This window comes from Cupressus sempervirens, chromosome 3 (genome assembly GCF_028749045.1).
Source record: "Cupressus sempervirens isolate cs-2001-9-10 chromosome 3, ASM2874904v1, whole genome shotgun sequence".
Taxonomy (NCBI): Eukaryota; Viridiplantae; Streptophyta; class Pinopsida; order Cupressales; family Cupressaceae; genus Cupressus; species Cupressus sempervirens.
In genome coordinates this window covers 1,115,845,421-1,115,917,509 of record NC_143120.1, presented here as the reverse complement: position 1 = coordinate 1,115,917,509, position 72,089 = coordinate 1,115,845,421, and the positions used below count along the sequence as shown (strand labels likewise).

Genomic DNA, 72,089 nt, shown 5'->3' with positions numbered 1-72,089 from the left:
TTACTTCAAATGTTTTCTAAGTGCTTCAAAACTAACATGAACCCGTATATATCCTAATTACTTACTTCGTGATATAATGCGTATATATTGGTTCTACTAGACTTTATTTTCAAAGAATCAAATATTGTGGATCTAGTCTTCACTTGCAAACAAAAATCTTGGTTCTATTTTCACTTCTAAACTCTTTTAAAAAAAGAAATCAAGTTATGATGAAATATCTTGTCATTGCACACCAAACTCTACTATGCACCAAACTTAAATCGGGGAGCCTTTAGAATTTTCTGTTAAACTCATGAAGGATATTTTAGATCTTACGGGTTTCACGGGTTCTTTTTGGTTTTACTTTATTTAAGTGTTTTTGAGGGGCTAGAAATATATATGTCTCTTATATAATTCTAAACAACCCTAACTAGGTAGTTCAAAGAGACATAACCTGCATATAATTCTAAGCCACTTTATTTCATGACATCATCTGTAGATCTTGGTTCTTTTTGGTTTCACTTCTAAACAAAAAATCTTGCCCCTAGATTTCACTTCTGAACAAAAAATCTTGCCTCTAGATTTCACTTTTAACAAAAAATCACATTACTTGATGGTATGTGTAAATATTGGTTCTAGTCTTCATTTCCAAACAAAATCTGCACTCTACTTTATGACTCTATCTGTAGATACTTGCTCTAGTCTTCACTTCCAAACAAAAATCGTACTCTACTTTATGACTCTATGTGTAGATACTCGCTCTAGTCTTCATTTCCAAACAAATATCGTACTCTACTTCATGACATCATGTAAAGGTACATACTCTAGTCTTGACTTCCAAAGAAAAGTTGCACTCTAACTCATGACTTCATGTGCACACTTGCTCTAGCATTTACTACCAAACAAAAATTATACTTCATTCACAATTTTGTTTTCCCAAATAATAAGCCAAGAACAACATTAAAAGTTCAAGTAGGCTTAAACTTGAGACTGTCAAGATGGGAGACTTGTAGCTTACTGCTACAAGCTCATTCACATTCACAATATAGATTTTGATTGTATTAAGCAATTAAATTTTAGGGTATGCATTCTTTAATTAATTACATCAAGAGACATGACTATACAATAGCATCACAAATTTTGTCCACAAATTAATCAATTTGTATCCAAAAAATAAATTTCCAAAAATAAGATGCACTTTTTTAATTTTTGTAATTAGGTAATAGACTTCAATTGTAGGCTTGCCCTTATACTTTTACATTGAAAATCTTGTATCACATAATAAAATTACCTAAGAGAATCACAAAATAAGTTTTCCCAAACTATCAAACCTCCTACAAAGTTACTAAATTATTTTCTTTATGTATAGTTTATTTAATGTATATATTTACCAATACACTAATTGTAATTATTTTAAATTATTTTAAATAAATTATATACATATACATACGTACATATGTGTGTGTGTGTGTGTGTGTGTGTGTGTGTGTGTGTGTGTGTATGTATGTATGTATGTATGTATGTATGTATGTATATATATGTGTGTGTGTGTGTGTGTGTGTGTGTGTGTGTGTGTGTGTGTGTGTGTGTGTGGAAAATTCTATATTTTGTTGTTTCTTCTTTTCATACAAATATCTTTTAATATTATCTTCTTTTATTACAATATTCTATTTTTTTTAATGTTTCTAAAAAAAAGTTATTAAAAAAAAAGATAAATACTAATAAAAATGATTTTTTTTTAAATCAATGCTCATAGATAAAATTGTGATAATTTTGTATTGCTTAAGAATGAAAAAAATGTATTCAAATATTATTACTAAAAAAATGTAAAATTATATTTTATTATTATCTTCTTTTAATAAGAATATATTTTTATTGCTCTATCTTTTTTAAAGTTAAAAAGATAAACAATAAGATAAATAGTAATAAGATATTTTAGAAGTAATTATATAATAAGAAATGAACAAAATAGAAATAAAATATTTATTTTTAAGACTAATTTGAGATTTGCAGAAACATACATTCATCATGTTCTTTTGCTTTTAAAACAATAATATAAGACTCACATACACTCCACAAAAGAGGCTTTTGTACTTTTGAATTTTCAGTCTATTGATTAAATGTATTTTACATATCTATTGTACTAGTCTTCAAACATAAATATTCCCTTTTTAGCAAATATATATTTTTAATGCATAAGGGTAAACACAAGTTTAAGTATTCAATATCACTTTAAGAAGTGGATCGAACACATGTTAGCGAACTACACATTTGATCAAACATATGTAGCCATTTTTTTAAATTTCAGTACATTAAGAATAAACACAAGTACTCAATATCACTTTAGAAGTGGATCAAACACATTTTAGCGAACTACACATTTGATCAAACATATGTATTTTTTTTAAAAAATTCAGTACATTAAAGATTGTGTTTCTATTTTTATTTTTATTTTAACATGCATTCCTTTTATTGATGGGTTTTGACTATTTTGAAGATCATTAATTTTGACTTTATGAAATATTGGATGAACAGAAAAGAAGATTGTTGTAGATGTCTTTCATTTTTTTGTTTGAGCATAAACAAAGACAAGTATTCAACTAGCCTTACTCTTTCTACAATTTACAAATCCCAAGTTATAAAATTAACCTTATATGTGAGGATTGATCTAAAGGGAAATATGATCTTAAATTATCCACTCCTAGTCAACAAATCATGGATGCATTCATGATTGCATGCCTACTCTTTATTTTCAAGTTTATACATGTTGCATTTAGCTAAATGTTTCTTATTCGAGTTGAAGTTTTATAAAGTCCTTTCTAATAAATTATAGATGTACTACCACTAAATCATTGCATTCCATGAAATCACAATCATTTATATCACATTATTCATACACCTTTTTTTATGTCTACATGTTTTGCATGCATTTCTATGAAAATATCATAGTTGCAATATTTACAACCCATCATAGTTTTCTATCTTGACTAATGCTTATGATTTGAATAATCCTACTCAAGTCTCTTGCAATGGTTGAAGACATTTGATTTGATTTAATTTTATTAAATCTATTTTTGGCATAGTCTTTAAATTTTTTTATTAAATGATAAATGTGTAAAAATGTATCAGTATTAATTTATCTCTAAATTATTTTATATTTTGACTAATAAAAATTATATTTTTGTAGAAAAAAAAAATTAATAAATATTTTATTTTTAACTATATTTATGTATTAGCTTATAATTTACCTTGAACCTTCTTAGGTGAAAGTACAAGTAAATAAAGATCAACTAAAAATAACTAGATATAAATATACTAGTCAACTAATACAAGAAAATATACATCTAATATCATTTAGCTTGCATCTTTGAATCACTTGTTCTTATTTTCTCATAATTTGAACTTAAGATTTTTTAAGGTCTTGTACCAATATTATATCTTAATCACTTTTTAATAGTGACATAGCCTCTTTTTAAATACTTTATATAGATATTATAAATGTTTCTATTGAATGTAATATTTTTTTTAATCTTTGTTAGTTATCTTATATATAATTAAAATATAAAGACCAACAATATTAAAGGCTATAGTTCAACCATGAGATGTTCTAAATTATAATTCCTCTTGTCACAAAATTTTTCTTAGTTAATAATTTAAAAAATATGATTTATCTTTGTTGTCATGGTTCCCTAAGTAGTCAATTCGTATTTCATGGAACAACTATGGTCACATATATAGTCTTTATATTTATATTGTAATGGCTATTTTTTATTATCTTTTTCATTCAAATTTGCAAAAACTTATTATTTGAGTTGAGAATAAGACAAAATAGGTAAACATAAGGTTGACCAACACCCATGAATCTCATAGCAATGGGTCATGTCATAGATATGTGCTCTCATGCCCAAACATGAGGCAATGCCACTCTAGAAAATAGTGAGGCTCCTCTGTGGTACACTACTACTTGGTGTAGATCATGCTAGCATGAATATTGAAGGTATGTTGAAGGGAGAGATCGTCAATATGTTTGGAGAGAATATTTAGTAGTGGGACATATATTGATTGCTTATGTGTTGCATTTAGGACTTGGTTTGTCATTGATGTCAACATATATATTGTTTTTTGGTTATGATAGTTAGAGTTGTAGAGACAAATTTGGTTAACGAGGTCAACAAGTGAAGAGTTATATTTTATAGGCTTAGAATCATGTTTATGGATATGTCTATATTCACAAAAAAAATTCAAAGGATCTAGTGACTTTCAATAGATATGTGAAGATTGGTATATTATAGTTTGTAGGCAACAATTTACTAGTAAATCAATTGTATATGTTCAATGAGATGGAGTTTGGTTTAGTGAGATTTGATTATGGTTGAAGAAATGTTCATAATGATGCATTCGAGGTAGCATAATCTAGCGTTTACTTGGTGAAGAGTGTCAGAGGATAGCATGTGATTTATTCATTATCACCAACTATTTGGTTGTATTATTTTGGGATATATAAAACTAATGTAAGGTGTATTTTAATATCTTAATGAGGTCCTATATTATGTTAGTTCCAATTGATAATGTAATTGATGATGCGATGAATGTATGTAAAAGTCATATCGGTTGTTATGTTGTCATTGATGTCAAAGTCTTAGTTGGCTAGACATTATGCTTGTTGGTGTAAATAAGTATTTACTATTTACACTTTGCTTAAGTTTACATAGGTTAATTTAGTTTCACATTAGTTTTCATGTAGACACTTAGGAGTTTGTGTATTCATATGAGTTGTTATGTAGACAACACAATAGTTTGCACTCCAATTTAGCACATGTTGTCTACTACATCTCTTTATGAGATACACCTTTACATTCTTATTTTCTCATTATTGCACATGCATTCATGCACAATGGAGGATAATCCACTCTTGGTAGACATGTGCTTAGTTATTATTATTATCTCTTGCATGACTCCTGGTCATCTTGATTGCCTTTTTATACAAGGCACTTCTATGATGTAATCATCCAGTTATTTGATTAATCCATTTTAATTTGATCATATCTTGTCTCTCTTGTGCTATCTCTTGAGATTCTAGATCTTGGCATTTCATTCTTACCTTAGGAAAATTCTTATATCGTATCAGAGCCAAAGGAGCTTACATTGCATAGCCATTGGAGAGAAAAAAAATTGTAGGTTAAGATTGGAGCTTGTTAGTAAAAATCAGATGTTGCATCACATTTAGAAGGTCAAAAATCCCCTAAATTGAATTTTGTTTCATCAAAATCACACATCTGAAGCAAAATCTAGAGTCATTTTATTTTTAGAGGTGTGGTGGCGGCAATTCTGGAAAAATAATTACAGAGGTGATTTTCAAATAGCGATATCTCCCTTATACAAACTCCTTTTTTCGAGATTTTTTTTTGTTTTGGGGTAAAATTTTGTGATCTACACATTGTTATAGGTTGTTTGTAATCTTTTTTCTTGAAGTTTTCAAAAAATTACAAATCCTAATCTTTGCAACTTCAAAGGCTTTGTTTAGGCTCATATGGACACATATTCAAATGCTATTTTTTTTTTTAAAGAGTATAATTGTTTGTCTACTTTCCAGATCTGGTATCAGTTTGGAATATTTTTGAGTGGACATAGTACTTTCAACTTTTGGTCATTTTTGGCCTATTTTGGAACTTGTAATTAATTAGATCCGTGAGAGATCTTGTGTTTTATCTTGTTGAGTCATATATACCTTCATATTTGTTGTTGTAACTATCAAAATCAGAAGTCCACTTTAGTTCATTTTGACAAGTGGCAATTGTACATGCACCAAGTATAAAGTGCCAAAGCATCTATTTTGGGGGGGTTCTTTCTTTTTTTTGCATTTTGGAGAATGCATTAATTTATTTTTCTTGAGATAAGAACATCATGGGTAAAGTCATGGAATGGATAATCCATCCTATAATTGTATTTTTTACTGGCGATAATTATGCATCATGGGAAAGGGAATCATTATATATTGTAGATGGATAAAACTTTTGCCTAGTCTTTATGGACTTATTCCTAAGCCCAAGTCAAAGTTCAAAAATTTAGCTTGGTGTGATAGGAATATGAATATAAGGGGATTGATTGCTTATAGCCTTGGTCCATCTTTCTTCTTTGAAGTTGATAGTGTTGAGATAATGGGTGTTGCACACATTGCATAATATTGTTATATTGTATTATTTTATTTTATTATGTAATGTTGCACTTAGATGGGCATGCAATATGTAAAGATTCTCATGGGATATACTTGATGAGTTGTATTGTAACATTGTGATAATATTTCATGTAATTATTCAATATTAGAGAAAAGAATTAAATTTCTAATATTAATTATGCGGTTAGTGGGTTAGGTAGCACATGATTTTAGCACATGGTTTATGTAATACCACTTGGTGGCTTTGTGGCACTTGCTACTATATAAGCAGCCATAAGGGTAGTTGTTGTATATGAAAAAAGATAGAAGATGAAAAGCAAGAGTCAAGCAGGACAAGGCTTGACAGGTTAGCCAAAGGAACATTTGAAAAAGTTGGAAGCATGGCATGGGATGTGTGGATTCATGCTTGTTCACATAGATTGCTTGGTTGTGGCTATGGCTTTGAAGGCTTCCATGGTTGTATTTCAATGGTATTTTGTTAAATAATACATGCTGATGGATGTTTTTGGAGGCTGGATGTTTTCTCTCAATGAGGGTTTCCCAGGGTATATCTTGTGTCACGTTTTTGTGGGTATGTTGTTTATTCACTTGCATGTGGATTTCAATTACATATTTATTTCAATCTATTATGGGTTATGTGGAAATAGTCTCTTTTTTTTTTGCAAGTTTCCTTACAAATGGTATTAGAGCTATGGTTTTATTGTTTTAACCCTAGATTGAATCCATGGGAATGCATGAGAAGATAAAATAAATGGCAAGATATATGAATTTTTTTTATTACAGATCTGAGGGTTTTGGGTTTGTTGTTATGATGAGATGTTTATATATTTTAGGTATGTGAAATTATTGGTCAAATGGAATTTTTTGGTGTTTTATTTAAATGAGGGTTTTAGGGGGAGCTTGCAGAAATGACCTTCTGGGTAAAAACAAACCTCACCATTGGATTTGTGTCGATGTTTCCATAAATTTTGATATATAGTATGACCTAATTTCATGTTTAGAGGAAATGAAATAGTTTCTTAGTTTCAGCTTGTGATGGCCGTCAAATTTAACCCTATCAAAAAAATTTCTCAAAAAATAAGAGTGAAAAATCACAATGAAAATGGTAAAAAGACTTTCTTAATAAAAAGGCTATAACTTTCTCTTTGAATATTGGATTTCAGACTTCTTATAGGCATTGGAAAGCTAATTCAAAGCACAATAACTTGGTGTAGGTTTGATTTTGTGATTATAACATTTTGTCAAGTTTTAAGAGCCCAAAATATGGCTATTATTTATTTTGAGCACAAATTAGGGCATAACTTAGGCATACATAGTCAAATGTTGGACTTCAAGTAGTCAACAGAAAGCTCTTGGAGAGCTCTACATATTGGTTCAGACTTGGTGTAAGTTTTGTATGGTTTATTTGGTGATATGTTAATCTAAATAGTTTATGGTATATATTGACTATGATAGCATTGTGAGTTTATGACATTGTATGTTTGGATATTTAAGATTTGATGTTAATGTATACTCAGCTTATATAGAAGATTGGTCTCATGATGATATGGTTTCATTATTATGCCATGGTATACTCTTGATATGCATTTAGAGTTTTGACATGTTATAGTGTGTTCATATGGAGCATGTTGTCTCTTTTGAGATGGTTGGATCATGTTGTCATGTTTATGTTCCTGAGGCCATGGAACTTTGACATTGATCTTGGTTTAGTTTCTTGGTATTGAGTACATTGATCATTTGTTGGATACTTCATGATATTTCTATGTTGCATTTGGACTTGGCATGGATAGACTAGTTACAGGTGCTCATGGATACTTAAATATGGTGGTGATGCTCATACCTCTTGGATTAGAGAAGTATTTGTTGGAAAGTTGCTTGGATTCAGCAGGAAGTCCGAAGGGCATTCGCCTGATATGGACTTGAGAGGATATTGTTCTTAGAAAAGTCTTGGTTAGAGACTTGGATATCTTGATGAGAATTCTCATTCCCCACTCTTGGTCTACTTGGCAGCTTACAACTTGAGAGGTATAGCCTATTGTTTCTCTCAGTTGCATTATATTTATGTTTGTCTTTCATGGATATGGATCTTGAGCTATGGTACATGAGTTAGTTCTGGAGGATTCATTTGAAAGGTGGGTTAGCATTGGTTATCTCCATATGCATATGTTTTTATTATGTTGGTTGAGTTTGGGAGATGGTTTTATATTGGTCATATTCCTTTGTTTAGGAATGGTTTATGACTTTGATCTTCTTGTGTGAGGCTTACATCCATGATTAGTTATATGGTATGGTTTGGGTGTTGCTATGGTTTCTTTTTGGGGTTTTATGGAGGAGATCATACTTGCATAGTTTACATCTAGAGGTGTGTGTAGAAGGACATGATACAGGTTATGATTTGCACAGTTTCTCTTTGGTCTCGGTTATCTTCCTAGATGTTCAATTTTATTTATATTGGATTTGATATTGGTTAGAGATTGTGATCATTAGTTTGTGCTCATGTATGTCATGTGAGAGATGACATGGTTATTCCTTTATTTCTTTCCTCTGTTGCTTGTGGATATCTTGAGAGAGTGTTGGAGACTTGTTATGAGAGTTGTTCTTGCAGGATATTACTTTATGTATTGTAGATGTCCTTGATACTACATGGACTCACTTCTTTGAGATGTTGTGAGTGGATTGGTTATAGATTTTACATTATCTTTTGTAGTGGGAGCTTCTTGGTATATATGTGGTAGGTATTGCTCTTGAGGCTTGTAATTGCAGGTTACAGATATGTTGGTGATGTGAGGTTCACTTGGTATACCTTTGAAGGTATGGATAGTTGCATGGGTTGGCACTTGCTGTGGGTGTTATTTCAGTTATGGATATTTGACAACTACGGATATATATGATTACCTTTGGATCATACTTTTTTGTGCTTGGCCTTTTAGTCAGTTAGTTAGTTAGGCTTGACATACACTGAAATTAAAGAGATTAAATTTCCACAATCCATAGCAAATAAACTGATATATTTCTGGATTCGATGGTAAAAAATCTTTACACAATCGAATCCAGAAATATATCAGTTTATTATACACTGAAATGTACAGCCATTTTAATGTGCTTGATCTTATCATCTTCAGTTATTATTGTCAGAGTATACATAACTACAATTTTTTTATCAGTTTCACAAGCTATAGGCTCCAATAGACCACTAAAATTTTGATGTATTTTATCTATCAATAATTTGAATGATGGATAGGCAAGATACCCAAGGATAATCATACACATACCTTTTTTGAACATACCTTCTATTGAAAGCCCATGCAAATAGATGATAGCTGAAACATACACCTCATTTTTTTGTATAGTTTTCGAGCTTCAAGATTCTCATACATTGACAAGCTTTGATGATCCCTTATATTATTGAGACAAGGAAGACCTAGTTAACATTCACCTTGTTTGCAATTAATACATGATATGCATGTGATCCTAGATGTTAGATGATGATGATGAATACTCATCATCTACTAGTAGCTCAAGTAGTGATAGAAGGTCAGGGTATACATAACTGCAAAATCTTCTTGATTTCTTTTTCCCAACATACACAGGAATGTACAACCATTGTAATATACTCCATCTTATCTTTGTAATGTTGTTATTTTTAGAGTATACATAACTGCAAATGTTTATTAGCTTCACAAGCTATAGACTCCAAAAGACCACTAAAAATTTGATGCCTTCTATCTGTCGATAATTTGTATGATGGATAGAAAAGATATCTAGGGATAATCATCTATAGACCATCTACTAGTAGTTCAAGTAGTGATAGAAGGTCTTCAATGCACATGTACTTAGAAAACTTGTGATGAAGATGACATCTACAACTACAAGACTATCATGGAAAATTTATGATAAAGATAACACCTACAACTACTATAGTGTCATGGAAAAGTTGTGATGAAGATGAAACCTCCAACAACTAGTCTATAATAGAAAACTTATGATGAATATGAAACCTACAACTATTGGACTGTCATGGAATTGTTTTGATGAAGATGTCTCTTGCAACTACTAGAATGTTATGGAAAACTTGTGATGATGATGATGACAATGATCACGATAATGATGACAATGATGATGATGATGATGATGATGATGATGATGATGATGATGATGATGATGATGAGGATGGAATTGATAACGATGATGATGATGATGATGAATACTCACCATCTACTAGTAGCTAAAGGTGCACTTTTCCAAAATGTACACTAGAAAAGGTGCACTTCTTTAAACCATTCTATATGAGATTCTCCATAAATTGGAAAGCTCGAATGCTGACTTAGAGCTCCCTAGTCATGGAGTGCAAGGGGCATACAAATGAGCATATAAGAGCTCTTAGTTGAGCCTTAGAAACGCGGCCCTTGCTAGTAAACCACAAAATGGGAGATTCTTTAGACAAGAGCAAGAGTGCTAGTGTCAAAGAACTCTTGGATCATGCAATGCAAAAATGAAACTATATTAGGATGAGATGCACAATGCAAGCTATGCTAAAATGAGATGGGAATGTTACAAATCCAACTACTAAGCTATGTGATCTAACTATTTGCAAAGAAACTACACTAACATGCAATATGATCTTAAGACTAATATGAAGTGGATGAAAGAATGAGACAAGAAATAAGAAGTTCTCCAAAAGCTCCAAGAAAACCTATTAGAAAACCTGTAGCATAACAATATTCAAGAGTGTGTCCTCATATGAGGAGAGTGTAGGGCCCATTTGTCATTGCACCAAAAGCCATGACTGTTAGTGAACATGAAACACTACATAATTAACCACCTATGGGTAGGGGAGCGCATCGCATCACCCAAAAATCTCCCCCTCGACGCGCATACCAGGTGCTTACGCGGGTCGAGAAGGCACCAGGGAGATTTGAACCCATGACTAGGCCAAAACCAGGCTCTGATACCAATTGTAGGGCCCATTTGTCATTGTACCAAAAGCCATGACTGTTAGTGAACATGGAACACCAAATAATTAACCACCTGTGGGCAGGGGAGCGCATCGCATCACCCAATAGAGAGAGCCCTCTTTTTAAAGAAAATTGGATGGTTGAGATCAAAAGACAAGAAATGGTTAATCAAGGGTGGAGAATAATCCTTGCCTAATTTTTGACATTAAAATGTCCTTAGTCAAAATAAAAGGCTCCACTCATAGAAAATTATGCATTTTTGTAGAAAATGATTTTGTTTTGTCAAAATGGGAGGCTTCTTAACGCATGGAAAATTACACTTTCATGTGTAGACAAAATATTTTGTCAAAATAGAAGGCTCTACACATGGAAAATTACACTTTCATGTGTAGACAAAATATTTTGTCAAAATGGGAGGCTTCTCAACACATGGAAAATTACACCTTCATGTGTAGACAAAATATTTTGTCAAAATAGGGGGCTCATTTGTAGACAAAAATGCATTTCTTTATTTATAAAATAAGAAATGTGTGGATTAATTTTTGAGAATTATATTTGAAATAAAAGGGAGCAAATTATTTTAATCAAATATTTTTTTAGAATATGATGGTCAAATTATACGTTAAAATCAAATAAATTGATTTTACTTTATTTTTGTGATCAAACACTTGATAACATTAGCAATAAATGTTAGAAGGGGGTTTATGGTCTAGGTAACCATTTTTAGGTGATTACATTTTCCCCTCTTTGACTAATGTGTGATCGATGTGGGAACACATGTGGTCAAAGAATAGAAAAAGCTTAAAATTATTCATCTAATATGTGATCGATATGGGAACACATCAAATGAAGAAGCCGTGATAGCTCTAATTTCAAAGAAGGAAGCCATTCTCTAACTAATGTGTGATCGATATGGGAACACATGCAGTCAAAGAATAAAGAGATTATAATAGCGATGGATGTAGCAAGCATTAAGTGATCAAACTAATAGCGATAGTCTAGAATAGTAGTAGATAGATCAAGAGAAAATGGAGATGGTCAAGCATATGCCCCTGAAAGAGAAAATGTTGTCAAGCACAGTAATGATAGATTATGTCTGCCCCCTCGAGATCGAAATGGAAATGGTAGAGAGGAAGTGCAGAAACTAGCATGATATGAGCAAATCAAGATATAGCAAAATCCATAATGACAGATAGGTGATTAAAATCAAAGATTGACCATAAAGAAGTGATGGAATGCCCCAAGTTAACAAGAGTGGACCATGAATGATGAAATATGAAAATGAGGTCAAATCAATCGAAAAGGATGATGTAGAGGTGAAAGTTGTGAATTGAAGTAGGCATGAAGCATGGTAATGGTGAATTCATGGAGGAATGAAGATGCCCCAATGGAGATTCAAGGACTAGACCTCTAATAATCAGCTAACTACAAAGAAGAAGGTAGAATGTGAAAATGTGATTTTGACCTGAAAGATAAACTCAAATTTTGATTTCGATCCCGACAACATATCCAGGATGGAAAAATTAGCTAGGTCAAAATAATAAGAGATACAAAAGGGTAGATAGCTGTGATGATAGGGTTAACCCTTTTGATGAAAGAATATCAAAGAGGTGAAGCGAAAGATCAAGAGAGTGAAAAGACATGATCAAGAAGAAAGTAAAAGATGAGATGAAAGCAGTTAGCTGAGATGTCTGAAAAAAAGATAAAGAGAGAGCTCTCCCCATATGAAGGAATGCAAGACTATGCAAATTGGTTTACTAGCAAGGAGTACAAAACATTTAGACTCTAATTTCATCATTGAGCTTTTATAAGATCATACAATCAGCACTAGCATGAGCTATGACAATATGAATATGACTTTATCCAGATTTTAGAATGAGGTGTAAGCATTAAGGCATAAGAAGATGGAATGACCAAAACACCTATCCCTTTTAATTTAGCAAGGGAACATAAGCATCAAAGCATAAAGGCTAGGATGACCAAAATGTTTCTTGCAAACAAGCACACTAGACACGCGAGAGATCCTTCTTATGCTAAGTAATCAGGAAGTTTTCTATCCGCAACGACCCTGGCGTTCATAACTTGAGACAGAAGTTTGTGAAGGACACTCGTAGTGACCCATACGTTCACTTAACAAGATGAGTATCAGTATTTAATATAGCATAAAGAGTTCACTCCAACAAGCAAGGAGAAGAACCAACCTCACTAAAGCATCCATACAAAATGAGTCGAGGTATACACGGTCATCCAACATGAGATAGAGGCTCTTATAGTAGACACCCCTTTTATATGGATTCGTCAGATCATTGGAACTAAACCATCAAGCAAAAAATAAATAAAATATCATATCCCATAGTCTTGCCTCCTCTATTTTTGAACATCATTGAGTGGCAAGAGACATGGGACTGAAGAAAAGAAAACATCACATAGTCCTTTTTTATTGCAAAATAGTGTGTGATAGTATTTAACAACGTGCAATTTGTTCTTATCCTATTGAATAAAGCAAAAGTGGGAATCGGCTTAGACCATTAAAGGATAGTGGACATCGAAAAAAATCATGTCGTATCATGAAAAGTGCAATATCCAATGGACAAATCGAGCAAAAAGTGGAATAACAAAGGATATGTGAGACACCTATCCACAACTACCCAAGTTAATATTTACAAATCAATAGACAACTTCACCTACTCCCATTATTACTTTGACAATTTGTAATGACAAGACAAGTGAAATGACATGTAGAGGCAACAATGTATGTGAAATTTTTTCTATAAATGAGCAGCTACATTGAGTAAACCAATTCACAAGTCTACAAAATTAGTAGTAGTCTTGAGAAATTGGAGTGAAGTAAAACAAGTTTGTGAATTATTATAGTCATGGCCAGCGCTCAAGATAAAGTGCAACAAGAACCAGAGATGGTAGATACTGGAAAGGGGGGATGGATTGATGAGGGAAGTGATAGCTTGGTGGACAAAATGGGGTGAAGGGGATAGAGAAGAGAAAAGTGCAAGCGGTCAGAACCAAGAGGAGCATCGTCTCATTGAAGGGTTGGGAGATCCAACCCAGAAGTGGCCGGAGCAAGTCAAGTGGAGCTACCAGTCCAGGGTCCAATGGAGGACAACACAAAGGACCCTACCTTGCTTCAATTGTTAGCAGAGAGTGCGACACAACTCATGGAGCAAGAGAAACCAGCAAAGGAAACAAGATCACCAAGCCTGGAGAGACTTAGTGAGACTACAAATGTGCATATTGGTTTCACAAATAGCCAAGCAGAGGAATAAATGCCGATGGAGGAGCCTTCCCAAGAAATGGAGCAAGGACCAGTGCTAAAGCCTATTGCATCACCATGGAGGCGAGCAAGAAACATCTTAGGGGGTATGAGCAACATCCTTGAGGAGAACACAAGTGGTGCTCTAAGGTCTGCCTTTCGTCCATTTAAGGAAGCACAACCTAGCATGGTGTTGCCACCAGTTCATGATGTAGCCAAGGCAATGGAATTGGGGCTAAAGGAGGTGTTGGTAGTGGAGATGAATCAGGCTAATAATGTAGAGAAAGATGCAGAGTTCTTTCAAGGCTTGATTGAAAGAGCTCGAGAAGATGGAGCACGAGAGGAAGCGAAGCGAGCGAAAGTAGCGCTGTCAATAGAACGAGCATGGGCAAAAACTGCAGAGACATCTCTGGCAGCAAAGCGAGCGGCGGTGGAACAAATTCAAAATGAGATGGTGTTGTTACAAGCTCAGGTGGAAGCATTTAGAGAAACGATGGCAAAGACTAATGCCATAGCATACCGATCACAAGATCAATTGAATGTTGCTAATGCAAGGATCACCCACTTCATGAACTAGATGCATGAAGTAAAGCATGAGAGGGAATCATGGAAGATGACTATGAATACATATAAGACAGAATGAGATATTGCTCAACAGGCAACGATAGTAGCTGCGGTAGCAAAATTGTGAGCAGACATGAATGAAATGAGGGAGAAGTCAGAGAAGCTAGCACGAGAGGCAACGTACTACATGGGATTGTACCATCAGGCAGTCCCTCCAGAGTACAGGAGAGGAATATCCTTCTCGAATAGGATGTTTATTACTCGGATGAATACTTTGTTGAGACTCGGCCATATCCCGATTCTAATGGATACAATTTGGGAAGGTGCAAGACTGACACTAGGAGCTTCATCATCTCAGACTGCACAAACAGGAGTTACCCCAACTAGAAACCCAAATGCCCCACCTCCACAAGGAGGACATTGACGAACATTGTACTGATGTTGTGACTTTGTGTATCATGTGGTAGGAAGTATTTGTTCAAGTGGATTCTGGCGATCTCATGTCGTAGGTGGATGTTCTTGTGATTTTATTGAAAAATGTTTTAAATGTTTTGTAAGCGTTTTTATGAATATATGGATGTTTTTGGAATTTTTGAAGAATATGTGAATGTTTTTGGAATTTTTTTTGAAGACTATTGTAAAGGTAATTTTCGTAAAAGTGTGAATAATACAATCCGTAGAGTAGGGAAAACCTTTACTTGTATGTGGGGAACTAAATGTCTATAGACTTGCATAACATTTGGAGAGCTATAGCGTGTAAAGCATAATTTTGTGTGTACCAATAGCCTTTATAGATGATTACAAGGCCAACATTAGGATCTTTTGCTAAGTGTGCACCGAGACGAACATTCTCAAGGTCTATAAAAAGGCATTTTGGGGGCCCAAAAGGACACCTAGGCCTCGAGGAAGACAAAATAGGTCCTTGAAAAGGTATTTTGTCCCAAAAAAGATGTTTTGGGGACCTAAAAGGGACACTTTGGACCTTGAAAAAGGCAAAATAAGGTCTTGAAAAAGGTGTTTTGATCCAAAAAGGATGCCTGGGGCCTTGAAAAAGGTGCTTTGATCCAAAAAGGATGCTTGGAGCCTTGAGAAAGACAAAATAGGGCCTTGGAAAAGGCGCTTTGACCTAGATGAGCCTTGAAAAAGGTGATTGAGCCTAAAAAGACTCTTGATGAGCCTTGAAAAAGGTGCTTGGGCCTAAAAAGGCAATTGATGGGCCTTGAAAAAGGCACTTGGACTTGAAAAGGTACTTGATGGGCCTTGAAAAAGGCGCTTGGGCCTAAAAAGGCAATTGATGGGCCTTGAAAAAGGTGCTTGGACCTAAAAAGGTACTTGATGGGTCTTGAAAAAGGCGCTTGGGGCTAAAAAGGCAATTGATGGGCCTTGAAAAAGGCACTTGGACCTAAAAAGGTACTTGAGGGGTCCAAAAAGGACACTTGGGCCTTGAAAAAGGCGCTAAAAGAGTAGCCAAGCTCTTACACTTACGCCTACTTATTCTGTGCCCCCAACTATATGAAGATGAAAGAATCCGATGGATATCGAGGCTTTCAAGATAGCATTGATATATTTGTTGAAGGTGGTTAGACTAATCGTGGCTACTGCAACTTAAATAAGACTAGAAATCCTTCTTGATTCACATTAATAATGGTTGCATGGAAGGAAGGCGATGGTCGGCTTTGCGGCATCTCTTCTGCTATCTGAGTTGTGCTAGATTTTCCTAAGCCCAAAATTATGTTTCAGGACATTACCACGCTTCTTCTTAATATCAATTTCTTAATATGAGAAATTGAGAGGAATTTTGTGGTGGTGTTAAATGTTTCGAACTTTTACGACCATGTTTGGAAATTTTTACCCCCTTTTGAATGTATTGGGCTTTTTGTGGAATTTTTTGATATTTTTGGGCAATTTTTGAATTTTTTTGGCATGTTTAGGCAATTTTTGACTTTTTTTTGGCATTTTTAGGCAATTTTTGAATTTTATTTTTATTTTTATTTTTTTTAATTTTTTATACCTTTTGCAATTTTTAGGATTTTTTCAGGATCATAGATATGTACAAGATAGTTGAGCAATAAGCCTTTAAGCATAGAACTTCTTTAAGTGTAGAACATTGATAGGTTCTGCTAGTTCTTCACCTTCAGGAGTAGACAATTGATAAGCTCCAGATCCAAATGCTACTTAATAATGTATGGGCCTAACCAATTAGGTTCAAACTTTCCTTTCTGCTCCCAATGCTGTTGATTTTTTGGATTTTCTCTAAGCACGAGGTCACCAACTTGAAACTCACACGAATGAACCTTCTTGTTATACTAAGAAAACATGCACTTCTGATAAGCTCTCATGTGATCAAAAGTTTCCTTACGACGCTCATCAAGAGTCTCTAATTCATGTATCTGCATAGCTCTATGGTCTTCATCAGTTATCAACCCATGTAAAGAGACTCGCAAGGAGGGGATCTCTACTTCTAATGGGAGAACAACCTCAGAGACATAGACTAAAGAAAAAGGTGTGGCCCCTGTAGGAGTACGGATGGTAGTTCTATAGGCCCAAAGTGTTGGATTTATCTATAGATGCCAATCTCTCCCAGAATTATGAACTGTGTGATGCAAGATTTTCAGCAATGTTTTGTTGGAGGCCTCTACTTGGCCATTCCCTTGGGGATAGTAAATAGAGGACCAGTGTTGTTTGATTCGAAAGTTTTTGCACAACTACTTTAGGTCCTTATTCTTGAACTGCCCTCCATTGTTCGTAACAATAGAGGATGGGATACCATATCGGAAAATGATGTGATTTAGTATAAACAATGCAACATGTTTGCCTGTAGTAGCAAACAATGGTACAGCTTCAACCCATTTAGTGAAATACTTTGTCGCTACGATGATGAATTTATGACTGCTGGATGAGTTTGGATGAATCTTTCCTACCAAGTCAAAGGCTCATTGCTGAAATGGCCAATATGTCACAGAAGGGATTAATTCTTGCCCAGGAGCATGTATCAAGTTTCCATGGAGCTGACATTTCTGACAGAACTTCACATAGTGAACAGCATCAGCTTGCATGGTGGGCCAGTAATAACCTGTCCTAAGCAATTTTTTAGCAAGTGCAAGGCCATTAGAATGTGCCCCACAAATGCCTTCATGGACTTTGGCAAGTGCCTTTCGGACTCTTCTAGCTCTAAACACCTAAGCAATGTTCCATCTAGACCCTTTCTATACAAGTCACCAAAGACCAGAGTGTAATGTGAAGCATTACGAAGGAGTTGGCATTTTTGGTTGCGTGTGAGTGTTTCAAGGATAACCTGATCGCGTAGGTAGGAGAAGATAGCCACGTAGCAGGAGGAATCATGACCTACAACAGTGTAGATCACCTGGTTATCTGAGGAATCATAGGTGGGATGACATAGTTCTTCCACCAGGAACTCAAATCGTGATTCATGTTCTTGCAGTTGGAGGATAGATGCTAAGGTGGCCATAGCATCGGCAGCCTTGTTTTCTACTCTAGGAATCTGTTGAAATGTTACAAAGGTAAAATAATTCCTTAGAGCATCTATCAACTTTTTGTAAGGGATCAACTTGTCATCCTTTGTTTGATATTCATCACTTACTTGGTTCACAAAAAGTTGAGAATCACCATAGATGTGTAGCTTTGTTATCCGCCATTCAAGAGCCATTTTGATCCCATTTGTTAATGCTTCATATTCTACCATATTGTTTGTACATGGGAACAGGAGTTTGTAGGACTTTGGGATTGTATAGCCATGAGGGGAAACAAACAAAATCCCTGCTCCAGCTCCATTATGTGTATGAGATCCATCAAAAAACATCTTCCATGTTCTCTCTGTAATGTACATGATCGAGGCATCTAGAAGTTCAATTTGCATAGGTGCTATATCTTCAAGTGGAAAGTCAGCCAACTGGTTAGTTATGGCCTACCCTTTGATTGCCTTACGTTCAACATATTGAATGTCAAATTCAGAAAGAATCATCATCCATTTAGCAAGATGACCAGTAAGTACAGCTTTTTTTAACAAATATTTCAAAGGATCTATCTTAGCAATCAAGTGAACTGTATGTGCCAACATATAATGTTAGAGTTTTTGAGAGGCAAATACTACAGCAAGGCATGCCTTCTCTATACTTGTATAGTTTAGTTCATAGACTACTAAAGTTCAACTAATATAGTATATGGCTCTTTCTTTGCCTGTCTCATCACTTTGGGCTAAGAGCGCTCCTAGAGAAGAATTCGTAGTTGAAATATACAGAATCAAAGGTTTTCCCAGGATGGGTGGCATCAAAACTAGAGGTTTTGCCAAGTAGCCTTTGATTTGATCTAAACTCTGTTGACAGTCACTGTTCCAAACATGGGTAGATCCTTTATGCAATTTTTTATTGAAAACTTGAGCCTTATCAGCCAATTGAGAGATAAATCTTCTTAAAGATTGTAGACGCCCTTGCAGACTTCTAAGCTAGCTGATATTCTTTGGTGGAGGCATATCCATGATAGCTTGGACTTTTTCAGGATCAACCTCAATGCCTTTTGCTGAAATGATATAACCTAGAAATTTCCCAAAAGTGACACCAAAGGCACATTTTTTTGGATTTAGCCTAAGTTGAAATTGTTCCATGCAGTCCAATATCAGACTAAGGTCTCCAAGATGTGTGTCTCATTTTTTAGATTTGGCCAGTGTGTCATCAACATAGTCTTCCATGTTTTTATGCATCATATCATGAAAGATGGTTGTCATTGCTCTTTGATATGTAGCGCTGGCATTTTTAAGCCCAAAAGGCATGACATTGTAGCAAAAGGTACCCCACGCACATGTAAAAGCTATCTTTTCTTGATCTGTTGGGGCTATCTTGATTTGGTTATACCTAGAGAATCCATCCATGAGAGAGTACATCTCATAACCTGTAGCCATGTCCACTATCATATCAATGTTTGGTAGTGGAAAGTCATCCTTGGGGCATGCTTTGTTGAGATCTCTGAAATTAGTACAAACTCGGATGGATTTGTCATGTTTAGAGACAGGCACAATGTTGGAAATCCATTCTGCATAATCGATGGCCCTAATGAAGTTTGCACTCAATAATTTTTCCAACTCAGCCTTGACCAATAGGGCCACATGTGGATGCATTTTTCTTAGCTTCTGTTTGACAGGCTTGACATTGGGTGAGATTGATAAGTGATTCATGATGAGATTTGTATCAAGCCCTGGCATATTAGAGTATGTCCATGCAAAGTTGACCTTCTTGTCTTGAAAGAATCGATAAAATTGTGTCTTTTCTTTGTCTGACAAGGATTGAGCTACATGAATAATTTGAGGACATTATTCTATACCCAAGTTGATAGGCTGTGTAGGTTCAATTAGAACTAAAGATCTATCCTGAAAATAGCTTGGCAAACTACCAAGTACCTCATCCGTAGGTGCCTCAGGGAGGTTTTCACCCTTAGATACGTCTTTATTTTTACTTTTTTGAGGATCAAACAATACCACAATGTGGTTTTTTCCATCTGACCGCTTATTTTTTCTTTTAATTTTTTGACTAAGGTACTTGATATCTTATTCTGTCATGTTAACTATAGGTTCGCTGGTGGAAGAAGTGATAGGTTCAATGGCATCCAGGTAACAAGCGATCTCATAGTCATTCTGGAAAGATCGTATTTTAGGTCTTTGATTTTGGAGAGACCAATCTATGAGATTTGGGTGAATTAGCGAGAGTGAGGAGGAAGTTTCAATGTGATTGATATGGAAGGAGTCATCTCTAGTGACTTGTGGATTCGAGCCTATAGTGAATGTCACAAAGGAGTATAGCTCAAGAATAGACCTAGAGGGGCTAGCGTGATCCATTGAGATGTGTTGTGAGTCAAACTCATCTGACCCTACACGAGACCATTCGACTACATTTGGTTGGGTTGTATAGGCATGAATTAAATCCACCCCTAACTCGCAAGATGCATCTGATAGACTTTCTCACTCATACTCATGAGAATCTGTACTCTGATCCCTAGCTATGAGACGAGCAATATTTTGTCTGATTTGTCCTTTGTTCATGTCCTCAGGAGTAGATTGTGTTGGTTCCTTTTTTGGGGAAGTGGAAGCTTCCTCATCATTATCAGTGGTCAATATTTCTTCTCCCCAAAGGAGGGAAGTGAGAGGTACAAAGTCTTCATCTTGTGAAGTAGTAGCAATCATGGGAGGGTCATCATCCTCTGATTCACTAGATGTGGACAGTCTTCGACCACATGTTGGTATATCATTGTCTAGCCAAAAGCCTAGACCAGCAGTGTCTCGAGTATCATGACCTTGAGCATGACAAGGTTCAACTAGAGCATTCTTACAACCAGTTAAGGACCCATGACTCTGATAGCCCATTTTTGTCAAAAATTTATAGCATTTTCCATATCTTTTGGGGGAAATAGGAGTAGTCATTGTAACTTCCTCATCTTCCTCTTCTCTGTAGATCTATTCTTTAATGGCTTGTTCTTCCTTTTCTGCTTCTAGAGGTACTGAAGATTGTACAAAAGTGCCAAAAAGTGTCATAGCAAAAGTGGAAGGCTTCTTTGCAGTAGTTGGTTTCCCATAGGACCGAGGGGAAACTGGTAAGGTAGTAATAGAGTCCAAAGTGTACTTGCCCATATCAAGGCTCATCATTTTTAGCTTTTTTTCACACTCTGTGAAAGAGGATGTTGGCTCATGAGAAGAGCGGTTGTGTGGGACTAGCATTTCAGCAGTGTTCAATGTGTTGATTGACATCGAGTTGTCACCAGGGACAATTATCTCAGTACCATTAAATGGGAATTTGATGCATTGATGGTACGTAGAGGGCACTTCTTGCATGTTGTGAATCCATGGTCATCCCAATAACAAGTTATATGTGAGAGGTATGTCTAGGACCTGGAAGACAACCTCCTTTTCCATCGAACGCACTCGGATTAGTAGCACAAGTAAACCCTTGGAAGGGCGTTCAACCACATCATAGGCTTTGATGGTGATCTTTCGACTAGGGTCAATGGCAAATTCTGACATGCACAACTGTTGGATTACCTGGAATGAGATAATATTTAACGTTGCACCATTGTCTATCAGGACTTGGCAGATGCAGGTACAAAAAATTTGAACTTCAATGTGGAGAGCCAGGTTATGGGGATGACTGAGAGCTCGGTCATCTTCTTTAGAGAATGTAAGGTGGTAAGGTGATGAAATGTGGTTTACCATAGCTTGGAACCATTCTGCATCAATGTCTGTGGGGACGTTGGTAGAGCGTAAAGCTTTCTCCAAGATATCCTTGTGCAAAGGAGATAACTTAGTAACTCAAAAATGGAGATTTGCGCTGGTGTGCGTTGTAGTTGGCTAAAAAGATCATAGTTGGAGATCTTGGAAGTAATAGGTTTCTTAGATGATGAAGCATTTTTAGGGTCATGAGCAACTTTTAGGAAAACCTTAGATTGCCCCCTAGTAACAACGTTAAGTGGTTCACTCTAAGAAGACAAAGACTCATCCACTTGGAGCACCACCTTGGGTCTAGTATCAATATGGCCTTAAGGAGTAGATTGTGTCCTTAGGTCATTCATCCTTAGCATCATAATTTGGCTAGTTATCATTGTTGGAGCTTGCCATACATATGTATTCAATGGGCTCAAGCATGCCTATAACATTAACAGTGTCAGCCTAAGCATAACTGATTTTGGCATCATGATTCTTTTTGGCAACTGCTTTTGAGCTCTCACCCTTTTTGTATTTGGGTAATGGTTGTTTGAAAGCCTTATGATCAGCATTTTTAACAAGGCCATCTATGAAAACTTTTCCAACTTTAATGAGTTCTTGAACCACATCTTTGAGCTTGAAGCAATTTTCTGTGTTATGCCCTTTACTTCGGTGATAGCTACAAGTATGATCTTCTCTCCACCATGGAGGTCTTACTGGTGGATCATAACGACGTGAGTTGTCTGGCAAGGTAACCAACTTGTTTGCAATTAAATTTTTTAAAATCACTTCATAAGGTTCAACCATAGGTGTGTAATCATGTCGCTTCCTTGCAAATTTAGAGCCTTTGTCAAAGGTTTGTGGCTTTGAAACTTCTTATTGTTTCATTTCATAGATGGCATTGGAAAGATTAAATGCGGGCTCCTTAGTCTTAGGAGTGTCCACTACTCTATCATTGACAACATACTTATTTTTATTCCAAGGTTTGCCTTTGTCTTTACCGTTTCCATTGTTAATTTTATCCTTGTTTATGACAATGTCCCCTTTCTTGATAGCAACATCCTCAATGCGATATGCACTCTCAACCATGGTGTTGAAGGATGTGAATAGTTGCTTTCTGAGATTGAAATATAGCTCAGGTATGAGTGTGTTGATAAAAATGTCAAATTTTTCAGCTTCAGGAACTTGCCGAGGGTACCATGAGTATAGAGATTTCCACCGTTGGAGGTAGATGGCAAAAGGTTCCCCTGATTTTTGCTTGATTTGGCATAAGTCCAACACGGTCATAGGATGTTGGATGTTGTATGAATATTTTTAGATAAAGTGTTGTGCAAGTTCATCAAATGTCTTAAGAGGGGGACTCAATTTGGTAAAACATTCCATGGCTTGTCCTCTCAAAATTCTAGGGAACAGACACATAAGAAAGGTGTCTTCATGCATAAAGTCCATGCTAAGAGCATAGAAATGCCTCACATGATCATGAGGATTGCCATTTCCATCATATTTGTCATACTTTGGAACCTCTATATCCCTAGGAAATGGTTGCATGCATAAACTCCTATCAAATGGTAGAGAACATATCGAATCAATGAAAGAAGTCTTAGGTGGCTCTTTTGATGTTTGTAGTTGTGCAAACTTTTTCATCATTTATTGCACTTGTTCTCTCAAGATTTCAATTTCAGTGGGTTCTTGTTTATGAATTATACGTTCTACGTCAAAACCTTGGGGTAGCTTCCATCCCTTTGCCGCCACGTAGCGGAAGTATTGATCTCCATTCTCTTCTAAGGCCCTAAGCATTAGTTTTTGGGCAATGCCATCTTGTTGGAACCTAATCACATCTTCGCTGGTTATTTCTTCATCACTATCATGATGAGAAGGCTTAGGTGGTCAAGGATATGTGCCCATGGTGGCTCTAGGAGTCCTTGGTGGCGTATGGTTTCCATCGTCATTCCCAAAAGGATTGTGTGGACAAGTTCCATTAGGTCCTTCATAGTGTTCTTGATTTTTAGTGTCAACATGTTGGTTTTCTCTTTCGGTAGCATATATAGAATCCAAGGTTCTTTGTGTTTCATGCGCTTGTTCTTCTAAGTGACGTTTGATTTCATTAGGGTGCACCATAGTGGCTATACGGTTGGTATCGTTGGATGTCTCAGAAGGTGTACCAAATGGATTCTCAAAACTATAAAGTGGGTTGTGTCAAATGTTGACCGTTTTTGTTTGGGCAGATTCAAGATTGTGATCACAAGGTTTCTTTTGAGGTCGTTTGGGTGGTGTTTCCAATTGTTTGAAAATGAAAGGTGTGTGGTTACCGTTACCAACTTGATGTCTAGTTGTGACCGGCATGTAAAGAGTTGTCTTTTTTTTAGTAGGACAAGAAAAGCGAGCCAAATTTGAAGCTTTTACAACTAGGACTAGTCACTTGTCAAAGTGTGATAGATGGCTTGTCAAATAGTGCTCAAGATCTTACAACACCAGTGACTTGAGCTAAGTGGGCGAGCAAGAAGCTCAATGGTGAATAGCTAGAATAGAACAATAATTGGATTTTGACAAGTGATTCATCAAGGATGTTTCAAGACTTACATTCAATGGACTAAACCCATCTTTTCAACCTAGGACAAATTCTTCACACACTGATACATAGCCAGGATCAAGGGTGACCGACGTGGCACTCCTTAGACCAAAAAAAAATCTAACTGCAGACTCTATTTTTGACCGAAAATACACTAGGTGATATTTTCCCAGAGGTCATGTGACAAAATTTTAGCACAAAGTATCGCATGACAGAACTTTGCATAAGGTGAGATACTTTTCTCGATGGAAGGGCTACACTTAGTAGCCCAGCAATAGTTTGTAGGGTGATATTGTGAATGATATTTTTCCAGCAAGTTTTTTTGTTTTTTGTATCAAGACATACAGTAACACCAAGCGGTAATCAACAAGAATTTGGTTTGAAGACAGTAGGGGTAATTACATGTCTCAATCAGTTGAACAAGGGACAAAGCAACCTTGTCAACACACAGTTGTGATATTTGAAAACAATAAAACCCTATGAATGCTATCGTTGTGTTTGATGTTCAAGAACATTTACACAGGTCATTCACAATTGAAAACACATGCCAAGCAGATCTACCTAAAGGTCACGGTTCATTACTCAACAGTTTGGCCCACGCTAAGTGCCTTTAAGGGGCACAAATGGTGAGTGTAAAATCTTGGGGAGATTCGGGTAACCCACTAGGATCAACCTTGCACCAAGAAGTTGAGGGGATAAATAGGGTAGTTGCTAACCTAGGGTGTTTAGATAGGGCTTCCGTTCATAGTGTTCCTCTTGCTCCCAATTACGGGACACCCCACCTCGTAGTGGGTAACAAGCCTCATGGTCACAAGAGCACTTTAAGCATTCTTGCCTAGTGATCTCCCTATGGTCAAAATCTCATAAGCGATCACACTAGGCGAAGACAAACACTAGAGTCTACCAAAGTTTTGTGTCCTTGGTAGCCTTGAGTTTAAAGTGGGTTGGAAGAGCCGAGTAATTTGCTTGTCCCCACTTGGGTCGTTCCTCTCAAGTTGTCCGAGAGCAGGCCCGCTAAAGGATTCTAACTAAACATTGAGCGGATCAACTCTTGGAGGTCAAGATTTTTGATTCACCTCAAGGGTGAAGAGCATACTCTCCTATTCTAATTGTTTCTCCCAAACATGCCAAGAAGATTCAATTATCCCCTTGCTTTTGAAAATCCAAAGGTGGGTCAAGATTTCTAATTCACCACAAGGGTGAAGAGCATACTCTCCTATCACCAAAGAACCTCAATCACAATTTTAATGTGCCTAGGAAATGAAAACAACTAGTAGAGTGCCGCAAATGAAAGTAAATTAACCCTCCTAACTTAAGCTAGATTTCAAAAATGAATGCTGCAATTTAAGCAAAGAACAAAAGTTTAGGCTTACCTTCGAAGCTAGCAAAGGCTAGGTGCATTTTTAAGAGTCTTCACCTTGTTTGTTTGTTTTTTTAATCTTTGACATGCATTCTGCAAGGAATGTTCAGCAAATTTGTTTAAGAATTTTTCTTTGGCATGCGTTCCTCTTTCTTCGTCACTTTGTTTTGTTTTTTAATGAGAAAGTAACAAGAAAATCCCTACAAAAAAACCAAGGTTAAAGAATAATAACCAATTAAGAACTACAACACAAAGTGTTTAGTTTCTGCAATAAAATCCAAGTTATCCTCTAACCAAGTATATGTAAAGAAAGTGGAAGTTAATCAGAAATGCTCTCAATTTCACTCTTTGCTTTTGACCTAGTCAATAGATTGGACTTTTTTTCTATGATTTCGAATCCAAAAATGGAAGTTCAAAGAATAGACCCTTTCTAAAATTCAGAGAGCTTTCCAAAAATGTAAGAAATTAAAAAAAATCTCTTCATTTGTGCTCTAGGGACCCATTTTGTCAAAACAGGCCAGATTTATCAAATCAAATTTTTGGACCCTAATATGACTTCCAACTTCAAACTACAAAGAATGGACCCCCTCTAAAATTTAAAGACCTTTCTGAAAATATAATTTTTTCTACAAAAGACCTTGATTTGTGATCAAAAATGATTTTTTATGAAAAATAAAGAAAACATCATAACTAACGAAAATCGAGTCAAAATGATCCAAAAATTAGGGTCAAACCTATGTGATGCACCATAAACTTGCAGAAAAAATTTCATATCCAAACTCAAATTAGTTTGGGAGATATGCTCGAATATTTCAAAACAAGGTTTCTAGCCTTCAGATGAATCTGCACAAAGGTTAGCCTTAAAGACAAAGTAAGAAACCTGCAAAACCACTTAGTTAGATCCAAGAAGTTTCTATTAAAAAAAAAAAAAACAAAAAAAAAAAAAGATAATTTACTCAAAATACAAGCAAGAAAATGGAGCTAGAAATTTGTTCTAGCCCCACGGTGGGCGCCAAAAATGTACACTAGAAAAGGTGCACTTCTCTAAACCATTCTATCTGAGGTTCTCTGTAGATTGGAAAGTTTGAATGCCAACTTAGAGCTCCCTAGTCATGGAGTGCAAGGGGCATACAAATGAGCATATAAGAGCTCTCAGTTGAGCCTTAGAAAAGCAACCCTTGCTAGTAAACCACAAAATGGGAGATTCTTTAGACAAGAGCAAGAGTGCTAGTGTCAAAGAACTCTTGGATCATGCAATGCAAAAATGAAACTATATTAGGATGAGATGCACAATGCAAGCTATGCTAAAATGAGATGGGAATGTTACAAATCCAACTACTAAGCTATGTGATCTAACTATTTGCAAAGAAACTACACTAAGATGCAATATGATCTTAAGACTAATATGAAGTGGATGAAAGAATAAGACAAGAAATGAGAAGTTCTCCAAAAGCTCCAAAAAAATCTATTAGAAAACCTGCAGCATAACAATATTCAAGAGTGTGTCCTCATATGAGGAGAGAGCCCTCTTTTTAAAGAAAATTGGATGGTTGAGATCAAAAGACAAGAAATGGTTAATCAAGGGTGGAGAATAATCCTTGCCCAATTTTTGACATTAAAATGTCCTTAGTCAAAATAAAAGGCTCCACTCATAGAAAATTATGCATTTTTGTAGAAAATGATTTTGATTTTTCAAAATGGGAGGCTTCTTAACACATGGAAAATTACACTTGCATGTGTAGACAAAATATTTTGTCAAAATAGAAGGCTCTACACATGGAAAATTACACTTTCATGTGTAGACAAAATATTTTGTCAAAATGAGAGGCTTCTCAACACACGAAAAAGTACACCGTCATGCGTAGACAAAATATTTTGTCAAAATAGGGGGCTCATTTGTAGACAAAAATGCATTTCTTTTATTTATGAAATAAGAAATGTGTGGATTGATTTTTGAGAATTATATTTGAAATAAAAGGGAGCAAATTGTTTTAATCAAATATTTTTTTAGAATATGATGGTCAAATTATAGGTTAAAATCAAATAAATTAATTTTACTTTATTTTTGTAATCAAACACTTGATAACATTAGCAATAAATGCTAGAAGGGGGTTTTGGTCTAGGTAACCATTTTTAGGTGATTACAGATGACACCTGCAACTACAAGACTATCATGGAAAATTTATGATGAAGATAACACCTACAACTACTATAGTGTCATGGAAAAGTTCTGATGAAGATGAAACCTCCAACAACTAGTCTATAATAGAAAACTTATGATGAATATGGAACCTACAACTATTGGACTGTCATGGAATTGTTTTGATGAAGATGTCACTTGCAACTACTAGAATGTTATGGAAAACTTGTGATGATGATGATGACAATGATGACGATAATGATGACAATGATGATGACGACGATGATGATGATGATGAGGATGGAAATGACAATGATGATGACAATGATGATGATGATGATGATGATGATGATGATGAATACTCACCATCTACTAGTAGCTCAAGTAGTGGTAAATGGTCTTTAGTGAACATGTACTCAAAAAAAAAATTAGAGAGATCTTATGGGATCTTAAGAGGTCCTAATGTCTCTTTCAACATACAAGGATCTCTCATGATCCCTTTCAATACATTAGAGCCAACAAGTCTTTGGAAGCACTTATATTTTTCAATAGAGGATATACACCCATTGAATCTCTAATCATCTTAGATATGTCACCTCAATTGATGTCATGTCAATTTTGAATATTTCTCCTAACTAAACCTCATTTTCCTTTTATAGTACCTACATGAAAATAAATCTAAAGTTCAGTCAGAAGCTGTATAGATACCTTGGAAAAGAAGGTGCACTGAAACACAACTTAACACAACTTGTGATGAAGATGGAACCTGCAAGTATAGGACTATCATGGAAAACTTGTGATGAAAATAACACCTGCAAGTACTATATTATCATAGAAAACTTTTGATGAAGATGACACCTCCAACTACTAGTTTGTCATGGAAAACTTGTGATGAAGATGGAACCTACAACTATTGGACTGTCATGAAAAACTTGTGATAAAGATATCACCTGCAACTACCAGAATGTCATGGAAAACTTGTGATGATGATGATGATGATGATGATGATGAATACTCGTTATCTACTAGTAGTTCAAGTAGTGAGAGGTATTTAGTGCACATGAACTCAGAAAAAAATTTTGGGAGATCTTATAAGATCTTAAGGGGTCCTAATGTCTCTTTCAATGACATTAGGACCCCTCATGACCCCTTTTGATATATTAGAGAAAAGAAGTCTCTGGAAGCACTTATATTTATCAATAGAGGAGATACACCCATTAGATCTATAATAATCTTAGATATCTCACCTCAATTGATGTCATGTCACTTTTGAAGCTTTCTCCCAACTAGAACGCCTTGTCCTTTTATAGTACCTACATGAAAATTAAAAATGTGAAGTTCAGTGGTAAGTTCTCCAGATGCCTTGAAAAAGAAGGTGCACCAAAACACAACTAGTGATGAAGATGGAACTTGCAACTACTAGACTATCATGGAAAACTTGTGATGAAGACGATGCCTCTAGCTACTAGTATCATGGAAAAATTGTGATGAAGATAACACCTCCAACTACAAGTCTATCATGGAAAACTTGTGATGAAGATGACACCTACAACTATTGGACTATCATGAAAAACTTGTGATGAAAAATTGGGTAAGTGCACAAAGTTGTGGTGCTAAAAGGGGGGTATAGGTGGCCAATTTTTTTCTAAAATCAGTAATTTGTGAACTTTGTCAAGAATTTGAAGATAGTTACTCTCAAAATTTTAAGATATGACAAAAACAAAAGTAGTAGTCCTTTGAATCTAGTTTCTAAATACTAATTTTGTTCAAAATGATTTAGTTTTAGGTAATCAAAAAAGGGGACCACAGAAAGTGGTACTATTTTTTTAGAATAAAATATAACATAGTGCAAAGTGTGGCCCCCTAAAATTTTAACTTTATTTTTTAAAGTATTTTATCACTCTGGTCAAAAGTTACCTAACATCATGTAGTTTATCCAATATTTTTTGGGTAATTTTATAATATGTAGTTTTTTATGAATTTTGTAACTGGACACATCCCAAAAATGTGAAATATATGTGTGTTTCCCCTAGAAATGATTAAAAACAAATCCACAATCAAAACTCTCTTTTTTTCAAGTGTGTAGCATGTAGTAATCTAGTTTCTAAATACTAATTTTTTTCAAAATGGTTTAGTTTTAGGTAATCAAAAAAGAGGACCACAGAAAGTGGTACTATTTTTTAAGAAAAAAATAACATAGTGCAAAGTGTGGCCCCCTAAAGTTTTAACCTTTTTCTTTTAAGTATTTAATCGCACTGGTCAAAAGTTACCTAACATCATGTAGTTTATCCAATAATTTTTGGGTAATTTTATAATGTGTAGTTTTTTTATGAATTTTGTAAGTGGACACATCCCAAAAATGTGAAATATATGTGTGGTTCCCCTAGAAATGATTAAAAACTAATCCACAATCAAAACTTTTTTTTCCAAGTGTGTAGCATGTAGTCTACTTTCTAAAAAACTAACTTGTTGCAAAATGAATGAGCTAAAATCTACACCCCAATTAGTACATGTTGGTTTTTGAGAGAAAATGGACATACATTCAAAAGAAATTATAGTTGAAAGGCTTGAAATAGCATGAATTTGAAATAAATTACATGGTTACATAGATAACACAAAGATCTACAATATCATGTAACCTGATTTTATTGATGTTCAACCACAAAGAAACTTGAAGGTGAGCACAAAACAAAAATCAAACATTTTTTATATGCTTGTTGTAAAACACGTCCCAGACTAGTTTAGAGTCTCCAAACCTTTGGGTTGGATCCCCAAGGAAAATACAAGCCTTATGCTTGGTAGTATCCAATGCTTTATATAGCACGTGCACACAATATCATGTACACGCTGTACGTGTGCACTATTTAAAGCATTTTTAAATTCATGGCTTAAATACTGTGTACACGCTATAGTGCACACACACTTTGTAAGCTTTATATTTCAATGGAGGGGATGGATAGGAAGAGAGAGAAAGAGTAAAGGAGAGAGGGTAGAGAGTGAGATAGATTATAGGATGGGGAGGTAGTGGGGTATAGGATGTAGAGTGAGAGAGAAGGGAATGGGGAAAGAACATGGGATAGGATGCACAAGGAGAGAAAGAGGGGGGGATTCAAAGAGTAAATGGGATAAGCCTTGTATTTCAATAGAGAGGATGGATAGGGAGAGAGGGAAAGAGAGAGGGAGAGAGGGAGAGAGGGTAGAGAGTGAGAGAGATTAGAGGATGGGGAGAGAGTAAGGGATAGGATGTAGAGTAAGAGAGAAGGGAATGGGGAAAGAGAATGGGATAAGATGTAGAGAGAGAGAGAGAGAGAGAGAGAGAGAGAGAGAGCACAAGTAGTGGATAGGAGAGAGAGAGAGTGAGAGATTGATAGGGAGTAGAGGATGGGGGTTCAAAGAGTACATGGGATAAGATGCATAGAAAGAGAGAGGGGGACACAGAGTATGGGATGGGAGAGGGTGGGATAGGGGTAGAGAGAGAGAGAGAGAGAGGAGGGAGGGAGAGAGAGAATGTAATGGATAGGAGAGGGAGGGGGGAGAATTTATTAGGGAGTAGAGTATGGGGGTTCAAAGATTACATGTGATAGGATGCATAGAAAGAGAGAGGGACACAGAGTAGGGGATGGGAGAGGGTAGGAGAGGGGTAGGAAGAGAGAGGGGTAGAGAGGCGGGAGGGGGGGGGGGGAGGGAGAGAGAGAGAGAGAGAGAGAGAGAGAGAGAGAGAGAGAGAGAGAGAGAGAGAGAGAGAGAGAGAGAGAGAGAGAGAGAGAGTAGGGGAAAGAGTATGGGATAGGTTACAAAGAAAGAGAGAGAGGATGGGGTAGGGAGAGAGGGAGCTAGGGATAAACTGAGAGAGAGAGAGAGAGAGAGAGAGAGAGAGAGGATGCAAAGAAATGGAGAGAGTATGGGGTAAGGAGAGAGGGAGGAAGAGAGGGAGGTAGGGAGCGAGGGAGTGAGGGAGGGAGGGAGGGAGGGAGAGAGGGAGGGAGGGAGGGAGGGAGGGGGGGGAAGAGAGAGAGAGAGAGAGAGAGAGAGAGAGAGAGAGAGAGATGGAAAGAGAGAAGGAAAGAGAGAGGGAGGGAGGGAGATAGAGAGAGAGAGTGTACAGGGGATGGTGGTTCAAAGAGCATGTGGGATAGGATGCATAGAAATAGAGAGAGGAACATAGAGTAGGTGATAGAGTAGGCGGAGAGAGAGAGAGAGAGAGAGGATGGGATAGGGATAGGGAGGGAGAAATAGAAAGTGAGAGAGAGGGAGGGAAGGAGGGAGGGAGGGAGAGAGATTAGGGGTTGTTGTTGTTTTATGTGATTTCCAATAGCGTGTATGCACTATAGCATGCATTCGCTATGGAGAATTCCATAGCGTGTACATCTACGTGCTATGGAATCCCATAGCACACACACGCTATGGCCTGGGATCCACAAGCCAAAGCCTAGGTCATAGGACGTGCAGGCTATTGGATTTTTATATTAAAAGGGTGTCATTTTTTTGGCACCATGACTTGGTTTATTCACCCAACTACTAGAATTTCATGGAAAATTTGTGATGATGATGATGATGATGAATACTCACCATTTACTAGTAACTCAAGTAGTAATAGAAGGTCTTCAGTGTACATGTACTCAAAAAAAATTAGAGAGATATTATGGGACCTTAAGGAGTCCTAATGTCTCCTTCGACACACTAGGACCCTTCATGACCCCTTTTGATACATTAGAGCTAACAAGTCTCTAGAAGCACTTCTATTTGTCAATAGAGGAGATACACCCATTGGATCTATAATAATCTTAGGTATCTCACCTCAATTGATGTCATGTCTATTTTGAATATTTCTCCCAACTAGACCTCCTTGTCCTTTTGTAGTACCTACATGAAAATAGAAATCTAAAGTTCAGTGATAAGCTTTAGAGATATCTTGAAAAGGAAGGCTTAGTGAAATGCAACTTTACACAACTTATGATGAAGATGGAACCTACAACTATTGGACTTCCATGGAAAACTTGTGATGAAGATAACATCAGAAACTACTATATTGTCATGGAAACTTTTGATGAAGATGACACCTTCAACTACTAGTTTGTCATGGAAAACTTGTGATCAAGATGGCACCCGCAACTATTGAACTGTCATAGAAAACTTGTGATGAAGATGTCACCTACAACTACTAGAATGTCATGGAAAACTTGTGATGATGATGATGATGATGATGATGATGATGATACTCACAATCTTAAGGGGTCATAGTGTCTCTTTCTAGACACTAGGACCCCTAATGGCCCGTTTCGATACATTAGAGCCAACAAGTTTCTAGAAGCACTTATATTTAGCAATAGAGGAGATACACCCATTGGATTTGTAATAATCTTAGATATCTCACCTAATTTGATATCATGTTGATTTTGAAGATTTCTCCCAACTAGACCCCCTGGTCATTTTATAGTACCTACATGAAAATAGAAATCTAAATTTCAGTGATAAGCTTTATAGATACCTTGAAAAATAAGGTGAACACAACTTGTGATGAAGATAACACCTGCAACTACTGGACTATCATGGAAAACTTGTAATGAAGATGACACCTCTGACTACTAGTATGTCATGGAAACTTAGTTGTGATGAAGACATGACACATACATTCACTAGAGCACTTATCAACCTGTTCCATTGTTTCAAGATCTACACTAAATTGGCTATCAATGTCGAGCATCAATTTTATTTCATCTTAGCGGCAAGAGCTCCAATAATTTGCTAGTCATTCAAGAAGAATATTTTTGTAGGTTTGCTTGTTTGTTGTGGTGATGCACCCTTCGCTTAATTTTAGACCCTTCTTCTTCCTATTCTTGACATACACACAATAATCCATCACTGAATTTTTCTACATGATAAAACTCAAAGAGAAAGTTTAGTAAAATGAATTGATGTACCTTAGATCCTTTAGAATAAGTTTCTGCCATTTCTTCAGAAGATTATTTATCTTCGAGTTCAACCATAAGAATCTCTCTCCTATATCCCAACCTTACATCGTATTGTTGCATTTCAATTAGGTCTACCCTTTAAGGGTCACCATTTTGATGAACAAAAAACAAAATGATTGCAAGACCTATAGTCTAAGTTCGAAAAGCTAAACTTTCCTTAATAGAATTGACTTTTGAATATTTGTATAAAACTCATTGTTTGTCATCCCTCCACCACACTCTTTCTTTGTATAAGACCCATTGTATATCATCCCTCCAATCATTTATTTGATGGAAATTAATCCATTTTTAGGTAGTTGTTTCATTAATTAGGCCTAATTAGTCTTATAAGGCCTCTGAACAATTGATTATACATTTACAAAGACATAACACAATTGCGCTATGTCTAGTAAAGTCATACTAGACATAACATGGTCATGTTATGTCTAATATGATAGCTTAGTCATATGAAGAATAACACAATCATATTTTGTTAAAGCATGATCATGTTTAGGCTTGTTAATAGGCCTGTTCAACTACCCAAAGTCTTGGGTTCATGTTTTCCCTCTATTTTTCATTAGTTTAGACATTTTTTCAACTTCTAAGATCAATTATTGTCTTTGAGTTCATCAGGTTTGCAAATGGTGAAGTGGGTATCTCTAAAACTACCACCATAATCTCACACTTTTTCTTACCTTTCTAACCACATTTTTTTTAAAAAATTGGACAAGATTAGAATTATGACGTTGATTTTTCTATATTAGTGTCTTGAAATCCTCTCAAACACATGTCTACCATTATTTAATTACTTTTGATATACTTAACCAAATAGAATTTATAAATTACATATTTTTGTTCCATACTTGATTCTATACACTTTTGAAAAAAGGTTTCAAGTTTAGATTATTTTGATGCAAGTTCTGCCTAGCACATGAACATGTACAAAAAAATAAGGATGAAGTCCCTTCAAAAAATCATAGAAGAAACTACTCATCAAAAAATTATGAAAAAATACACAAGTTCTAGATCTCACTCTTAATTATCATCCTACAAAAGGGTTTTTTTAATTACTAAATATAACTATATGTTTTGTTGAGTGCACGGAAACAATTATGTTATACTTTTCAAGGGAAAAAAGAAAGAAAGAAAGAAACATTTTTTTGTGCGCATGGGGTTTGACCCTCTTAATCTTATCCATTTTAAATAAAAATTAGTAGTTTAGAAACTAGATTCAGAGTACTACAAATTTTGTGTTTCACATATTTTGTCAATTTGAGTGCATGACCCTCAAATGGATCTTCCAACATCAAGTTTACCTAATTTTAGAATTAAAAAAAAGGTGTCCACTTATAAGCCCCTTTTGGTACACCATCTTGGTGCATTTACCCACTAGTATGTAAAGAACACCTTGAACTAGACAACAAATATAATTTAAATACTTCTTTTCATGATCCATTTTTGCATTAGCAACAACTTGATTAGTTTTAGTATCAATAACATAACACATTTCAAAGCGTAAAACCCAAGCTTAAAATATTGACATAATTGAGAAACTCAAAGAAGATTATATTTCAATTTAGGAACATAAAATGCATCCTGAAGTTTTCCATTAGGAATAGTCACATCACTTAAACCTTCAACTTTACAACTATGATTGTTAGCAAGTTAAATTGGGGTGAACTAAAATATCAGGATGTAAAGAATCAAACACTTCTTTATGAGAGGTCACATTTTGAGATACACCACTATCTATTATCTATTATTAAGGTCTGGGAATATTATAACTACAATTAAATGTATGATGAGATTGTTGCCCATTTTTGTTATATTTCTTATAATTAGGTGTTTTATTATTTTGTTTTATGGACATTTTTTATCATTTTTCTTTTTAAAACACTTATTGATGACATGCCCATCTTTCCCAAAATAGGTGTAATGAAGCTTAGATTGTGAGTTAGTATTTTAACTATTATTCCTAGTATTACATTTATTATTAGAATCAAATAGATTATTAGAGTGATTATGGCTAGTGTTATTATTATGATGATTTTGACAAGAATTATGATTAGAGAGATTAGATTTCCATAATCTATTAGAATTTTTAGTTATTTCTTCTGGATTAGATTGTGTAGGAATTTTTACCATCAACATTTCGAATCACACTACGTGATTCATCATCAGGATGAGAGAGCAAGAGCTACAAAAAAGTGGATGGTAAAAATTCCTACACAATCTAAACTAGAAGCAATAACTAAAAAAGAATTATGATTATTACTATGACTATGATTATGTTGATTATTATTTAACCTATTGTTATAACTTTTATTTTTAGACATAAAAACATATGCATTAGTTTTAAGAGTACTAAATTGTATTACCTTAGCTTCCTCTTGAGGTAACAAGTGTTAACAAATAAAATAAGTTAGTTGAGGAATTGCATGTTGAACATAAATATTAGTAATAAGTTGTTGGAATTGTCGATGAAGACACTTTTTAAAAATGACATGTAACAAATATTTGTTAATGTAACACCTAAAATTGTTAATTGACCTCTGTAAGAATTAAAGTTTAATAAAAAATACCCGTTGTCTTAAAGTTAATATACCTAAGATTTTAAGTTGATCTTAAATTTAAATTTTACATGATTCAATTGTGCTATTAGAAGTATTATGTAAGATTGTCAATGCTTGATGACATTTTGTGAACTATCCAATCAAAACATATAAATCGGGGACCATAGAAATTCTAATTAAACCTAAAGCTCCCTCATTTTTAGCCTTCCATACATCTTTATTGACTTGAGGAGCAGACATAGTCAATTCAATAGATGGATTACTAGCAATATCTAACAAATGTTTAAAACGAAAAATAAAAGAAATGTGAATCTTCCATAAATGATAGTTAGTACTATTTAGTTTGATTTCTAAAATTAAAGTAGTCATGATTACAACAATAAAAAAGAAATACCCCTTGAGTTTGAATTAATTGTCTAAAACAAATTATTAAAAATAATCTCTTTTAAAAAACTACCTACATACAAATTGATTAATTGAAGTCTTTAAAATATTACTTCACAAAGATTTAAATAAGTTTAATTTTTTAAAAAACTTAATAAAATAATTTATTATTATTATTTAAAAAAATCTTTTAAAACTAAATGCATTTGAATTCTACTATTAAAAAGGTATAAAAACTCTTATTTTGCCCAACAAAGTTTAGAGATTTAAAAAAATTAAAATTAAAAGAAAAAGTTTTATTTTAAAAAAAAAAATTAGTAAGAAGTGGGAATACGAGAGCAAAGAAAGAAATTCGGACTTTTTTAATTGATTTTTTTAATTTTATCTTTTTATACATCACTAATTTTCTAAAGTGAATAAAAAAGAACGTAAGAAATGTGAGGAAAATAGGAAACTTTGCTCAAATTATTTTGTAGGATTAAAAAATAAAAGACATTTAAAACATAAAAGGGTGCACAAGATTAATTAGGTAGACTAAATCTTATAACTTAATAGTTTAATTGCACAAGATTTAGTCTTTGACAAGTTTAAGAAGGATAAACTAATTTCTTTATAAAACTAATTACAATAATATGACGTCCTCCCACTTTTACTAAAGACCAACAATATAACATGCTCTCAAAAACTAATTATAGAAATATTTAATACATCTAATAAAAGATTTTTTTTTAACATTAATAAATTGTCCAAAAAGGTAAGAAGCATTTTCTAAAGACTAAAACCTTGTTACCTAATTGTAAATTTAAAATGTTAAAAATTATGTTGTTCCATGCAATTCGTAGCAACCGGAGTATGTTGCTTTTCATTTATCGGTTGAGGTTATGAGAAAGTACCTCCAAGGATGATTTGGGCTTTGACAATCCAGCCAGTAGTCCCAATGAGGATCACTAATAATAGATATGGAAACTACATCATAACGATGATCGTTTGGAGTAGGCGTATGTGAAGAGCTTATCCCAAATTTCTGTGATTTTCTGCTCTTCTCCCTCTCGCAAGAATATCACCCAGCCCTTCTTGCTGTCAAAAGGAGCATGTGCATACACACCCATGTCATCTTCAACCTTAATGATCTTTAAGTCTTCAATAAAAGTGGACTCTCTTGTAAAAAGGCTGATAATAATCCATTCACGCTGGCTCTCAACCCTGAGAGTTACTTGGTACTGTTGAATGGAAAATCTATTTCCCAACCATAAGATCTCCTTCTTAGGATCACAAAATTCTTCTGAGCTCTTGCAGAAAAGGATCATGATTAGTGCACTACAGGAGCTCACCTCCTCTAATCCAAGTTTGCAGACCCATGTACTTGAGAATTCAAGTACAGAGACTGGAAATCTGAAAGACGATAAAATTGAGTCCACCTCTGTTTCATCACCACCCACAATCTTCATATTGAAAATTACATTAGATGCTTTGGAGGGTAACCTCTGAAACAAAACAAAATATTTGTAAGAAATCTGAATCTGGTTGTGTATATAGAAAATGAGAAATATAGTCTTAAAATCATAATTTGACTTGTTGTGGAAATTATCTTTACTTATCAATTGATAAGCCTAAGGGATTTTCTAATAAATGGTTCTTTAAGGGACAACACTTGGTGAAGGTTTTGCAAATGGGATTGCAAGCAGAGTATGTTTAACCATGGAGAAAACTTGGCAATTAAGCGCCTTCACTCAAGTTGGAGTAGTACTGGGATGGGTGACCTCCCAAAAATCCCCATACTTCACCTCTGTGAACATCACCTAAATCCAACAAGTAGCTTTTATATAGATAAAGATCATACTTTCTAATTTATTTATTATTATTATTTTTAATATCTTCATTCAATAATAATAGAGAATAAAATTTATAATCTAAAACATTGATATTAAAATATTTACACATTTGAAAAAATTACCTTCAAACATTCTATGCCTTCCCAAATACCGGGCTGACAAGCTGCAATTTGTATGTTTTTTAGTTGCGACTGATGCTTGAGTCCATCCATCTTTGTCAGTAAGCAGCACCCATCTGCTATAAGGACCTCCAAGGAATCCGATTGAGAGAAATCCTCCAGCTCTTGCAATTCAGAGCACTCACGCATATTGAGGTATCTAAGCTTTGTTAACTTTGAAAGCCCCGATACCCTTTTCAATCTTCTGCACTCATTCAGGTCTAGATTTACCAGTGTTATTGGCAGACCATTAACCTCCTCTAAATTTTCACAACATTGTGCTCTAAGAGTTTCAAGACTGGGGCAGACCTCCTGACTAATGGATAGGTTCACAATATTGGTACGGTGCAGATATATTGATTTAAGTCGAGGCATGGCGAAAGAGGAGTGTAGTTCAGTGGGCAAAGTCAAAATGTCTTCATCTTCATCTCCTGCGGCTCTGGGGTTCGAAAGCATGACCTCGGCTAGTGGGGTCGAGGTTACAGACAACTCTACAAGATTTCTCAGACGCGCAACTCCTTGGGGTAGAACTTTTACTTTTGTTACGTGTAGTTTTAGATGCTCCAAATTTTTGAGTTGTCCGATTGACTCAGGTAGGCAGTTGAGATTTAGACAACGAATCAGTTTCAACGATTTTAAGAAACTGAGATTGTGCAGGGAAGAGGGCAATGATGTTAACATCCCACTTTCTACCTGCAGAACCCTTAAATTGCCAAACTCTCCTATTTCTGTTGGTAAATTCTTCAGATTGGGGTAAATTGACACATAAAGATTTGTGAGAAAGCTTTGACATGTAAGGGTTGGTAAGCTCTCACCCGCAACAGAGCTCAGGTCTAAGTACTGGAGTGGTCGGATATTTCGAAGAATATCTGTAGACAGCACCATTTTATTGCATTCATACAAGCATAGATATTGAAGCTGTATTAGTCGACTAAAGGAATATGGTAGAGCTTGCAAACTGGAACAATGAGTCAAATCAAGGTGCCTGAGGTTTGTCAAATTGCCAAATCGATTTGGTAGCGATTTTAATCCCATGCAATAATTTAAGTCGAGGTGATACAGGGAATTCAGGTCACACAGCTCATCTGGTAAATTTCTCATTGAGCCTGCACTTAAAACTATTTTTTTCAAATGTTTAAGAAACCCTACTGATTCTGGCAATTTGCTGAGCCTCTGTACAGATAGCTCGCACAGCTGTGTAGGAGCCTGCAAACAAAATTTTATAGTTTAGTGAATCTTGTCATTAATAGATAATGGAGGTGGCTAATAAAATGTAAGTTGATCAAAATTCAAAAATATAATAGAATTTGTTGAGATTTTTAACATTTGTTATTTACGATCTGTATATTTTGTATTCTGAAATACTAAAAACAAATTAAGAAAAAAATCACTTTATTTTTCAAATCTAAAAAAAAAGTTTGACTATTTTTATCTTTACTACATTTTGTTTGGAACTTAGCCAATAGCATAGAAAATGGCTGTGTACCCAAATCAATTGTACCTGGTTATCGCTCTGCCACAAGCTCTCCATGTCAATCTCTTCATCTAAAAGCTCTAAAACTCTCAAATTTTGAATGGAGAAGTGACAAGGAATGGTGGTGTAAGGGTAGTCATCCCATCGAAACCATAGAAGTTCTCTGGACAAACCACTGAATTCTGTGATGACCGATTCACCCTGGGCTGCAAGCAGCTTCAATGCACTTCCTACAACACCAACAGAGAAACCCCTGAACATGCTTGAAACACCACAAATATCCAATATCTGCATCCAGCACGCCTTCCATGGAGACATTGGTGTTGTCATTATCCCGCATTCATGCGCGTTTGGAGCTGGAGATGCACATATTCCTCTTACCTCCATAATCAATCCCTGAAGGAAATTCATCAACAGAGTGAAAAACAATTTAGTTCTTAAGGACATATACCCAAAATACCTTATGAAAAGTAAGGTTTTTTTATGGGCTTTCAACAAATTCTTAGTGAAAGGATCAAGTGATCCAATCCCCACTGAGAACTGGGTGATCAACCATGTCAAATAGAAATGGTTAGATTAATACTATATTCTTAGCTTTCTGAATAATTCGATCTATTATGCCCACAATTGTTATTAAAAAGTATTAGAGCTGATTATTTTAGGTCTTAAACAAGGTGATAGTATTGGGATGGATGATTTTTCAGATAGTTCTCATATTTATTTTCTGTGAGCGTCACCTAAATACAATGAGTGTAAATTATTTCCTTCATTCTTATGAAAAATGAGTGGATAAAATATAGATCAAAAAGTTTACCTCAAAAATTAGTAGATAGTTGAATCTTAATAATAATATCAATATCCTTTAAGACTTCTAATACAATTGTTCCATCCTAAGAGAGAAAGTCTTGAATGTATAGAATGTTTTTACAGAAATGTTATTGTTACATTATTAGATTTTTATAAAAGAAGTTCTATTAAATATAAGAAACATATTTTTGAACTTTTTATAGATTAGATGAGATGAGCTTTTCATGGATTGGCTAAAAGAGAAATTTAAAATCTTTCATTTATTGTTGGAAGGTTCTATGGTAGAGTTGCTAGAACACTGAGGATCAATCTATCTTTGATGCTGTGTTTGTGCATCTCCCAGTACTTTAAGTCTTTTATTATATTTAGTAATTCTTATGAGGATGAAATATTTAAACTAGATATCTTCTAAATATTTAAACTAGATAACATCTTATTCTTTAGCCGTCCTTCAATTTGTCCAAGATATCTATCTATTGAAACTACTGTAATAAATTCTTTGTTTCAGATCTCTAATCTCAACTTACCAATTTAACTAATTAAAAAACTATTTTTATATTTTATTACTGCCAGTTTTTAAACAATTTTATGTGTTTTAAATTTCTTTAAAACCTAGAATCTTCCATTTATTAATACCGGACTATATTAGAAGACCTCATATTTTATTTAGACCCAACATATTTGGAAAACTTTAATCTACTTTCATATATGCGTAGATGAATATGCGTTCTAAATTAACAGAAACAAGAAGCAGGGCTATAGAATTGGAAAACTAATATAATAAACGATCTTACAAGTTGACGACGCGACAAGTAATCGCGAATATCAAGTGGCCGCCAGAGGCGAGAAGGCGGAGTTTGATCATCTATCACACTTCTTCCCATATCTCTGAGGTGATCATGCATCCGGACTAACACGCGCTCCTCCCCCTCGTGTTCGTGTCCTCCGTATCCTCGGTTTTCATGAACAAATTCAACAAGGCATTTTTGCTCAAGGTTTTCAAGACACTGCAAACTACTCCACCCTGAACTGTCCCATATATTCATCAGTGTATTTCTCTCTTCTCCGGAGAAAAACCAAGCTATGTCAAGGAAAATCTCTCTTTCCTCTCTATCGAGGGTCTCGTAGCTGATCTTCAGTGTGTTAATTATATTACTAGGCAAAATATGCTTGCCAATTTTTTCCAGCGTTCCATTCCAGTAGTCGATCTTCTTTGTGTAAAGGAGCGACCCGATGACTTTCAAGGACAGGGGTAAACCCGAGCACGCAACCAGAAAACTGTGAAGGAGAGAATCGAAGCCTGGTAAGGGATCGGGCCGGAGAAACGCGTGCCAGCAGAAGAGCTGTTTGGCGTGAGTCTCTGCCAATCCTTTCACCTCATGGAATAATGAGATTCCACAGCTTGTGAGCACATTTCTGTACCTTGATGTAACAATCACTAAACTGCCCACCGCGAGCACTTCCTTCACCAGCAACGCCTCGATTTGATCCTCATCATCCACATCGTCTAAAACCATTAGAACCTCCTCATTCTGCAGACGGCTTCTTAGAAATTCCTTGCCCTGGCTGGTGCTTTCGATTTGCCAGTCATAATGCACAAGTTTCTGAAGAAGTTTTCTCTGCAAAGAGGCCAAGCCATTTTTGGTGACCTCCAGTCTTACATCGGATAAGAAGCAGCAGCGCCCCTTGTATGCCCAACTCCTCTCGTTGTAGATCTTCTTGGCCAGAGTGGTTTTGCCGGATCCCCCCATCCCGACAATGCCCACTACTTTTGCATAGCTCCCCTGTTCTTCACTCGACTCCATTAATGTCTTCTCGAAAGCTCGAAGCGCTTCGTCCAGTCCCACAGGGTGTTTGGACACTTCTAACACTTCTCCTTTCGTTTCCTCTACCACTCTCTCCACTATACTCTTCAGCAGTCTCTGCTCGTCACTGCAAGAAAACCACGTTAGAAAAGGAATCAAGATTCAGACCTACGTTAGTCGATTCTTCAGAAAATCACAAAAAAATTATTACTCTTTGCTTGTGTCGAATAGCAAGCCCGAAATGAAGGAAGCCATGTAGAGATCATCTTTCCATTTCTCAACAAGGCGAAGATCAATTCTGTTCTTGCGGCAGTAGTCCTCGAAGGCTTTGGCATAAGGCCCAGTTTGAATGTAGCGGGCGTGAAAGGGCTGAACATCATAGAAGACGGGGATGACTTTAGCCGTGGTTTTAAGCATGAAAGAGAGCTCTGCCAGACACCACGGCGACTCTGCATATCCTGGGGAGAAGATTGCAACGTGAATCTTGCTAGTGGCGAGAGCGTGCTGTATGGCCGCAGGTAGCAAATCTCCTGTCCGCAATTCTTTCTGATCTAAAAACACCCGGAGATTGAAGTCACTGAGATGCTTGTAAATTGCCTCCGCCAGCGTCTTTTTAACATCTGGTCCCCTGTGATTTATAAAAACATCGTAGGAAGGATAATCTGCAGATTTGGATGAAAGTAATGGAGGTGCGATCCCTTCAAAAGCATTTTCAGCATCTGAATTCATGATGCATAACTACCGAATCTCAATGCAGAGGAGAAGCCTAGGGTTCAAGAGGCACTGTGTTTGAGCTGAAAAGTCTTCAAGCGACACAAAATTCTATCGGGAACTGTTAAAGCTTCGACTGAATACTTCAACTCCAGGATACTTTACTTTTAATGTACGTAATGCACGTCTATTTCAATACAGCAGTGCCAAAAAAGCAAGAGCCAGCTGAAAAGAAGATTCCAATCTCTCTAGGGGCAGCGGCTAGCCACGAATTCTGGTTTGTTATAAAAAGTTGTGTATAAAATATTAAATTTATAGTTGGATATATAGTCACTACCTGTAAATATACTAAGAATGCGAAAGAAAATAGAGAACAGCAAAAATGAATAAACACAGAGTTTATCGTGGTTCATCACAAATCGTGGCTACGTCCAGACCGAGAGCAGAGGAATTATATTAATGAGAAAAACCAATTGAGTTTACAATACATGCGATCAGCATTTATAGATCACAAATGATCAGCTAAAGAGACAAAATAAATGGAGGGAAAAACACAAGTGTCTGTTGGCCTTTACAATTCAACAAATCTCCCACCTAAAGACAACAGATACACTAGCTGATCATCCATTCCCCTGCTCTACATGCTGACTTACTTCTTTTTAACAAGGCCAAGAGAAGTCCTGGCACATTCGAACTTCTCCTTGGCAACAACCTTCGTCAACATGTCCGTCGGATTGATCTTGGTATCAATTTTGGCAACCTTCAATTTTCCTTCTGCTACCACATAACGAACATAGTGAGCATGCTTGTCAATATATTTGGAGCGTCGTTGAGAGGAATGATTGTGAACCATAAAAATTGCACTCTGACTATCTGAAAATAAAACATAATCATCTTGTTGCCAATGTAAATTGTTGAATAAGCGTTGCAACCAAATCATCTCTCTAGCCCCTTCGGAAAGAGCCAAGTATTCGGCTTCAGCAGAAGAAAGTGCAACACAATGCTGCAGTCTTGAGGCCCAACTAATGGCAGCCCCGGCAAATGTGAAAGCATAACCAGTAGTAGACCTGCACTTTTCTTGATCTCCGGCAAGATCCGAGTCACTGAATCCTTGTAGTTGAGTATGATTTCTACCAAAACACAATGCATGATCAGAAGTACCCTTGAGGTATCGCAATATCCATTTCACTGCTTCCCAATGAGGTTTCTCGGGATTGCTCATGTATCTACTAACTACTCCCACCGCATGAGCAATGTCGGGACATGTAGAAACCATAGTGTACATTAAGCTACCAACCGCTGATTTATAAGAAACATTAATCATAAAATCCTTCTCATCTTGTGTTTTGGGACACAATTTAGAACTGAGGCGGAAATGAGAAGCAAGAGGAATAGGAACATGTTTAGCTTCAGCCATGCCAAACCGTTCTACAACTTTGTCAATATATGATTTTTGTGACAAGGTCAATACCTTTTTCTGTCTATCCCTAGTGATATTCATCCCAAGAATCTTTTTGGTTGCTCCTAAATCTTTCATGGCAAACCGAGAAGCTAACTCTTTCATTGGCTGGCAAATTATTTGAGGAGAAGTACCAGCAACTAGCATGTCATCAACATAAAGTAATAGTATAACAAACTCACCACTAGGAAGTCTTTTATAGTAGACGCAAGGATCTGATTCGCATCGAGTAAAGTTATGCTCAGCCATGAACTGATCAAACTTAATGTACCATTGTCTTGGAGCTTGTTTGAGCCCATACAAACTCCGCTTCAGCCGACAATAGAGATGTTCTTTCCCCTTTTGAACAAAGCCTTTAGGTTGTTCCATGTACTATTCTTCATTGATGTCACCATGTAGAAAAGTTGTCTTGACATCAAGCTGTTCGAGCTCAAGATCCCAAATGGCTACCAATCCCAAAACTGCCCGGATTGTAGTCATTCGAACAACAGGTGAGAAAATCTCTTCAAAATCTAAGCCCTTTTTCTGAGCATATCCTTTGATGACAAGTCGAGCACGGTACCTCTTTCTTTCACCATCTTCTTCTTTCACCTTATATACCCAACGATTTTTTAGAGCTTTCCGGTTGGGTGGAAGTGGAACTAAGTCCCATGTTTTATTTGTTTTAAGAGAGTTCATCTCTTCTTCCATTGCAATCATCCACTAATTTTTATCAGTACTTTTGCAGGCGTCTTTGAAATTAGCCAGCTCTACTTGATCAAAGATTAAAATCTCAAGGTCTGCCTCCTCAGAATAATGAAGCTTATAATCTGAATACTTTGCAGGCATTTTGTTCTACCTTGTAGACCTTCTCAATTCAATTGTAGAATCCTTTATATTATCTTGACAAGAATTATTTGCAGAAGGGACCAATTCATATGGCAAGTCTGTGACTGAGATTCTTCTCTTATTTGCTACTGCCAAGGGAGGGGAATTCCCACTATCACGATCTGGGATGTGAGCAGAAAAATCAAAGGTGTGTGGTGGCAAAGGCATAGCTACAGAAGTTTTTTAAACCATCTTTCCATCCCCAGAGGTGCAGTTATTATGACTTCCAATTCCCAATGGTGAAGTAGAGTCGACTGGAGCACTTGGCAATAGTCCATCAACATCTTCAAATAAATTATGATTATTCTACATGTTGTGACCCTCAGACCGATGAAGTCTGTTGCAAGAAATGGAATTCCCAATACGATGGGATTCATCGGGAGTGTATGAGGAAGTCTACCTAGAAGAAGATAGACGCTGATGGCCTGCATGTTCAATAGGTTCTACTGCCCAAGTGGAGGCTCCACACATGTGAGTAGTGTGCGGGTTGATGAGGAATTGCTCTGTATCACCGTGGGCAGCTGTAGAGTCTTGTCATGTGGAGAAGAGAATAGGATCTCCCTGCGTATCATAATAGTGACCTGGCAATTGACCCTCTGCCCAATTGCTATGAAGGTCTGTCATTGTTTGGTGAAGACCATAACCTGAAACTGATGGAGAAGAAGCCACAGACAGAGAGAGTCCACAAACGGCACCTTGTTTTTCACCTGCAGGATAAAAGTCCTGTCTCATCTGTCGTGTGGGTAAAGTCCCCCCAAACTTGCAGACACCTTGCTCATTCCCGTGGCTCATCTCCAGTGTAGCAGGTGGATGCGCTCCCTCACGATGAGCAGTAGGAGCTTTGCCAAATAATTCTCCTGTGCTTTCACCACTGTGGCTACTGTCCAACGCCCCACATCTCCTGTGAATTGACTAATTTAAACTGTTGTTAATTCTTTGACCATATCCCTGTGGATTGTCTAGTTCATGGAATTGTTCATCCTCAACAGTATGCTCTGACTATTGTAGTGATGGCAGAATATGAGAAGAGGAAGGCTCTGAATCACTGCTAAGACCAGGAAAAGGAGCTAAAACAGAGGTAGGAGTAGACACCATAGGCTAAGACTGTGGATTGAATGACAAGTTATTCTCATTTAAACAGGACATAGGAATAAAATCTTCAACTATTCTTTCCTGTGATGCTGATTGAAGTGCCAAAAACTTTGTCTCATTAAATACCACATCTCGACTCCTTACAATCTTCTTTGCAATAGGATCCCATAATCGAAATCCATACTGATCTTCACCATAACCCAAGAAGATACATTCTTGTGATTTTGAATCCAGCTTGCTCCTTTTTTCTTTAGGAACATGAACAAATGCTTGACACCCGTACACTCGAAGATGTGAGTAGGAAATCCTTCTACCTAGCCATGCCTCTTTCGGAATTCCAAAGTCCAAACGTGATGAAGGACTTCGATTAATCAAGTATATTGTTGTATTGCAGGCCTCCGCCCAGAATTCTTTGCCTAAACCGGCATTAGATTGCATACATCGAACTTTCTCAAGTATAGTTCGATTTAATCTTTCCACTGCCCTGTTTTCTTGAGGGGTGTATGGTACAACTTTCACTCGTCGAATATCATGATCTACACAAAAGTTATCAAACTCCAAAGAACAAAATTCACCTCCATTATCTGATTTTAAACATTTAATTTTTTGCCCACTCTGATTTTCAACAAGAGCTTTAAAAAAATTTAATTTGGAGAAAACTTCAAACTTTCTAGACATCATATAAACCCAAACCTTTCTAGTACAATCATCAAGAAAGGAAACAAAGAAATTTGCGCCTCCATGGGAGGTTACCTCTGTTGGACCTAAGACATCCGAGTGCACCAACTCCAATGGTGTCATCTTCTTGTCATACCATGCTTCAAAAAACTAACACATTTTTGTTTCCCATGAAGACAATGTTCGCAAAATTCTAAATCTACTGATTGAAGACCTGGAAGTTGCTCTCTATTAAGCATAACTTGTAGGCCATTCTTGCTCATGTGGCCTAATCTTTGATGCCAAAGTGCAACATCGCTGTCCGCAACAGTCATCGCAACTCCCACCTCATCATTAGTTTCAACAACATATAGATTGCCAACTTTATCCCCTTTGGCAATAATCATGGAACCCTTGGTAATTTTCCATGTGTCCGTGAGGAGTGTAAGAAAACCTTGAGCATATAACTAACTGACTAAAATCAAATTTCTTTTTAATTTGGGAACATACCTTACATCTTGAAGCAATAATTGAGCGCCTCCTTTAATTGATAACAAAATATCACCCTTTCCTACGATTTCACAAGGCTTGTTATCACCCAAATTTACCTTCCTTGTAGTTTGTGAAGGGTTCGCTGCAAGAAGATGCATGAAATGAAGCCCCAGAGTCAATTGCCCATGAATTCGAAGTTGTTTCACTTGACGCAAGAACCAAAACACCATCACCGAGATCATGAATATTGTTTTCTCCGTTGTCCAAGACTTTTTCTTGAGTTCTTTTATACTTTATGCATTCCTTTTTGACATGACCAGCCTTTCCATAAAACCAACAACCGTTTTGTCTACCTCAGGACTGCGACCTTCTAGCTGATTGTGATCTTCGGTTGTTGTTATTATTTCTGCCTCTATTTTTCGTACTAACCATTGTTAGTGCATCACCGGATGAAGACTCTTTATTATTTCTCCTCATGTCTTCACTAAGCAATGTAGAGGCTACCTCATCGTAGACCAGCTTGTTTTTGCCGATTACAGAAGTGCTAATTGTTGTTACCACACCATCCCAGCTATCCGGTAAGGAACATAACAAGATGACCGCCTTATTTTCGTCATCTTGAGGCATACCAATGGAGTGTGCTTGGCATAAAAGAGTATTTAACTCATTTATGTGATTCAACATCACTGTTCCTTCCTTCATCTTCAATTTGTAAAGCTTCTTCATGATAAAAATTTTGTTTGCAGTAGATGCCGTTTGATACATACTATGAAATTTGTCCCACACGTCCTTTGTTGATGTTTCATTGTTCACATTGAACAATACATTCAGAGATAGCGAAAGAAAAATCTCTGTCGTTGCCTTCTCATCAGTTTTAGTCCAGTCTTCATCTGACATAGCGGTAGGCTTCTTTGCTTTACCTTCAATTGCTATTGCAAGATCATGCTTGACCAAAAGTGATTGCATCTGTACCTTCCACAAATTGAAATTCTTCCCTGAGAATTTTTACACTCTTGTTTCCTCCATGACTTCAGAATTTGGTCACCGAAATCAATTACAGCTCTGATACCAATTGTAAATATACTAAGAATGTGAAAGAAAATACAGAATAGCAAAAACGCATAAACATAGAGTTTATCATGGTTCACCACAAATCGTGGCTACGTCCACACTAAGAGCAGAGGAATTATATTAATGAGAAAAACCAATTGAGTTTACAATACATGCGATCAACATTTATAGATCACAAATGATCAGCTGAAGAGACAAAATAAATGGAGGGAAAAACACAAGTGTATGTTGACCTTCACAATTCAACACTACCCTCTCTATGTATATTAGCAAAAAAAAAACTATTGAGATTCGCCTAGTCTCTTTGGTTAAGAAGCAAGGACTGATGGGTATCCATTTTACCAAATTCGTCTAGGACATGATCCCAACCTCATCCCTTTTAGATGTTGGGGCCCATGGCTAAATAGTAGAAAATTTGCACCATATGTGATAGTTTCTGGAATTAATTAATCAATTTAAATTTTCTGCTAGATAGACATTGTGAATGTTGGGGGCCTTACACTTAGCAAGACTTCATCCTTGGTGGGCTCTTTGTGAACCTTTCAACTTCACCAGTAGATCAAGGGCCCTTTGACATATTAGCAAATTTGAAAAACAATACTTTGATATGTATCATATTTGACTTCATTTATATCTATCATTTGATCATTTTAATGTATTCTATATTATGTCATAAGATAAGTATTAATTGTCAAATTTTTTAATGTGAAAATTTTTTAATTTTTTTTAAAAGAGGGGTAAACACTTTTGACCTGGAGCTATGAACCAGTGAGGCCACAAACGAGGTACCTCATCCCCATTAGATTTGGGCCTTGATGGCAAGGATAACAACACAACAACTTAACCATCACAACATGCCACTATTGGCTTTAATGTGAAAATATTACTATATATAACTTATACTAATTAATTCAAGATTCAAAGGTAGGTTGATTATTTTTTTTTGGATTTTATAAAAAATTAGTCTGTCAATTCATATGGTTTAATAATTTTTTAGTTTGTCATATACGGTTCAAAAGTTGGAAAATACTAACACGTCTATCTTGCTTTGGAGATAGAAACATACATTTATTGAAGAAAGCTTATATATATATATATATATATATATATATATATATATATATATATATATATATATATATATATATATATATATATATATATATATATATATATATATATATACACTTGTTTGTCCTCTTGTGCAATTATGAGGAAATGGCTTTGTTGCATAGATATGAGAGGGAAGTATAAATGTGAACTTTGTAATGAACTTAAGGAAGGTAGAGTTCTACTAATATTAAATCATGTGATTTATAAAAAAATATGAAGTCTTTGTCGAGCTTTTAATTACAACAATTTTAAAAAGTGAAGGTATTTTTTGAATGATCATTGTGTTGTAGTTGTCATGTTTTATAATGAACATTGTTCAATAGATGGACTATTTGGAGTAACTTGTGTAAATAGAAACAACTTGTCAAAAATCTCTCTCTCTCTCTCTCTCTCTCTCTCTCTCTCTCTCTCTCTCTATATATATATATATATATATATATATATAGATATGGCAAGGAGAAAAAGTATGTTAGTATGGAGAAATACATCAGTAGTAATTGTATGAAGATACTAACTCTCAATGTAAACATATGGATAGATGCACCAAGATGGTGTGCAAAATGAAGGGTACAAGTGGTTACTTTTTTCCTGAAATCAGGTGAACCTGAACTTCAAAGAGATATTTGAAGGTCATGCACTCAAAGCTAGGAGTTGGCGATGCGTAAGAATTGTAGCACTTTCAATTTAATTTCTAAACTGTTAATTTTTATTAAAAATAGATAAAATTAAGAGGGTCAAATGTCTTGTGCATGAAAAATTATTTCTATTTTTTTTTCAGAAAAATATAACATAAATTTTTTTGTGTTACATAAAAAACATAGTTAGATTTAATATTTTGCAAAACCCTTTGGTAGAATGATAGCTCTAAGAATTTTCTTAAAGAAAAGAATGAAATGCCAAGATGTAGAAGCTTAATAGATAACACAACAAAAGAGACAAAATGATATGATCCTCAAATGACTAGATTCAATGATGACCAATCAATAATGGATACTAGACTAGAAAATTACATCATAGATTTACCTGACTATATAGACAATACATGATAACTAGGAGTGATGATAGAGATAAACTACCAACCACACAAGGTGTAATCACATTTCCACTAAGTTGGATCATCCTCCATTGTGTAACAAAATATGTGTGACATGTACAACAATCGGATGATGATAATGTGATAAGAGCACAAAGGTAGGTCTCACAAAAAGAGACGCAAGATAATATATATGCTCAAATAGAATGCAAACTCCTAGGTGTCTACATAAAAACTAATATGCAAATGCACTATCCTAAGTAAATTTAAGTGTAATTACTAAATACTGAGTTACACCAATACCCCTCCTAAGTGCAACTCAGAGAATGCACTTAAGCTTACAAAATCTAGATGAAAAATGCATGATGGGTCCCAACTACTAGGCCATGTTAGGTACTCATGTACAATGCAAAAGCATGCAATGCAATGCAATCTATCATAAAGCAGAGAAAGAGGGAAAAACTCATGGGAAAAGCCATCTCCCAAAAAGAGAGATGAAAAACTAAACACGATGCATGGATGGTTGGAGTAATCAAGATCCCCCATTACAACATACATCGTGTATATACTATTGGCTCCTAATTTAATAGTGTTTTCATAACCAAGTATACAGGGTAAGATTGCATCTATGGGCAGCTATCTCCAATAATGGACACAATTCACCAAGAACCTGGACCAACTATAAGGCTACACTCCTTCTTCACTTCAAGCTATGTAAAACCTAGGTGTGTAAACCTCTTAAGATCTTATTATGTAACCAGTGCAATAAGCATAATTAGGATCTAGAATAGCAGATGAAACCCCTAATTCTTCTATGCTTAACTGAGAAATCACAAGCATGAAATAGCTAATAACATGACCATGAAACTGGTAAGCTAAGTGAGGATTAAGCTTTGAATAACTTTCAACATAAGAGGAAAAATTGATTTAATATGTTGATATCAGCAAGATCCAGGTATGAGCAGCAAAACCTAATATCCTACCTCTTATCAGTGCCTTATCTATTGGGCAATTGAATGAATTACAATCATACATCTCATTGAAATCTTTGACATAACTCCTACATAAAGATCTCTGATCTATCTTTCACCTTGTGAATAGACATCTGCATCAATATGAATCTCATACTCAGACAATCCCATCATGAAATCTGCAAACCCTGTGATAAACATCAAGCAATTACATGGCTCTTTGTTCCATAAGCAAGACATTTCAATCACATACACCCTGAAACAGAATGCAACCTAATTCATGCTCTTGGTTCACAAATTAGAAGAAATTGCATATCCATGAGCAGGAGACAAGATTTAGACTGAATTTAAAACCCTTTGCTATGCTTTATTTGTTTTCCTTGAAACCAAGTACATGAAACGATTTACAGGAATGACTCACAAAATCACCTAACAAATTAGAATTGTCTACATAAAACATAAATTTTTGTTCAATACAAGAGAGAATGTTGGGTGTGTGGCTTTCACAGCCTGAGCAGAGCTCCTAGAACTGGAAAATGAAAACCAACCAACAACTTGTCAGACAAGAAGAAAGAATATGTATGAAGAGGGAAATTCTTGAATTGAATTTGCAATCGACATGTGCCCCTTCAGAATTCTTCCTCAAGAAGCTGAAAAGAATCTCTCTACCTTCTCTCCTCAACTACCAGAATCAAAACCTTTTTATTTTACCTCTCAAAGGCATCAAATATCTCAAAAACTTGATGATGAAAGAATGTAACCGATTTTGGTGTTAAAATGAATTCATGGTAAAAGTGAAAAACTAGTTACAATATGACCTCCAAAATGCAAGAAAATAGTTCAAAGATGATTTTCTCCACATCTAGATCCTAACAAGCCTTTAAATCTGCCCTCTAACCAACTTTGATGCTCAATGATGAAAAACGCCCATTTTGTTGAGAACGCCCCAAAATTTACAAATTGGCCTATAGCACAAACCGGTGAGCACCTGTGCAAAAACTAACCTTAGAAATGGAAAACTTAGCTCGTTCTAATTTCGGTGGTATATTGGAGCACCCATTTTCAATAAAAATTGCCCTAGCTATGGCCATTTGAAATTCAGACCTCCATTCATAGGTTTGCACATTAAAAGAATAAAAATGAAAAATTTACAATATTCTATAGTTTAAACTATAGAAATTTAATTTTTGAAATAAAATTTTTCATTTCGAGAATGAGGATAATTTTTTAAATTGAGAACTCCTTTTCCTCCTCAACCACTTGGAAAGTGCCACTTGTCATCTTTCGATTAGCTCTGGTCTGCACAACAATGCCACATGTCACCATTGGATTGTCCATGTCATCACCAGATCATCACGCCACATCATACTCGCTATGTCACCATACTAACTCCCCTGCAACTTTCCTATAGCGAGTTAACGACAGCCACACGATCTGCCATGTGGCGCAATCTCCTTCCTTGGTCTGCAATCTCGCCATGTCCTCCTCTTATCTATGCTCGGGCTGCCACTTGTTGTTCAATAACTCACTGATGCTGCCACATCATTTCCACACGGGACCCATCACTGTCTTGCCATTTCCACACGGGACCCATCACTGTCTTGCCATTTCCACACGGGACCCATCACTGTCTTGCCAGATTTTTAAGTTTTTCGGTGATTTGCTATGTCACTATCAAAAAACCTTGGATTTTTCTAGCTAGTGACTTGGCGAATTGCCAGATTTTGGACTTTTCCAGTGAGTTGTTGATGTCACCTCGTTCTACATGCACACTCGTTCAAAATTTCATCTTTGACAGCGTCCATCTAGCCGATCAGACCCCCCTGCACATGCCACAGCCTTTTCAAAAAACGTCTCTCTTTAGACACAATGCATAATGTGTGTAAAAGTATATAAAAGGTAAAATAGTCCTCCACCCACGCAATGTGGGATTAATCCCTCAAGACTCTTTTCCTATCAGACATACGAATACCCTGGTTTAATGACCTAAACCTCTCAGGAAACTTTGAGAGTGGCCTATGCATTATACAAAACGTTCAGATGTGTGCCTCTTACTCCCCGAGCTCTGAATGCCTTCCTCACTAAAACCACTACCTTTTCCATTTTGGCACCTCCAACTGTGTCTTCAGACTTTACAAGTGGCTTCTATCTTTAATCTTCTGCCTAGGCTGCTTCTCTTACATGGGCTTAAAAGACTCACTTCACAATAAAATGATCTCCCAATAAAAGCTACGCTCTTTCTTTACCAAGCGGCTTGTTAAGATTAGCACAGTCTTTAATTGTTGTGTAGGATTCATTTTCAAAAAATAAGAAATGGCTCCTTCTTTTCATGAGCTAACCTTCACTCCATGTTGCCATTTTAAATGGCCATTTCCCCTATTCACGTGTGGAGCTCTCTCTTCATCAACATGCTTGCTACCTCCTTTGTGCTCTGTGTGAGCTTTTATGCTATATCCTTCTCTGCCTACAGCTGCTTCATGATGGGCACCTCCAGTTCTTTGTATGCATGGTCTTCTATGGGTTTAGAAGGCGGATTCAATAATTTCATTATATTGGCATGGGTTTCCATTGACCTGGCAGCTTTTAGCATGGGTGTTTGAATGCATGAATGCTTCCTTTATGGTGCTTTGAACCAAAAGTTGCCTCCTCCTTTTAGCATGGAGTGCTTCCTATTTCTTGTTGTGCGTGTGAATGTTGTTGCCTCCCTTAGGCGTGGGGCTTTTTAGTTTTAATGTGCGGATAAAAACTGCCTCTTTACATTGTCGCCTCCTCCATTTAAAACTTACAAATTTTTCCTCTATGCTTTGCCCCTGCTACTCACGTGGATGCCTTGCCTATTTTCTTGATCTCATATGATCTTCGTTGTTATTGAACTCTCTTTTTCCTCATCACTGGTCCATCCCCAAGACGTGATGCAGGATTTTTAGTACTTCTTCCATTTCAGGCATATTCTTCAATCAAATGTGGATTGCCGCTTTATAGGCTTGCAATTTTCTCATCTTGGTGAAGATCAAGGTATCCTTGTAAGCTTGCACATCACTATAAAGGAGAACCAAATCTTTCTTTGAACATGATGACATCTCACCCTCTCACAAAGAGACAAAATTTGTAATGCATTAAGCCACCAACCTAATTATACAATGGATACAATAAAGCCTCCTCGGTCGCATGCTTCAGATGACTTCCCACTAAAAGCAATAAGATTATCCAAATAAATGTTTTTAATTGTCACAAGGCATTTGTCCCGATAGACTTTTCACGAAAGTACACCAATGATTTTCTCAAAGTCTCCCAAGCATCAGCAATCATAGGATGTGGTTCTAAGGAATGTTGAAATGATCGAGGAGTGTCCTGAACTGATCTTCTACTAGGTGAGAGCAATCTCTCATAGTGGCTATCTGTAGTCCTGGCAAAAAAAAATGACGGAACATTCCAGAAGACAGCTCACTCATAGATCTTTCCTCAAAAAACCTCTGGTGCTCAATATTAATCGGCCTTGGCTTCTCCATCAATTTAGAGATATCAAAATTCCCATTTTCAATGGCACTATGGAAGGTCTCTACAGTCTTCATGTTTGGCACTTCCTGAGGATTACCTGATGCAACACTCAAAATGTCTTGAGGCGTATTATATTTATCAAACTTTGAGGGTCCTTCAAGACAAATTGGGTTGGCTCAGAAGTGCCTTTTAAAACATCATTAATCCTCTAAAGTGCCATAAATCTGATGAAATTAGTCGAGCACCAAAGTGGGTCCGGCTAAAAAAAAATCGTTTCCAAGCAACTGAACTGCAAAACTAATCCATTGATCATCACAAACTGATTAGAATCAAGTTCGATTACTAATTAATCAACTGAAACCCATTTTACCACTGATTTGCAAACTATCACTTGTGCATCAAGAGGTCCTTTGACTGGCCTTAAAAACTGACCAAATCACCAGATCAGGCTCTGGAATCTGACACATTGATTCTATGTTTCACACACTTGCATCTCGTTGAATCTCGTCTAATGATGAATTCGAGGTCAAATTATATTCGCTATCAAAGTTACCTTCTTAGAATTACTTGCAAGTAAACATGTCAAAAAATAAAAATCACGTTCGGATTTGGCTTTGAAAACTAGGATGTTGGCTTACTATCACAAGGAGAGTATGGACCTGCGATTTGGGCTCATGACGAATAACTAGGAGCAAATGGCGAGCAATCAAAGTGGGCTACTTGGATTTTGCAGATTGAAACAATTGCAGAAAATCAATTTTTCCAAATGGAATGAACTTGGGAAAGTGTGCAAATGGATTCGTCATGACTTGAAAATTGGCACACTTAAATTATTTTTAGAGTAAAACATAGTGGTACAATCCATTTGACCTCACCTATCATGGATCTCAAGTTATGATGTCACAAACATGGGTACCAAACAATCTGCATTTGCTGACACCAATAAAAAGATAGAAATCGCGTTTGGAATCGCATTTGAAAATTGATCAAACGGATTCATCATAGGCTCAAACTTGAAACATAACAAGTCTCTGACCCCTAAAATGCAATGCAAAAGGAATTTTCACATTTTAGTCAACTGGGTCAAAATTTTAACACGTCAAACAAGGCCTTCTAGAATTATGTACAATGTGCATCAACATGAAAACAGTAAACTACCAACTTTGAGGGATTCAAAACCTAGTCAAACGGACTCGAAACGACTCAAAATCTAAAACATAGGTTCTTAGGTAAGGACACTAGATACTCTCAAAGCAGCGAGTCATTAAATATTATTGGGTGCGAGATATTTAGTTGTAAACATGGCCTCTTATCACTGTTTGACACAAAATGCAGAATTGACAATTTCTCAAAACGGGACTCCATGAAATGGCTCGGAATGTCAATTTGACTTCATGGAACACATAGATATACTAAATGGAAGGTGTTAGAAATATTAAACACCTCATGGGGCTCAAAGGTATAGTCGGGTACATGTGCACAAAAGCTTTTATGGGGCTTGATTTTCTCAATGGTATTCAAAATCAGGGCTTTGATTTTGAGTCCCAACATATAAAATAGAGAAGTATGAGAAGGAAAAAAACCCATAAGAGGAAAAACTTTGCCCCATAAGAGACAAGTAGAAGAAGAAGAAAGGATACAAGGTAGCCCCCCCAATGTAGAATACCCATTAGCAATAGCTGTTCCAAGATGAATGTAGAAGTTGATCTATGAATTTTCAATAGTGTTACTCCCCTTAGAAGAAACAATGGCATAGCTACATGGGTCAGTGCAAGAAGTTGGGTCTCACTTTTGGCCAAAAACTGGAAGTGTTTTTCCTATTTTTTAAATATATTGTCAATTGATGCCAAAATTTGAGGCATTTAGAGATTAAATATAAAAAAAATTCAAAAATAAAAATTGTAGTGCCCTAAATCTACTTTTTGAATATGTAATTTATTTGTATACACATGATAGATTTTTTTTTTGGTATGGATCTTTAAAAACCACTTTTTCAAAATGTTTGTTTTAGGACCATGCCACACTCGTGTACGAACACCATAATTTGACACAACTAAATGAGTTTTTGTGAATCCTTTTTTAAAAAGTTACCTGACACAGCAAATATTAATGAGAATAATTTTTTTCAATTTTTGAATGAAGATTTTTTTTTAAAAACAATTTTTAATTGACGATCAAGCTAATTTCTATGACATCTCGTGAATGAACACCATAATTTAATCAAATTTTAATTTTTTTGAAATTTTTTCACTTCAAAAGAATTGAGTGAAGATTGATGACATGTAAATTAATTTTAAAAATATGAAAAATTAAAAAAGTTATTAAAGTTTTAGTGAATCTCACTATTTTATGTTTAAGAGATACTTTTGATTCATAAATAATGAAAAAAAAACAAATAAATTCATAACACTATAAAATTTACATTTTTGAAATCAGAACAGTAAGACCTATAATGGGTTTTCATTTTGTCAAAAAATTCAATGGGGACGACCATATAAAAATTACGACAATTCCTAAAATTGTCAATTAAATGCCTTAGACAAAATTTGGTTCATAAAGGCATAGGCTTGGTCCCACCAAGCCTATGCCATGCCTTTCCCCAAGGTAAAAGCCAATTCATATTCCCACCCATGGAAAATTCCTACTCATGTAATTAAAATCGAGCACCCAATTTGCAATTCAAAAATTGGGTGCCCGATTTGAAATTAGTCGTTAACCAAATTAGGTATCCAATTATTTAAAAATTGGGTACCCAATTTTTAAACAACGATTTTTAAAAATCATGTACCCAATTGTTTAAAAATTAGGTACATGATTCTAATGTACTCGTTGGGCCCTAAAAGATGCCCCACAAAGCAATTTTCAATGATTGCAATCATTGAATGATAGTTTCAATCTGCAATAGAGAATTTATGTCACAATTATTATGTTTTATTGTCATCTTCTACAATTTACAAGCTATTGATTTGAATTCAAAATTGGTAACTATTGACTATTCCAGGATGATGACTGTTATGTTCTTAAAACAAAAATCTGATGCTTTTCAAATGTTTAAGTGGTATGTGGCTAGAGTTGAAAAGAAAATCGGAAAGAGTTTGAAATGCCTGAGATCAGACAGAGGTGATGAATTCACATCAAATGAATTTGAGATATTTTGCAATGACAAAGGAATCAAGAGACAAACATCAACGCCTAGAACTCCCCCACAGAATGGAATTGCTGAGAGAAGAAATAGATTTGTGATTGACTGTGCCAGAACATTAATGATGGAAAGACTATTGCTCTAAAATATTGGAGAGAAGCTGTAAGTGTGGCTGTTCATACACTGAACCGAGTACAAGTCAAGAAAGGTACAAGTGCAACACCTTTTGAATTATGGTATGGTCACTCGCCTAATGTAAAGCATTTCAAAGTATTTGGTTGCAAATGCTTTATCCTTAAAGATGCTAGAAATGGAAATTTTGATGCAAAAAGTGATGAGTTACTCCATTAGAAGTAAAGCATATAAGTGTTTGAATACTAACACTAACAAAATTGTGGAAAGTGCAAATGTAAACTTTGATGAGCATACAGAAGTCTAAGTTGAAGAACCAAAGAGAATGGATGAATACAGAACCTTTGTGTATTCTTATGAAGGAATGCCTGTTGACAAGGATGTTATCAATCAAATTGGGATTCAACAGCAAGTTTCAGTTTTAGCTGAGTCACAACCAGTGAATGCCAAGCTGCATTCAGAAGCTGAGTTGCAGAATGAAGGAAATGCACATTCTAGTTCTGAAGTCAGTACACATGAAAGAGATGAAGAACTACCTGACAAAGAAGTGCATAGTGATCCTGAATCTGAAAGATCAAACATGGAAACAAGGACAGAACCAAGACTATCCAAATATGTGAAGAGACATCACCTTGTTGAACAGATAATTGGTGACAAAGATGCAAGACCAATGACAAGGAATAGACTAAGAAATAAATCATGTATGTTAAGAAAATTTGAACCTAAGATAGTATATGATGCATTACAAGATGGTGACTGGTATAAAGCTATGGAAGAAGAGATTGATCAAATAAAGAAGAACAAAACCTAGAGTTTGGTTCCCAGACCAGTTGACAAGAATGTGATTGGCACGAAGTGGGTATTCAGAAACAAGCTAGATGAGAATGGTGAGATTACTAGAAACAAAGCCAGACTAGTATGTAAGGGTTACGCTCAAGAAGAAGGATTAGAATATGGGGAAACATTTGCCCCTATTGCTAGAATGGAAGGAGTAAGAACTTTACTTGCATATGCTGCATATAAAGGTTTTAAAGTCTATCAGATGGATGTAAAGTCTGCTTTTCTAAATGGTATATTGGAAGAAGAAGTCTATATTGAACAACTAGAGGGATTTGTTGATGAGAACAACAGGGATATGGTTTGTAAACTACATAAAGCACTCTATGGTCTGAAACAAGCACATAGAGCATGGTATGAAAGACTTCACAAGTATCTAGTACAAATAGGATTTGAAAAAACTAATGATAACAAAAACATGTACATCAAATCAGAAGAAGGTAAAGATATTATTGTATCTGAAATCTTTGTGGATGGCATAGTTTTTGGAGGAAAGGAAGTGCTTTGCAAAAGTTTTGCTGACAAAATGAAACATGAGTTTGAGATGTCTATGTTTGGAGAGATCAAATTTTTTTTTGGATTGCAAGTACATCAACTAAAACATCGTATATTTTTGACACAATCAAAGTACATCAAAGAGATACTTAAAAAATTTGGATTGGAAGACTCCAAACTAGTCAACACACCAATGGCAATGAGACATAAGCTATCCAAAAATGATGTATCAGCTGAAGTCAATCAAACAATGTACAGATCCATGATTGGAATACTACAATATATGTACATAGCAGACCAGACATAGCATTAGTAGTTGGAATAGTGGCTAGATTCTCTGCTAATCCTAAAGAAAATCATCTCATAACAGTAAAAATAATAATGAGGTATCTCAAAGGAACTGATGATTTTGGCCTATATTACAAAAAGAATGAGAAGTTTGAGCTCAATGCATACACAGATGCAAATTGGGGAGGCAACATTGATGACAGGAAAAGCACAAGTGGAGGTGCATTACTTTTAGGTAAAAGGCTAGTTACTTGGACTAGCAAGAAACAAACATGCACATCTTAGTCCACTGCAGAATCAAAATATGTGGCAGCAATAGTCAATTGCACAAACATTGTATGGCTCACACATCTATTGAAAGGAATGAAAGAAGAGGTAACTAAACCTGTGATACTATATTGTGATAATACAAGAGCTATAAATATATCCAAGAATCTAGTAATGCATGCAAAAACCAAGCATATTGCAATCAAGTATCACTATGTCAGAGAATTGGTAGAAGACAAACAAGTGAAGATGGAATATATCAATGCAAAAGAACAAACTGCTGATATCTTCACCAAACCATTGCCCAAGGATGCTTTTGAATATGTTAGAGGCAAGTTGGAGGTAATGCCCCTAACTCAAGCAGTTTAAAAACAACATAGAAGTTGCCCTGCATCAACAGGAACAAATCATTGAAATATCAGAAGAATGATGCAAAGGATGACAACAGGAGCAGAAACTCCAAATCAGTCACAAGCATGGTGACAGAGGGAGAAAACATGAGATGCAAAGCTTATATTTTTCATGTTAAAGATGCTACATCTTTGGCATTTATGTCAAAGAGGGAGATATATGCAGAAAACTTATCAATACAAAGTAAGAGGGAGATATATATGAAAGAGGGAGATTTATGAGAACCTGAAAGGTAAAGATATGGAGATAAATGAGATCAGTAGTAAGGATGTAGCAATCAAGAGGAAGAAGCAGAAAGTAGCAGAAAATGTATATAATTTTGGTGGTAACTAAGTTGATTGATTGATCAATTTGGTTTGCCATCAATGCCAAAGAGGGATATTTTTGGTAATGATTGAAAAGATCATAAATGCAAAGTAGTGGAACTGGTAAAGAATGTTTTCAATCATTGTTTTGTCATTGATGTCAAACTTGCTACTTGCAGGAATGACAATTGCTTTAGTGATCCAAATACTATCAATTGGTTTTTTGACAGGGAGGAGGTAATCAATAAGATGTAACTAGAGCACCTAGAGAAAGGTTGAAGTTATGATGTTATAATGAAGTATAAGGATCAGCTAAGCCATTGATGAAATAATGCATTGTTGTCATACTCTAAGACATAGAGAGTGGGCACACTAAAATACATCAAAGATGTAAGGTTTAGCTAAGTCATTTGTAAAGCCTAACTAAGTTCATTAGAGAGAGTCGAGCAAGCTAGTTAGTGCTGAACAAATTCTAAGTTGAAGCTGAGCAAAGTTTAACTTTATCAAGTGTCGAGTGAAGATCAAGTGTCGAGTGATTTTCAAGTGCCGAGTGATTTTCAAGTGTCGAGTGATCTTCAGGTGCCAAGTGAAGATCAGGTGCTGAGCATGATACAAGTGCCAAGTAACACAAAAGAAGCCGAGCATCAGTAAATCAATAATTCCAAGTTGCTACATTATTTTGAAGATCGAAGATTTTCCAAGATCTGAGTTGACATGGTAGTTATCTAGAATTTTTTGAATCAGATAGAAGATAAGAATGATGAGCTGGTGGCACAGAACACTATGTAAAACATTTTTGGTGGATACAATTGGATTCTAGACGAAGTTTCTATATAAGAGCAAGATAAGGGATAGATACATTGTATCCTACCTAATATATTGAAACCCTAAAGTTGGAGAGGGAGAATCGAGTAGGAAAAGTATTCTAGATTTCTATTTAAGAAATCATAAGGTCATGAAGTAGGAGAGAGGTCGAGCATGAAAGCATGAAGTGCTAAAGAAGGTGCTAAGGAGAAAGAAAGCACAGATACTTTGTTTCGATAAGATGACCACAGATATGATTGCATTGGTATAATGAGCAAGAAGACTCAAGGAGATGAAGCTTGAGATGACAAGCTATTAGAGCTGAAGTGATTAAAGCCAAGCAAAGGATTGAACTGAAGTGTGATCTGTAATCTGCAAGATATGTTGTAAGTTGTATCAGATCAAAAGCGATTAATGTTACTCTCTAGCAATTGTAACAGTTAGTATAAATCCTATGGACTTAGGTTGGTTTAATAGCCATGTTGTAAATCCTTTAACAAGGTAACATTCCAAGTGAATGTTCCAAAGTCCTTTGACCAGGCCCATTCCTAACAGTATGGTGAAATCCTCTAACAAGGTCACATTTAACAGTGTGTTGTAAGCCTTTGATAGGGCAGGCCTTTAATAGGGCATCACTTCAGAAGAGTGAGAATTGAGTAGCATGTTACTGGTGGTTTTTCCCAAATTGGGTTTCTACGTAAATCACTATGTCATGTGTTGATCTTGCATGTTTTATTCCTGCATGTTGATTTGTTGTAACTTGCTAAGATGGTTGATTTAAGCTTGGGTGGATGAATAGTTTAATGGGCTCACTATAATTGGTGAAAAAGTATTATTAGGGCATTTAGACCTTGGATAACTGATTCACACCCCCCCCCCCCCCCCCCCCCCCTCTCAATTATTCTAAAGAATTCTAACACAATGCATGTTTTTTAGGTACATGTGATATGTGTTGCAATATTTCTTTGTTAGATGAATGTTTGCATGAAAATTCTTTGACTACTTTTGGACAACAATTAGTTGATATAAAAAGATTCAAAACTATTGAATATCCATTGAAGGATGGGAAGATTGGAAGAAGGTATGATCTAGTTGCAGATAAAGTTAGTTATCATGCATTTATGGATGAGTTTAAGTGTAAGGAAACTCATGTGCGGAAACAGCTTCTTACGCTAATCTCATAAGGAAAGTATCGTGCAAATCCTTTTAAAATCTTCTACACTTATAGATTCAATATCATGTAAACAAAAATATAGCAGCCAACCATGCATACAGAGAATAGACAGAGAAAGAAACACATAACACAAAGATTTGCCGGTGGGGAAAAACCTTTCGGTAAAACAACCCCACCCCTCCAGAACTTGCACAATGTATTATCTTCAACACAAGATTACAATACACTTGCAATGCAAGTTCAACATCAATGATAGAAGATTCCAGCAGCACCTCAGTACCTGCAAACTTTCATCTATCACACTTTTGCATTACAACATGCAATACTCATTTTATAAACATCTTAAGACCCAAAAAAATGCCCACAAAGGAGTTGGGCATTTTTCATGGCTCAACCACCAAGAAACATGCACAATGCCACATGTACATCCAATACCAAGAAAAGGGTGTCCATCCCTTGAATAGGCAATGACAGCTTGTCATAGAATCTGCCAAAAATAGCGGTCACAAGAGAAGTGTTAGGGAATTCATCATACCAACCTATTTTTGGCATATTCTCTTACACACACCAACCACTTATTCTTGGGCGTCCAAATAGGCCTTATGTCATAAGATGCTCTTACACCTGTCATAGCTTATTCCTTAAATAGCTCTTACGCGTCATAAGAATCCGTCATAACCATTTCAGCCATGATCTCCTTCACACACTTCAAGATGCCGACACATGTAAGTGATCAACATGCCAACTAGACATGTACACTCACATTTACATATTATTTGCAAAAATACATTTTACAAAACAAATAATAATAAGAATAGGAATTATACAAGGTTGAGACACCTTATTCCTAACATTCTCCCACTTGTCGAACACCTTGTAAGAGCAATAGGAACATAACAAGAACTAACCACTATAGGTCGAAAGGCCCATAGACTCCGAACACCATTTGAACTTCTTAGTGCCCATTGGTTTCATTAATGCATTTGCAACATTCTTCATAGTATCTAACTTTTCCAAATTTACTTTTCCATCTTCCACCATATCTCTCACAAAGTGAAATTTCACATCAATGTGCTTCGTTCTGGCATGGCAAGTTGGATTCTTTGCAAGGAAAATAGAACTCTGACTATCACACCAAATAGTAATCTGTTCTGCAGCAACACCAACATCAGAACACAATCTCTTAAGCCAAATGGCTTCCTTACAAGCATGAGTAGCAGCCATGTACTCAGCTTTTGTAGTGGACAAAGAAACCATAGGTTGTCACTTACTCATCCAACTGATGGCACCACCAAACATAGTGAACACATAACCACTGGTGGATCTCCTGCGATCAATATCACCTGCCCAATCTGAATCCACAAACCCATGAATACAAACTGAATGCGGAGATCCAGAAGAGTTACCATGATAACATATGGAGTAATCTGATGTACCCCTCAAATATCTGAATACTCGCTTAACTGCATCCCAATGTATCCATCCAGGATTAGCCATAAACTGACTTAGGACTCCCACTGCTTGGGCAATGTCTGGTCTAGTACAGACCATAGCATACATAAGACTGCTAACTACACTAGCATAAGGTACTCTACTCATGTCCTCCACCTCAATAGGAGATTTTGGACAATCATCTACAGATAGCTTTGTTCCCATAGAAATAGGAACACATAGTGGTCTACAATCTGCCATGCTAAACCTGTCCAACACAGACTTCACATACTTACTCTGACTCAACCAAAGTTTTCTGTTAGACCTATCTCTACTGATTTCCATACCCAAGATGTACCTAGCTACCCCAAGATCTTTCATCTCAAACTGTGCTAACAACTGAGATTTAAAATCAGAAATCATACCCTTACCCTTCCCAAACAGCAACATATCATCAACATATAATGCAACAATAAGAAGGCGATCATTTTCAACTCTGAAATAAACACAATGATCTGATTTTGATCTTACAAATCCAATTGACAACACAAAGGCATCAAAATTAAGGTACCACATCCTAGGAGATTGCTTCAAACCATATAGAGATTTCTTCAATCTGCAAACAAAGGATTCTTTACCTTTAACAATGTAGTGCTCAAGTTGTGACATATAAATCTCTTCTTCCAAATCACCATGAAGGAAAGTTGTCTTCACATCCATCTGTTCTATCTCTAAATCATATGATGCAGCAAGAGATAACAGAAATCTAATGGATGCCAACTTTGCAACAAGAGAGAATATTTCACCATAATCTATTCCCTCTACCTGTGAATACCCCTTTGCAACCAATCTAGCTCTGTACCTTTCAACACTGCCATCTGCACAGAATTTCTTCTTGAACACCCATTTATAGCCAACAGATTTTCTCCCTTTAGGCAAAGGTACAAGGTCCCAAGTTTTTTTTTTCTCTAATGAAGCCATCTCATCATCCATAGCCTCAATCCAGGAACTTGCATCTTCCATGCCCAAAGCCTCTTTCACAGATCTAGGCTCATCAGTGTTAGTAATCAAAGCAAAAGCATAACTGGAATCTAACATAGAATAAGCAAACCTTTTTGGTTGCTTTCTTTCTCTCATGGATCTCCTCAAGGGCTAAGGTTGAGGTTTTTCTTCCTCTTCTTCTGAACTATCAGAGCTGCTAGAGCTCTCCTCATCATTAGACCCAACATGGTCTCTCTGTTCAGTCTTCTCAAGGGTAGGAGGCAACTAAACAACATCTTTTTTCTTTTCTTTTTCATCTGGTTGTAGCACAATAGGAGAAGATGTTAGCTCTCTAAAAATAACATTTCTACTATACAACACCTTACTAGTCACAGGATACCAAAGCTTGTATCCTTTCACACCAGCACTATACCCGATGAAAATACATTTAACAACTTTGTTTTCCAACTTAGATCTTTTCTCCTTTGGAACATGTGCATAAGCTTCACAACCAAAAACACGAAGATGTCTAATTGAAGGCTTCTTACCAGACCACACCTCCATCGGTGTCTTACCAACAAGGGCTGATGTAGGAGATCTGTTAACCAGATAGCAAGCAGTGGCCACAGCTTCAGCCCAAAACCTTTGTTCTAAACCAGCTCCACTAAGCATACTCCTAGCCTTCTCCATCAGTGTCCTGTTCATTCTCTCTGCAACTCCATTTTTCTTTGGGGTATAAGGAGTTGTCTTATGCCTCTCGATACCTTGTTCTTTACAAAACTGTTCAAACTCTGCTAAGCAAAACTCACCACCATTGTCAGTTCTCACACACTTAATCTTCTTACTAGTTTGATTCTCTGCAAGGGCTTTAAATTCCTTGAATCGACTAAAGACTTGTGTCTTACTTTTAAGGAAATAAATCCATGTCCTTCTACTGTAATCATCTATGAAAGATACAAAAAATACAGACTTGGAGATCGAAGGAACTTTTACAGGACCAAATACATCAAATTGAATAAGATCCAAAACATTAGAAGATTTGTGAGAACTAGAGTAAAACTGAACACGATTTTGTTTACCATATACATAGTGTTCACAGAAGTCGAACTTGAGATTGCAATCATTTAACCCCTCAATGAGATTTTTGTTTTTCAGGGTTCTGAGACCCTTCTCACTAATGTGGCCAAATCTCATATGCCACAACATTGTCTTTTCTGCAGGAAGCTTTCCTTCCAAAGTGTTTGCATTGCCATCGGAACCAATAACCACAGAATTCTTCATTGCTCGTTCAAATGGTGAGGATGAAGAACTGTTACATAGAGGAATACATGCATCTAGCTGAAACAGAGTACCTCTCCTAGTACCCTTAGTGAGCACCATCAATCCTCTAATCATCTTACATCCTTCTTTTGAAAAAACAACTTGCACACCTACATCATTCAGCGTACTTACAAATAATAGGTTTCATGCTAGACTTGGAATGTGCATAACTCCATTGATTCCCTTTACTTATCCATCAAGAAATTTGATAGTGACCCTTTCGCGTCCAACTATTTTCAAGTGAGAATCATCACCCAAGTACACCTTTCCACCATCGAACTCTTCATATCTTGAGAACCAATTTCGATGAGAGATCATGTGAAAAGATGCACCCGAGTCAACCAACCAACATCATCAGATGCATGGGCTACCAAAGCTACGATGAATGCATCGCCATCTTCTTGAGATTTTTTAGAACCAAAATCTGAGGCTTTCTTCTTCTTCTTACAGTCTTTACGGAAGTGCCCAGTCTTTTCATAGTTCCAAAATTTTTCCTTGGACTTATTGGAAGTCTTTGACTTCCCACGGGATTTGGATCTACCCTTATTGTCAGACTTATTGTCATTTTTCTTTCCTCTTTTCGTGGATCTCCCACGAATAGCAAGGGCTTCTTTTTTCAAAATGGAAGCCTTTCTCGGCATCTCCTCTGATACTAGCGAAGACACCACATCATCCATTTTGAAGGTGACTAATGTGCTTCCGAGAGCCATCACAAGATGGTCCCATGAATCTGGTAAAGAACACAAAAGTGTGTAGCAATGATCCTCCTCCTCTAACTTGACACCAGCAGATGTCAACTGTGCAGCCAGCAGATTAAATGCATTTAAATGATCTTTTAAGGATCCATCTTCCTCCATTCATAGAGAATACAACTTCTTCCTTAGGAACAACTTGTTCACTAGAGATTTGGCCTGATACACGGCCCCAAGTCTTTCCCACAAACTATATGCAGTTTTCTCATCTAGAACATTTAGAAGGACTACATCGGTTAAACAGAGTCTTATGAGACCCTTAGCTTTACGATCTTTGATATCCCAATCTACTTGAGTTATAGTTGTTGGTCTTGTAGCACTTGAAGTTTCTTCCCATAGGTCACGATCTTCCAACATGTCTTCCATCTTGAGTTTCCACAACTCAAAATTAGTGCCATTAAATTTCTCCACCTCCATTCTTCCATATGATGAACTCTCCATCTCAATCTGCAATAAGATTTAGGATGCTCTGCACAAGACTCCCACTCAACTTGAGATTAGCTCAAAAAACCCTACCCAACAACTAGGATCAAAATTTGATCAAGCTCTGATACCACTTGTAAGGAAACTCAAGTGCGAAAATAGCTTCCTACGCTAATCTCATAAGGAAAGTATGGTGCAAATCCTTTTAAAATATTGTACACTTATAGATTCAATATCATGTAAACAAAAATATAGCAGCCAACCATGCATACAAAAAATAGACAGAGAAAGAAACACATAACACAAAGATTTGTCGGTGGGGAAAAACCTTTCGGTAAAACAACCCCACCCCTCCAGAACCTGCACAATGTATTATCTTCAACACAAGATTACAATACACTTGCAATGCAAGTTCAACATCAACGATAGAAGATTCCAGCAGCACCTCAGTACCTGCAAACTTTCATCTATCACACTTTTGCATTACAACATGCAATACTCATTTTATGAATATCTTAAGACCCAACAAAATGCCCACAAAGGAGTTGGGAATTTTTCATGGCTCAACCACCAAGAAACATGCACAATGCCACATGTACATCCAATACCAAGAAAAGGGTGTCCATCCCTTGAATAGGCAATGACAGCTTGTCATAGAATCCACCAAAAATAGCGGTCACAAGAGAAGTGTAAGGGAATCCATCATACCAACCTATTTTTGGCATATTCTCTTACACACACCAACCACTTATTCTTGGGTGCCCAAATAGGCCTTATGTCATAAGATGCTCTTACACCTGTCATAGCTTATTCCTTAAATAGCTCTTACGCATCATAGGAATCTGTCATAACCATTTCAGCCATGATCTCCTTCACACACTTCAAGATTCTGACACATGTAAGTGATCAACATGCCAACTAGACATGTACACTCACATTTACATATTATTTTCAAAAATACATTTTACAAAACAAATAATAATAAGAATAGGAATTATACAAGGTGTAGACACCTTATTCCTAACATTAAGAGTGTGACCATACCAAAATATGTTAAACACTCTCAATATGGTAGATGGCTTGATAGAAAATTTTGCATATGTAAGAATATGTTTCCAATTGGTACTATAGTTTTAATTGTTGACTTTGTAGAGAACTACACACTTGCACCGCAAGATGAGATACAGTCACAATATTACAATTCAGTGCAAATAACAATTTATGTTCATATAGTTTATAGGCATGCACTTGATAGTACAGAGGAGGAAAGGAAAATATTGAGAGAGCACCATTTGTATATGAGTGATAATAAACTTCATTCATCTGAGTTTGTCCAATATTGTTTCAAGGTCTTTTATGATAATTTAAAAGAGAGACATTCAAATGACACAACATTGGATATGGTCAAATAATTGTATAGGACAATTCAAGAATACTAGAATGTTTTATTGGTTGAGTAGGACACATAGGCAAACTAATATCCAATATCTAAGGAGTTTTCTTAAGGCTGGACATGGTAAAGGAGAACATGATGGTGTTGGTGGATGTGTGAAGAGAGCCCTTTGCAATGAGCAATTAAAATTTGAGGATAGAGCCAAATTAAAAAATGCACATGAGATTGTCGAATGGTGTAACAAATATTTATACATGAGATCAAGTCAAAACTCTACAATTAGACATTTCTTCTACCTAGTTGAAGAGAAGAATATCCTTTCAAGATATGACTATGACACAATTAGAGTGGAATTCTCCTTCACCATGTGTTTAATTGAGGTGCAAACTCTTAAGTGTCTCAATCAAAAACTACTATTCAATGCATTATCCTAAGTAAGCTTAAGTAAGTGTAATTAGTGAATATTTAATTCCACCAATACCCCCCCTTAAGTGCTACTTAGGGGAATGCACTAAAACTCACAATGCAAGATGGGTCCCAGCTACTAGGTCATTTTAGGTACCCATGTACAATATGCAATCCCATACATGAAATGAAATCTCTCGTAAAGTGGAGAAAGAGAGAAAACCTCATGGGAAAAACCCTCCTCCAAAAAGAGAGATGAAAACAAGATGCATGGATGGATGGAGTACTCAACACCCCCCCCCCCCCACCCCCACCAAAAAAAAAAATTTCATACACCATGTATATACAAAGAATGATCCCCCCATAGGAAAGAAATAAGGAGACATGATATCCCCCCCATAATGAAGAAGCTCCAATGTAGATGAAGAGTACCTGCAAGAAAAATATAATTCAATGCCTACAAGAAACATGTTTCTCCTTAAGAAGAGATAAATACATAAAATGATGAAGAACCCACTCAATGTAAAAAATGAGGAAGGAGGAAGAAGATCTCCATGTATGCATCTCTGAAGACTGAATAGGTGTCTCCAAGCTCAAAGATTCTATCAACCATCAAGCTGACCTATGAGATGTGAAAAAACAAGAGAACATGAAGAGTTGGGAAACCCAATCTCCAAAGAAGGTGAATAAGTATCTCGAAGAAAAACCCCCTCAGATGTACTAACCAAATCTACATTATGATACTCATCTAAAAGAGCATCTAGGAATTCATCCCATACTACAAGATTTGAGGCATAAAGATTATCTTGCTGAATAGAAGAGCTCTAGTCTGAAGAAGCAGGAGGTGGAGGAGTAGGAAGTTCAACACTTGTCTCAAGAGAAATATGATTCAAGTGTCCAATGTTCTCCTCACATGAATTATTCACCCTTGATAAAGGGTTAGGTACATCTTGAATATCATCATCATTATCAACAAAATGTGCAAAAGAGTACAAGCGTGATGTATGATCAACAGCTCGCATAGCTATGACATCTCTAGTCTCCATGTCCCTAATATAGACATAATCAGGAGTGAACTCAATAATTTTACCTTATGCCTCATGAGTAATTTGGTAAATAGAAAGGAGATTAGTAGTCAAGGATGGTACACAAAGAACATCATTAAATGTACCCACTCCCATAGGAATAGAACCTTTCCCACAAACCTTCATGTATGTATTATTACCCATCAATAGAGGTGGAGAAGTACAAGGCTTAGTAGAAGAAAACATATCCATAGAAGATGCCATGTGATGTGATGCACCTGAATCAAGAAGTCATTTACCTTGCTCAGGATGTGTGGAAGTAATGAGTTCTTGTCCTTTACCTTT

At 36.0% G+C, this 72,089-nt stretch overlaps 1 protein-coding gene across 2 annotated transcripts; it reads right to left on the bottom strand.

Moving 5' to 3' along the window:
- Positions 1-37,787: 37,787 nt before the first annotated feature.
- Positions 37,788-44,045, bottom strand: LOC149570704 (TMV resistance protein N-like). Of its 2 annotated transcripts, none has more exons than XM_089823238.1 (5): positions 43,407-44,043; positions 42,185-43,322; positions 40,611-40,979; positions 39,074-40,315; positions 37,788-38,603 (listed from the first exon to the last, which is right to left on the bottom strand). In XM_089823238.1, exons 1-5 carry the CDS (start codon positions 43,922-43,924, stop codon positions 38,091-38,093), a joined length of 3,780 nt encoding a protein of 1,259 aa, XP_089679364.1. In that variant the 5' UTR covers positions 43,925-44,043; the 3' UTR covers positions 37,788-38,090. The 2 variants fall into 2 exon arrangements, with proteins under 2 accessions (XP_089679364.1, XP_089679365.1); XM_089823239.1 differs by lacking the exon at positions 37,788-38,603 and adding an exon at positions 38,740-38,918 and having other exon boundaries at positions 43,407-44,045.
- Between the last annotated feature and the right edge of the window lie 28,044 nt (positions 44,046-72,089).

Coding starts and splice junctions, on each gene's coding strand:
- LOC149570704 (XM_089823238.1), bottom strand. CDS start 43,924: ATGAATTCAGATGCTGAAAATGCTTTTGAAGGGATCGCACCTCCATTA. Junction 40,980..42,184: donor ACTTGTCGCGTCGTCAACTT/GTAAGATCGTTT, acceptor AATTTCCTTCAG/GGATTGATTATGGAGGTAAG. Junction 40,316..40,610: donor TGTGGCAGAGCGATAACCAG/GTACAATTGATT, acceptor TTTTGTTTGCAG/GCTCCTACACAGCTGTGCGA.